The sequence below is a fragment of the Lemur catta genome, chromosome 12, assembly GCF_020740605.2.
Source record: "Lemur catta isolate mLemCat1 chromosome 12, mLemCat1.pri, whole genome shotgun sequence".
Taxonomy (NCBI): Eukaryota; Metazoa; Chordata; class Mammalia; order Primates; family Lemuridae; genus Lemur; species Lemur catta.
In genome coordinates this window covers 98,986,212-99,058,300 of record NC_059139.1, presented here as the reverse complement: position 1 = coordinate 99,058,300, position 72,089 = coordinate 98,986,212, and positions in this window count along the sequence as shown.

Here is a 72,089-nt window from a genome sequence, read left to right as displayed (position 1 = left end):
ACTAACACTATCCTAGGGCTGATGCTAACCATAACCCTAACCCTAACACTATCCTAGGGCTGATGCTAAACCTAACACTAACACTATCCTAGGGTTGATGCTAACCTAACCCTACCCCTACCACTATCCTAAGTCTGATGCTAACCCTAGCCCTCACACTATCCTAGGCCTGATGATAACCCTAACCATAACCTTAACACTATCCTAGGGCTGATGCTAACCCTAACCCTAACCCTAACACTATCCTAGAGCTGATGCTAACCCTAACCCTAACACTATCCTCAGCCTGATGATAACCCTAAACCTAACCGTAACACTATCCTAGGGCTGATGCTAACCCTAAACCTAACACTATCCTAGGGCTGATGCTAACCCTTACCCTAACCCTAACACTATCCTAGGGCTGATGCTAACCCTAACGCTAAACCTAACACTATCCTTGAACTGATGCTAACCCTAACCCTAACCCTAACACTATCCTAGGCCGGATGATAACCCTAACCCTAACCCTAACTCTATCCTAGGGTTTATGTTAACCCTAACCATAACACTATCCTAGGGCTGATGCTAATCCTATCCCTAACCCTAACACTATCCTAGGGCGGATGGTAACCCTAACCCTAACCCTAACACTATCCTAGGGCTTATGCTAACCCTAACACTAACACTATCCTAGGGCTGATGCTAACCCTAACCCTAACCCTAACACTATCCTAGGGCTGATGCTAACCCTAACCCTAACTCTAACACTATCTTAGGGCTGAGGCTAACCCTAACCCAAACACTATCCTACGGCTGATGCTAACCCTAACCCTAACCCTAACACTATCCTAAGGCTGATGCTAACCCTAACACTAACACTATCCTGGGCCTGGTGCTAACCCTAACCCTAACACTATCCTAGGGCTGATGCTAACCCTAACCCTAATACTATCCTAGGGCTGATGCTAACCCTAACCATAACCTTAACACTATCCTAGGGCTGATGCTAACCCTAACCCTAACCCTAACACTATCCTAGAGCTGATGCTAACCCTAACCCTAACACTATCCTCAGCCTGATGATAACCCTAAACCTAACCGTAACACTATCCTAGGGCTGATGCTAACCCTAAACCTAACACTATCCTAGGGCTGATGCTAACCCTAACCCTAACCCTAACACTATCCTAGGGCTGATGCTAACCCTAACGCTAAGCCTAACACTATCCTTGAACTGATGCTAACCCTAACCCTAACCCTAACACTATCCTAGGCCGGATGATAACCCTAACCCTAACCCTAACTCTATCCTAGGGTTTATGTTAACCCTAACCATAACACTATCCTAGGGCTGATGCTAATCCTATCCCTAACCCTAACACTATCCTAGGGCGGATGGTAACCCTAACCCTAACCCTAACACTATCCTAGGGCTTATGCTAACCCTAACACTAACACTATCCTAGGGCTGATGCTAACCCTAACCCTAACCCTAACACTATCCTAGGGCTGATGCTAACCCTAACCCTAACTCTAACACTATCTTAGGGCTGAGGCTAACCCTAACCCAAACACTATCCTACGGCTGATGCTAACCCTAACCCTAACCCTAACACTATCCTAAGGCTGATGCTAACCCTAACACTAACACTATCCTGGGCCTGGTGCTAACCCTAACCCTAACACTATCCTAGGGCTGATGCTAACCCTAACCCTAATACTATCCTAGGGCTGATGCTAACCCTAACCCTAACCCTAACACTATCCTAGGCCTGATAATAACCCTAACCCTAACTCTAACACTATCCTAGGGCTGATGCTAACCCTAACCCTAACACTATCCTAGGGCTGATGCTAACCCTAACGCTAACCCTAACACTATCCTTGAACTGATGCTAACCCTAACCCTAAACCTAACACTATCCTAGGGCTGATGCTAACCCTAACCCTAAATCTAACACTATCCTAGAGCTGATGCTAACCCTAACCCTAACACTGTCCTAGGCCTGATGGTAACCCTAACCCTAACCCTAACACTATCCTAGGGCTGATGCTAACCCTAACCCTAACACTATCCTAGGGCTGATGCTAACCATAACCCTAACCCTAACTCTATCCTAGGGCTGATGCTAACCCTAACGCTAAGCCGAACACTATCCTTGAACTGATGCTAACCCTAACCCTAACCCTAACACTATCCTACGCCTGATGATAACCCTAACCCTAACCCTAACACTATCCTAGGGTTTATGTTAACCCTAACCCTAACACTATCCAAGGGCGGATGCTAACCCTAACCCTAACCTTAACACTATCCTAGGGCTGATGCTAACCCTAACACTAACACTATCCTAGGGCTGATGCTAACCCTAACCCTAACCCTAACACTATTCTAGGGCTGATGCTAACCCTAACCCTAACTCTAACACTATCTTAGGGCTGAGGCTAACGCTAACCAAAACACTATCCTACGGCTGATGCTAACCCTAACCCTAACCCTAACACTATCCTAAGGCTGATGCTAACCCTAACACTAACACTATCCTGGGCCTGGTGCTAACCCTAACGCTAACCCTAACACTATCGTAGGAGTGATGCTAACCCTAGCCCTCACACTATCCTGGGCCTGATGATAACCCTAACCCTAACCTTAACACTATCCTAGGGCTGATGCTAACCCTAACCCTAACACTATCACTATCCTAGGGCTGATGCTAACACTAACACTAACACTCTCCTAGGGCTGATGCTAACCCTAACCCTAACACTATCCTAGGCCTGATGCTAACCCTAACCCTAACACTATCCTAAAGCTGATGCTAACCATAATCCTAACCCTAACACTATCCTAGGCCTGATGCTAACCCTATCCCTTACCCTAACACTCTCCAAGGGCTGAGGCTAACCCTAAACCTAACACTATCCTAGGGCTGATGCTAACCCTAACCCTAACCCTAACACTATCCTAGGGTTGATGCTAACCCTAACCCTAACACTATCCTAGGGCTGATGCTAACCCTAACCGTAACCCTAACACTATCCTAGGGCTGATGCTAACCCTAACACTAACACTATCCTAGGGCTGATGCTAACCATAACCCTAACCCTAACACTATCCTAGGGCTGATGCTAAACCTAACACTAACACTATCCTAGGGTTGATGCTAACCTAACCCTACCCCTACCACTATCCTAAGTCTGATGCTAACCCTAGCCCTCACACTATCCTAGGCCTGATGATAACCCTAACCATAACCTTAACACTATCCTAGGGCTGATGCTAACCCTAACCCTAACCCTAACACTATCCTAGAGCTGATGCTAACCCTAACCCTAACACTATCCTCAGCCTGATGATAACCCTAAACCTAACCGTAACACTATCCTAGGGCTGATGCTAACCCTAAACCTAACACTGTCCTAGGGCTGATGCTAACCCTTACCCTAACCCTAACACTATCCTAGGGCTGATGCTAACCCTAACGCTAAGCCTAACACTATCCTTGAACTGATGCTAACCCTAACCCTAACCCTAACACTATCCTAGGCCGGATGATAACCCTAACCCTAACCCTAACTCTATCCTAGGGTTTATGTTAACCCTAACCATAACACTATCCTAGGGCTGATGCTAATCCTATCCCTAACCCTAACACTATCCTAGGGCGGATGGTAACCCTAACCCTAACCCTAACACTATCCTAGGGCTTATGCTAACCCTAACACTAACGCTATCCTAGGGCTGATGCTAACACTAACCCTAACCCTAACACTATCCTAGGGCTGATGCTAACCCTAACCCTAACTCTAACACTATCTTAGGGCTGAGGCTAACCCTAACCCAAACACTATCCTACGGCTGATGCTAACCCTAACCCTAACCCTAACACTATCCTAAGGCTGATGCTAACCCTAACACTAACACTATCCTGGGCCTGGTGCTAACCCTAACCCTAACACTATCCTAGGGCTGATGCTAACCCTAACCCTAATACTATCCTAGGGCTGATGCTAACCCTAACCCTAACCCTAACACTATCCTAGGCCTGATAATAACCCTAACCCTAACTCTAACACTATCCTAGGGCTGATGCTAACCCTAACCCTAACACTATCCTAGGGCTGATGCTAACCCTAACGCTAACCCTAACACTATCCTTGAACTGATGCTAACCCTAACCCTAAACCTAACACTATCCTAGGGCTGATGCTAACCCTAACCCTAACCCTAACACTATCCTAGGGCTGATGCTAACCCTAACGCTAAGCCTAACACTATCCTTGAACTGATGCTAACCCTAACCCTAACCCTAACACTATCCTAGGCCGGATGATAACCCTAACCCTAACCCTAACTCTATCCTAGGGTTTATGTTAACCCTAACCATAACACTATCCTAGGGCTGATGCTAATCCTATCCCTAACCCTAACACTATCCTAGGGCGGATGGTAACCCTAACCCTAACCCTAACACTATCCTAGGGCTTATGCTAACCCTAACACTAACACTATCCTAGGGCTGATGCTAACCCTAACCCTAACCCTAACACTATCCTAGGGCTGATGCTAACCCTAACCCTAACTCTAACACTATCTTAGGGCTGAGGCTAACCCTAACCCAAACACTATCCTACGGCTGATGCTAACCCTAACCCTAACCCTAACACTATCCTAAGGCTGATGCTAACCCTAACACTAACACTATCCTGGGCCTGGTGCTAACCCTAACCCTAACACTATCCTAGGGCTGATGCTAACCCTAACCCTAATACTATCCTAGGGCTGATGCTAACCCTAACCCTAACCCTAACACTATCCTAGGCCTGATAATAACCCTAACCCTAACTCTAACACTATCCTAGGGCTGATGCTAACCCTAACCCTAACACTATCCTAGGGCTGATGCTAACCCTAACGCTAACCCTAACACTATCCTTGAACTGATGCTAACCCTAACCCTAACCCTAACGCTATCCTAGGCCTGATGATAACCCTAATACTAACCCTAACACTATCCTAGGGTTTATGTTAACCCTAACCCTAACACTATCCTAGGGCTGATGCTAACCCTAACCCTAAACCTAACACTATCCTAGGGCTGAGGCTAACCCTAAACATAACACTATCCTAGGGCTGATGCTAACCCTAACCCTAACCCTAACACTATCCTAGGGTTGATGCTAACCCTAACCCTAACACTATCCTAGGGCTGATGCTAACCCTAACCCTAACCCTGACACTATCCTAGGGCTGATGCTAACCCTAACACTAACACTATCCTAGGGCTGATGCTAACCATAACCCTAATCCTAACACTATCCTAGGGCTGATGCTAAACCTAACATTAACACTATCCTAGGGTTGATGCTAACCTAACCCTAACCCTAACACTATCCTAAGTCTGATGCTAACCCTAGCCCTCACACTATCCTAGGCCTGATGATAACCCTAACCCTAACCTTAACACTATCCTAGGGCGGATGCTAACCCTAACCCTAACCCTAACACTATCCTAGAGCTGATGCTAACCCTAACCCTAACACTATCCTAGGCCTGATGATAACCCTAAACCTAACGCTAACACTATCCTAGGGCTGATACTAACCCTAAACCTAACACTATCCTATGGCTGATGCTAACCCTAACCCTAACCCTAACACTATCCTAGGGCTGATGCTAACCCTAACGCTAAGCCTAACACTATCCTTGAACTGATGCTAACCCTAACCCTAACCCTAACACTATCCTAGGGTTTATGTTATCCCTAACCCTAACACTATCCTAGGGCTGATGCTAATCCTATCCCTAACCCTAACACTATCCTAGGGCGGATGCTAACCCTAACCCTAACCCTAACACTATCCTAGGGCTTATGCTAACCCTAACACTAACACAATCCTAGGGCTGATGCTAACCCTAACCCTAACCCTAACACTATCCTAGGGCTGATGCTAACCCTAACCCTAACTCTAACACTATCTTAGGGCTGAGGCTAACCCTAACCCAAACACTATCCTACGGCTGATGCTAACCCTAACCCTAACCCTAACACTATCCTAAGGCTGATGCTAACCCTAACACTAACACTATCCTGGGCCTGGTGCTAACCCTAACCCTAACCCTAACACTATCCTAGGGCTGATGCTAACCCTAACCCTAATACTATCCTAGGGCTGATGCTAACCCTAACCCTAACCCTAACACTATCCTAGGGCTGATGCTAACCCTAACCCTAACCCTAACACTATCCTAGGGCTGATGCTAACACTAACCCTAACACTAGCCTAGGCCTGATGCTAACCCTAACCCTAACACTTACACTATCCTATGGCTGAGGCTAACCCTAACCCTAACCCTAACACTATCCTAGGTCTGATGCTAACCCTAAACCTAACACTATCCTAGGGCTGATGCTAACCCTAACCCTAACCCTAACACTATCCTAGGGCTGATGTTAACCCTAACCCTAACACTATCCTAGGGCTGATGCTAACCCTAACCCTAACCCTAACACTCTCCTAGGGCTGATGCTAACCCTAACCCTAACACTAACCTAGGCCTGATGCTAACCCAAACCCTAACACGATCCTAGGGCTGATGCTAACCCTAACCCTAACACTATACTAGGCCTGATGCTAAACCTATCCGTAACCCTAACACTCTCCTAGGGCTGATGCTAACCCTAACCCTAACAGTATCCTAGGGCTGATGCTAACCCTAACCCTAACCCTAACACTATCCTAAGTCTGATGCTAACCCTAGCCCTCACACTATCCTAGGCCTGATGATAACCCTAACCCTAACCTTAATACTATCCTACGGCTGATGCTAACCCTAACGCTAACCCTAACACTATCCTTGAACTGATGCTAACCCTAACCCTAACCCTAACGCTATCCTAGGCCTGATGATAACCCTAACCCTAACATTAACACTATCCTAGGGTTTATGTTAACCCTAACCCTAACACTATCCTAGGGCTGATGCTAGCCCTAACCCTAACCCTAACACTATCCTAGGGCTGATGCTAACCCTAACACTAACACTATCCTAGGGCTGATGCTAACACTAACCCTAACACTAACACTATCCTAGGGCTGATACTAACCCTAACCCTAACTCTAACACTATCTTTGGGCTGAGGCTAACCCTAACCCAAACACTATCCTACGGCTGATGCTAAGCCTAACAATAACCCTAACACTCTCCTAAGGCTGATGCTAACCCTAACACTAACACCATCCTAGGCCTGATGCTAAACCTATCCCTAACCCTAACACTCTCCTAGGGCTGATGCTAACCCTAACCCTAACACTATCCTAGGCCTGATGCTAAACCTATCCCTAACCCTAACACTCTCATAGGGCTGATGCTAACCCTAACCCTAACACTATCCTAGGGCTGATGCTAACCCTAACCCTAACCCTAACACTATCCTAGGCCTGATGCTAAACCTATCCCTAACCCTAACACTCTCCTAGGGCTGATGCTAACCCTAACCCTAACATTATCCTAGGGCTGATGCTAACCCTAACCCTAACCCTAACACTATCCTAACTCTGATGCTAACCCTAGCCCTCACACTATCCTAGGCCTGATGATAACCCTAACCCTAACCTTAACACTATCCTACGGCTGATGCTAACCCTAACCATATTCCTAACACTATCCTAGAGCTGATGCTAACACTAACCCTAACACTATCCTAGGCCTGATGATAACCCTAACCCTAACCCTAACACTATCCTAGGGCTGATGCTAACCCTAACCCTAACACTATCCTAGGGCTGATTCTAACCCTAACGCTAACCCTAACACTATCCTTGAACTGATGCTAACCCTAACCCTAACCCTAACGCTATCCTAGGCCTGATGATAACCCTAACCCTAACACTATCCTAGGGTTTATGTTAACCCTAACCCTAACACTATCCTAGGGCTGATGCTAACCCTAACCCTAACCCTAACACTATCCTAGGGCTGATGCTAACCCTAACACTAACACTATCCTAGGGCTGATGCTAACCCTAACCCTAACAGTAACACTATCGTAGGGCTGATGCTAACCCTAACCCTAACTCTAACACTATCCTTTGGCTGAGGCTAACCCTAAACCAAACACTATCCTACGGCTGATGCTAAGCCTAACCCTAACCCTAACACTATCCTAAGGCTGATGCTAACCCTAACACTAACACTATCCTAGGCCTGGTGCTAACCCTAACCCTAACCCTAACACTATCCTAGGGCTGATGCTAACCCTAAACCTAATACTATCCTAGGGGTGATGCTAACCCTAACCCTAACCCTAACACTATCCTAGGGCTGATGCTAACCCTATCCCTAACCCTAACACTATCCTAAGGCTGATGCTAACCCTAACCCTAACACTATCCTAGGCCTGATGCTAACCCTAACCCTAACCCTAACACTATCCTAGGGCTGATGCTAACCCTAACCCTAATATTATCCTAGGGCTGATGCTAACCCTAACCCTAACCCTAACACTCTCCTAGGGCTGATGCTAACCCTAACCCTAACCCTAACACTATCCTACGGCTGATGCTAACCCTAACCCTAACACTATCCTAGGCCTGATGCTAACCCTAACCCTAACCCTAACACTATCCTAGGCCTGATGCTAACCCTATCCCTAACCCTAACACTCTCCTAGGGCTGAGGCTAACCCTAACCCTAACACTATCCTAGGGCTGATGCTAACCCTAACCCTAACCCTAACACTATCCTAGGGTTGATGCTAACCCTAACCCTAACACTATCCTAGGGCTGATGCTAACCCTAACCCTAACCCTAACACTATCCTAGGGCTGATGCTAACCCTAACCCTAACACTCTCCTTGGGCTGATGCTAACCCTAACCCTAACCCTAACCCTAACACTATCCTAGGGCTGATGCTAACCCTAACCCTAACACTATCCTAGGGCTGATGCTAACCCTAACCCTAACCCTAACACTATCCTAAGTCTGATGCTAACCCTAGACCTCACACTATCCTAGGCCTGATGATAACCCTAACCCTAACCTTAACACTATCCTAGGGCTGATGCTAACCCTAACCCTAAATCTAACACTATCCTAGAGCTGATGCTAACCCTAACCCTAACACAATCCTAGGCCTGATGGTAACCCTAACCCTAACCCTAACACTATCCTAGGGCTGATGCTAACCCTAACCCTAACACTATCCTAGGGCTGATGCTAACCATAACCCTAACCCTAACACTATCCTAGGGCTGATGCTAACCCTAACGCTAAGCCGAACACTATCCTTGAACTGATGCTAACCCTAACCCTAACCCTAACACTATCCTACGCCTGATGATAACCCTAACCCTAACCCTAACACTATCCTAGGGTTTATGTTAACCCTAACCCTAACTCTATCCTAGGGCGGATGCTAACCCTAACCCTAACCCTAACACTATCCTAGGGCTGATGCTAACCCTAACACTAACACTATCCTAGGGCTGATGCTAACCCTAACCCTAACCCTAACACTATTCTAGGGCTGATGCTAACCCTAACCCTAACTCTAACTCTATCTTAGGGCTGAGGCTAACGCTAACCAAAACACTATCCTACGGCTGATGCTAACCCTAACCCTAACCCTAACACTATCCTAAGGCTGATGCTAACCCTAGCCCTCACACTATCCTGGGCCTGATGATAACCCTAACCCTAACCTTAACACTATCCTAGGGCTGATGCTAACCCTAACCCTAACACTAACACTATCCTAGGGCTGATGCTAACCCTAACAGTAACACTCTCCTAGGGCTGATGCTAACCCAAACCCTAACACTATCCTAGGCCTGATGCTAACCCTAACCCTAACACTATCCTAAAGCTGATGCTAACCATAATCCTAACCCTAACACTATCCTAGGCCTGATGCTAACCCTATCCCTTACCCTAACACTCTCCAAGGGCTGAGGCTAACCCTAAACCTAACACTATCCTAGGGCTGATGCTAACCCTAACCCTAACCCTAACACTATCCTAGGGTTGATGCTAACCCTAACCCTAACACTATCCTAGGGCTGATGCTAACCCTAACCCTAACCCTAACACTATCCTAGGGCTGATGCTAACCCTAACACTAACACTATCCTAGGGCTGATGCTAACCATAACCCTAACCCTAACACTATCCTAGAGCTGATGCTAAACCTAACACTAACACTATCCTAGGGTTGATGCTAACCTAACCCTAACCCTACCACTATCCTAAGTCTGATGCTAACCCTAGCCCTCACACTATCCTAGGCCTGATGATAACCCTAACCATAACCTTAACACTATCCTAGGGCTGATGCTAACCCTAACCCTAACCCTAACACTATCCTAGAGCTGATGCTAACCCTAACCCTAACACTATCCTCAGCCTGATGATAACCCTAAACCTAACCGTAACACTATCCTAGGGCTGATGCTAACCCTAAACCTAACACTATCCTAGGGCTGATGCTAACCCTAACCCTAACCCTAACACTATCCTAGGGCTGATGCTAACCCTAACGCTAAGCCTAACACTATCCTTGAACTGATGCTAACCCTAACCCTAACCCTAACACTATCCTAGGCCGGATGATAACCCTAACCCTAACCATAACACTATCCTAGGGTTTATGTTAACCCTAACCATAACACTATCCTAGGGCTGATGCTAATCCTATCCCTAACCCTAACACTATCCTAGGGCGGATGCTAACCCTAACCCTAACCCTAACACTATCCTAGGGCTTATGCTAACCCTAACACTAACACTATCCTAGGGCTGATGCTAACCCTAACCCTAACCCTAACACTATCCTAGGGCTGATGCTAACCCTAACCCTAACTCTAACACTATCTTAGGGCTGAGGCTAACCCTAACCCAAACACTATCCTACGGCTGATGCTAACCCTAACCCTAACCCTAACACTATCCTAAGGCTGATGCTAACCCTAACACTAACACTATCCTGGGCCTGGTGCTAACCCTAACCCTAACACTATCCTAGGGCTGATGCTAACCCTAACCCTAATACTATCCTAGGGCTGATGCTAACCCTAACCCTAACCCTAACACTATCCTAGGCCTGATAATAACCCTAACCCTAACTCTAACACTATCCTAGGGCTGATGCTAACCCTAACCCTAACACTATCCTAGGGCTGATGCTAACCCTAACGCTAACCCTAACACTATCCTTGAACTGATGCTAACCCTAACCCTAACCCTAACGCTATCCTAGGCCTGATGATAACCCTAATACTAACCCTAACACTATCCTAGGGTTTATGTTAACCCTAACCCTAACACTATCCTAGGGCTGATGCTAACCCTAACCCTAACCCTAACACTATCCTAGGGCTGAGGCTAACCCTAAACATAACACTATCCTAGGGCTGATGCTAACCCTAACCCTAACCCTAACACTATCCTAGGGTTGATGCTAACCCTAACCCTAACACTATCCTAGGGCTGATGCTAACCCTAACCCTAACCCTGACACTATCCTAGGGCTGATGCTAACCCTAACACTAACACTATCCTAGGGCTGATGCTAACCATAACCCTAATCCTAACACTATCCTAGGGCTGATGCTAAACCTAACATTAACACTATCCTAGGGTTGATGCTAACCTAACCCTAACCCTAACACTATCCTAAGTCTGATGCTAACCCTAGCCCTCACACTATCCTAGGCCTGATGATAACCCTAACCCTAACCTTAACACTATCCTAGGGCGGATGCTAACCCTAACCCTAACCCTAACACTATCCTAGAGCTGATGCTAACCCTAACCCTAACACTATCCTAGGCCTGATGATAACCCTAAACCTAACGCTAACACTATCCTAGGGCTGATACTAACCCTAAACCTAACACTATCCTAGGGCTGATGCTAACCCTAACCCTAACCCTAACACTATCCTAGGGCTGATGCTAACCCTAACGCTAAGCCTAACACTATCCTTGAACTGATGCTAACCCTAACCCTAACCCTAACACTATCCTAGGGTTTATGTTAACCCTAACCCTAACACTATCCTAGGGCTGATGCTAATCCTATCCCTAACCCTAACACTATCCTAGGGCGGATGCTAACCCTAACCCTAACCCTAACACTATCCTAGGGCTTATGCTAACCCTAACACTAACACTATCCTAGGGCTGATGCTAACCCTAACCCTAACCCTAACACTATCCTAGGGCTGATGCTAACCCTAACCCTAACTCTAACACTATCTTAGGGCTGAGGCTAACCCTAACCCAAACACTATCCTACGGCTGATGCTAACCCTAACCCTAACCCTAACACTATCCTAAGGCTGATGCTAACCCTAACACTAACACTATCCTGGGCCTGGTGCTAACCCTAACCCTAACCCTAACACTATCCTAGGGCTGATGCTAACCCTAACCCTAATACTATCCTATGGCTGATGCTAACCCTAACCCTAACCCTAACACTATCCTAGGGCTGATGCTAACCCTAACCCTAACCCTAACACTATCCTAGGGCTGATGCTAACACTAACCCTAACACTAGCCTAGGCCTGATGCTAACCCTAACCCTAACACTTACACTATCCTAGGGCTGAGGCTAACCCTAACCCTAACCCTAACACTATCCTAGGTCTGATGCTAACCCTAAACCTAACACTATCCTAGGGCTGATGCTAACCCTAACCCTAACCCTAACACTCTCCTAGGGCTGATGCTAACCCTAACCCTAACACTAACCTAGGCCTGATGCTAACCCAAACCCTAACACGATCCTAGGGCTGATGCTAACCCTAACCCTAACACTATACTAGGCCTGATGCTAAACCTATCCGTAACCCTAACACTCTCCTAGGGCTGATGCTAACCCTAACCCTAACAGTATCCTAGGGCTGATGCTAACCCTAACCCTAACCCTAACACTATCCTAAGTCTGATGCTAACCCTAGCCCTCACACTATCCTAGGCCTGATGATAACCCTAACCCTAACCTTAATACTATCCTACGGCTGATGCTAACCCTAACGCTAACCCTAACACTATCCTTGAACTGATGCTAACCCTAACCCTAACCCTAACGCTATCCTAGGCCTGATGATAACCCTAACCCTAACATTAACACTATCCTAGGGTTTATGTTAACCCTAACCCTAACACTATCCTAGGGCTGATGCTAACCCTAACCCTAACCCTAACACTATCCTAGGGCTGATGCTAACCCTAACACTAACACTATCCTAGGGCTGATGCTAACACTAACCCTAACACTAACACTATCCTAGGGCTGATACTAACCCTAACCCTAACTCTAACACTATCTTTGGGCTGAGGCTAACCCTAACCCAAACACTATCCTACGGCTGATGCTAAGCCTAACAATAACCCTAACACTCTCCTAAGGCTGATGCTAACCCTAACACTAACACCATCCTAGGCCTGATGCTAAACCTATCCCTAACCCTAACACTCTCCTAGGGCTGATGCTAACCCTAACCCTAACACTATCCTAGGCCTGATGCTAAACCTATCCCTAACCCTAACACTCTCATAGGGCTGATGCTAACCCTAACCCTAACACTATCCTAGGGCTGATGCTAACCCTAACCCTAACCCTAACACTATCCTAGGCCTGATGCTAAACCTATCCCTAACCCTAACACTCTCCTAGGGCTGATGCTAACCCTAACCCTAACATTATCCTAGGGCTGATGCTAACCCTAACCCTAACCCTAACACTATCCTAAGTCTGATGCTAACCCTAGCCCTCACACTATCCTAGGCCTGATGATAACCCTAACCCTAACCTTAACACTATCCTACGGCTGATGCTAACCCTAACCATATTCCTAACACTATCCTAGAGCTGATGCTAACACTAACCCTAACACTATCCTAGGCCTGATGATAACCCTAACCCTAACCCTAACACTATCCTAGGGCTGATGCTAACCCTAACCCTAACACTGTCCTAGGGCTGATTCTAACCCTAACGCTAAACCTAACACTATCCTTGAACTGATGCTAACCCTAACCCTAACCCTAACGCTATCCTAGGCCTGATGATAACCCTAACCCTAACCCTAACACTATCCTAGGGTTTATGTTAACCCTAACCCTAACACTATCCTAGGGCTGATGCTAACCCTAACCCTAACCCTAACACTATCCTAGGGCTGATGCTAACCCTAACACTAACACTATCCTAGGGCTGATGCTAACCCTAACCCTAACAGTAACACTATCGTAGGGCTGATGCTAACCCTAACCCTAACTCTAACACTATCCTTTGGCTGAGGCTAACCCTAAACCAAACACTATCCTACGGCTGATGCTAAGCCTAACCCTAACCCTAACACTATCCTAAGGCTGATGCTAACCCTAACACTAACACTATCCTAGGCCTGGTGCTAACCCTAACCCTAACCCTAACACTATCCTAAGGCTAATGCTAACCCTAAACCTAATACTATCCTAGGGGTGATGCTAACCCTAACCCTAACCCTAACACTATCCTAGGGCTGATGCTAACCCTATCCCTAACCCTAACACTATCCTAAGGCTGATGCTAACCCTAACCCTAACACTATCCTAGGCCTGATGCTAACCCTAACCCTAACCCTAACACTATCCTAGGGCTGATGCTAACCCTAACCCTAATACTATCCTAGGGCTGATGCTAACCCTAACCCTAACCCTAACACTCTCCTAGGGCTGATGCTAACCCTAACCCTAACCCTAACACTATCCTACGGCTGATGATAACCCTAACCCTAACACTATCCTAGGCCTGATGCTAACCCTAACCCTAACCCTAACACTATCCTAGGCCTGATGCTAACCCTATCCCTAACCCTAACACTCTCCTAGGGCTGAGGGTAACCCTAACCCTAACACTATCCTAGGGCTGATGCTAACCCTAACCCTAACCCTAACACTATCCTAGGGTTGATGCTAACCCTAACCCTAACACTATCCTAGGGCTGATGCTAACCCTAACCCTAACCCTAACACTATCCTAGGGCTGATGCTAACCCTAACCCTAACACTCTCCTTGGGCTGATGCTAACCCTAACCCTAACCCTAACCCTAACACTATCCTAGGGCTGATGCTAACCCTAACCCTAACACTATCCTAGGGCTGATGCTAACCCTAACCCTAACCCTAACACTATCCTAAGTCTGATGCTAACCCTAGACCTCACACTATCCTAGGCCTGATGATAACCCTAACCCTAACCTTAACACTATCCTAGGGCTGATGCTAACCCTAACCCTAAATCTAACACTATCCTAGAGCTGATGCTAACCCTAACCCTAACACAATCCTAGGCCTGATGGTAACAATAACCCTAACCCTAACACTATCCTAGGGCTGATGCTAACCCTAACCCTAACACTATCCTAGGGCTGATGCTAACCATAACCCTAACCCTAACACTATCCTAGGGCTGATGCTAACCCTAACGCTAAGCCGAACACTATCCTTGAACTGATGCTAACCCTAACCCTAACCCTAACACTATCCTACGCCTGATGATAACCCTAACCCTAACCCTAACACTATCCTAGGGTTTATGTTAACCCTAACCCTAACACTATCCTAGGGCGGATGCTAACCCTAACCCTAACCCTAACACTATCCTAGGGCTGATGCTAACCCTAACACTAACACTATCCTAGGGCTGATGCTAACCCTAACCCTAACCCTAACACTATTCTAGGGCTGATGCTAACCCTAACCCTAACTCTAACTCTATCTTAGGGCTGAGGCTAACGCTAACCAAAACACTATCCTACGGCTGATGCTAACCCTAACCCTAACCCTAACACTATCCTAAGGCTGATGCTAACCCTAACACTAACACTATCCTGGGCCTGGTGCTAACCCTAACGCTAACCCTAACACTATCGTAGGACTGATGCTAACCCTAGCCCTCACACTATCCTGGGCCTGATGATAACCCTAACCTTAACCTTAACACTATCCTAGGGCTGATGCTAACCCTAACCCTAACACTAACACTATCCTAGGGCTGATGCTAACCCTAACAGTAACACTCTCCTAGGGCTGATGCTAACCCAAACCCTAACACTATCCTAGGCCTGATGCTAACCCTAACCCTAACACTATCCTAAAGCTGATGCTAACCATAATCCTAACCCTAACACTATCCTAGGCCTGATGCTAACCCTATCCCTAACCCTAACACTCTCCAAGGGCTGAGGCTAACCCTAAACCTAACACTATCCTAGGGCTGATGCTAACCCTAACCCTAACCCTAACACTATCCTAGGGTTGATGCTAACCCTAACCCTAACACTATCCTAGGGCTGATGCTAACCCTAACCCTAACCCTAACACTATCCTAGGGCTGATGCTAACCCTAACACTAACACTATCCTAGGGCTGATGCTAACCATAACCCTAACCCTAACACTATCCTAGGGCTGATGCTAAACCTAACACTAACACTATCCTAGGGTTGATGCTAACCTAACCCTAACCCTAACACTATCCTAATTCTGATGCTAACCCTAGCCCTCACACTATCCTAGGCCTGAGGATAACCCTAACCATAACCTTAACAATATCCTAGGGCTGATGCTAACCCTAACCCTAACCCTAACACTATCCTAGAGCTGATGCTAACCCTAACCCTAACACTATCCTCAGCCTGATGATAACCCTAAACCTAACCCTAACACTATCCTAGGGCTGATGCTAACCCTAAACCTAACACTATCCTAGGGCTGATGCTAACCCTAACCCTAACCCTAACACTATCCTAGGGCTGATGCTAACCCTAACGCTAAGCCTAACACTATCCTTGAACTGATGCTAACCCTAACCCTAACCCTAACACTATCCTAGGCCTGATGATAACCCTAACCCTAACCCTAACACTATCCTAGGCCTGATGATAACCCTAACCCTAACCCTAACACTATCCTAGGGTTTATGTTAACCCTAACCATAACACTATCCTAGGGCTGATGCTAATCCTATCCCTAACCCTAACACTATCCTAGGGCGGATGCTAACCCTAACCCTAACCCTAACACTATCCTAGGGCTTATGCTAACCCTAACACTAACACTATCCTAGGGCTGATGCTAACCCTAACCCTAACCCTAACACTATCCTAGGGCTGATGCTAACCCTAACCCTAACTCTAACACTATCTTAGGGCTGAGGCTAACCCTAACCCAAACACTATCCTACGGCTGATGCTAACCCTAACCCTAACCCTAACACTATCCTAAGGCTGATGCTAACCCTAACACTAACACTATCCTGGGCCTGGTGCTAACCCTAACCCTAACACTATCCTAGGGCTGATGCTAACCCTAACCCTAATACTATCCTAGGGCTGATGCTAACCCTAAACCTAACCCTAACACTATCCTAGGGCTGATGCTAACCCTAACCCTAACCCTAACACTATCCTAGGGCTGATGCTAACCCTAACCCTAACACTATCCTAGGCCTGATGCTAACCCTAACCCTAACACTTACACTATCCTAGGGCTGATGCTAACCCTAACCCTAACCCTAACACTATCCTAGGTCTGATGCTAACCCTAACCCTAACACTTACACTATCCTAGGGCTGATGCTAACACTAACCCTAACCCTAACACTATCCTAGGGCTGATGTTAACCCTAACCCTAACACTATCCTAGGGCTGATGCTAACCCTAACCCTAACCCTAACACTCTCCTAGGGCTGATGCTAACCCTAACCCTAACACTAACCTAGGCCTGATGCTAACCCTAACCCTAACACTATCCGAGGGCTGATGCTAACCCTAACCCTAAAACTATCCTAGGCCTGATGCTAAACCTATCCGTAACCCTAACACTCTCCTAGGGCTGATGCTAACCCTAACCCTAACACTATCCTAGGGCTGATGCTAACCCTAACCCTAACCCTAACACTATCCTAAGTCTGATGCTAACCCTAGCCCTCACACTATCCTAGGCCTGATGATAACCCTAACCCTAACCTTAACACTATCCTACGGCTGATGCTAACCCTAACCCTATCCCTAACACTATCCTAGAGCTGATGCTAACCCTAACCCTAACACTATCCTAGGCCTGATGATAACCCTAACCCTAACCCTAACACTATCCTAGGGCTGATGCTAACCCTAACCCTAACACTATCCTAGGGCTGATGCTAACCCTATCGCTAACCCTAACACTATCCTTGAACTGATGCTAACCCTAACCCTAACCCTAACGCTATCCTAGGCCTGATGATAACCCTAACCCTAACCCTAACACTATCCTAGGGTTTATGTTAACCCTAACCCTAACACTATCCTAGGGCTGATGCTAACCCTAACCCTAACCCTAACACTATCCTAGGGCTGAGGCTAACCCTAAACATAACACTATCCTACGGCTGATGCTAACCCTAACACTAACCCTAACACTATCCTAGGGTTGATGCTAACCCTAACCCTAACACTATCCTAGGGCTGATGCTAACCCTAACCCTAACCCTAACACTATCCTAGGGCTGATGCTAACCCTAACACTAACACTATCCTAGGGCTGATGCTAACCATAACCCTAACCCTAACACTATCCTAGGGCTGATGGTAAACCTAACATTAACACTATCCTAGGGTTGATGCTAACCTAACCCTAACCCTAACACTATCCTAAGTCTGATGCTAACCCTAGCCCTCACACTATCCTAGGCCTGATGATAACCCTAACCCTAACCTTAACACTATCCTAGGGCTGATGCTAACCCTAACCCTAACCCTAACACTATCCTAGAACTGATGCTAACCCTAACCCTAACACTATCCTAGGCCTGATGATAACCCTAAACCTAACCAGAACACTATCCTAGGGCTGATACAAACCCTAAACCTAACACTATCCTAGGGCTGATGCTAACCCTAACCCTAACCCTAACACTATCCTAGGGCTGATGCTAACCCTAACGCTAAGCCTAACACTATCCTTGAACTGATGCTAACCCTAACCCTAACCCTAACACTATCCTAGGGTTTATGTTAACCCTAACCCTAACACTATCCTAGGGCTGATGCTAATCCTATCCCTAACCCTAACACTATCCTAGGGCGGATGCTAACCCTAACCCTAACCCTAACACTATCCTAGGGCTTATGCTAACCCTAACACTAACACTATCCTAGGGCTGATGCTAACCCTAACCCTAACCCTAACACTATCCTAGGGCTGATGCTAACCCTAACCCTAACTCTAACACTATCTTAGGGCTGAGGCTAACCCTAACCCAAACACTATCCTACGGCTGATGCTAACCCTAACCCTAACCCTAACACTATCCTAAGGCTGATGCTAACCCTAACACTAACACTATCCTGGGCCTGGTGCTAACCCTAACCCTAACCCTAACACTATCCTAGGGCTGATGCTAACCCTAACCCTAATACTATCCTATGGCTGATGCTAACCCTAACCCTAACCCTAACACTATCCTAGGGCTGATGCTAACCCTAACCCTAACCCTAACACTATCCTAGGGCTGATGCTAACCCTAACCCTAACACTATCCTAGGCCTGATGCTAACCCTAACCCTAACACTTACACTATCCTAGGGCTGAGGCTAACCCTAACCCTAACCCTAACACTATCCTAGGTCTGATGCTAACCCTAAACCTAACACTGTCCTAGGGCTGATGCTAATCCTAACCCTAACCCTAACACTATCCTAGGGCTGATGTTAACTCTAACCCTAACACTATCCTAGGGCTGATGCTAACCCTAACCCTAACCCTAACACTCTCCTAGGGCTGTGCTAACCCTAACCCTAACACTAACCTAGGCCTGATGCTAACCCAAACCCTAACACGATCCTAGGGCTGATGCTAACCCTAACCCTAACACTATCCTAGGCCTGATGCTAAACCTATCCGTAACCCTAACACTCTCCTAGGGCTGATGCTAACCCTAACCCTAACAGTATCCTAGGGCTGATGTTAACCCTAACCCTAACCCTAACACTATCCTAAGTCTGATGCTAACCCTAGCCCTCACACTATCCTAGGCCTGATGATAACCCTAACCCTAACCTTAACACTATCCTACGGCTGATGCTAACCCTAACGCTAACCCTAACACTATCCTTGAACTGATGCTAACCCTAACCCTAACCCTAACGCTATCCTAGGCCTGATGATAACCCTAACCCTAACATTAACACTATCCTAGGGTTTATGTTAACCCTAACCCTAACACTATCCTAGGGCTGATGCTAACCCTAACCCTAACGCTAACACTATCCTAGGGCGGATGCTAACCCTAACACTAACACTATCCTAGGGCTGATACTAACCCTAACCCTAACTCTAACACTATCTTTGGGCTGAGGCTAACCCTAACCCAAACACTATCCTACGGCTGATGCTAAGCCTAACAATAACCCTAACACTATCCTAAGGCTGATGCCAGCCCTAACACTAACACCATCCTAGGCCTGATGCTAAACCTATCCCTAACCCTAACACTCTCCTAGGGCTGATGCTAACCCTAACCCTAACACTATCCTAGGCCTGATGCTAAACCTATCCCTAACCCTAACACTCTCATAGGGCTGATGCTAACCCTAACCCTAACACTATCCTAGGGCTGATGCTAACCCTAACCCTAACCCTAACAGTATCCTAGGCCTGATGCTAAACCTATCCCTAACCCTAACACTCTCCTAGGGCTGATGCTAACCCTAACCCTAACACTATCCTAGGGCTGATGCTAACCCTAACCCTAACCCTAACACTATCCTAAGTCTGATGCTAACCCTAGCCCTCACACTATCCTAGGCCTGATGATAACCCTAACCCTAACCTTAACACTATCCTACGGCTGATGCTAACCCTAACCCTATTCCTAACACTATCCTAGAGCTGATGCTAACCCTAACCCTAACACTATCCTAGGCCTGATGATAACCCTAACCCTAACCCTAACACTATCCTAGGGCTGATGCTAACCCTAACCCTAACACTATCCTAGGGCTGATTCTAACCCTAACGCTAACCCTAACACTATCCTTGAACTGATGCTAATCCTAACCCTAACCCTAACGCTATCCTAGGCCTGATGATAACCCCAACCCTAACCCTAACACTATCCTAGGGTTTATGTTAACCCTAACCTTAACACTATCCTAGGGCTGATGCTAACCTTAACCCTAACCCTAACACTATCCTAGGGCTGATGCTAACCCTAACACTAACACTATCCTAGGGCTGATGCTAACCCTAACCCTAACAGTAACACTATCCTAGGGCTGATGCTAACCCTAACCCTAACTCTAACACTATCCTTGGGCTGAGGCTAACCCTAAACCAAACACTATCCTACGGCTGATGCTAAGCCTAACCCTAACCCTAACACTATCCTAAGGCTGATGCTAACCCTAACACCAACACTATCCTAGGCCTGGTGCTAACCCTAACCCTAACCCTAACACTATCCTAGGGCTGATGCTAACCCTAAACCTAATACTATCCTAGGGGTGATGCTAACCCTAACCCTAACCCTAACACTATCCTAGGGCTGATGCTAACCCTATCCCTAACCCTAACACTATCCTAAGGCTGATGCTAACCCTAACCCTAACACTATCCTAGGCCTGATGCTAACCCTAACAATAACCCTAGCACTATCCTAGGGCTGATGCTAACCCTAACCCTAATACTATCCTAGGGCTGATGCTAACCCTAACCCTAACCCTAACACTCTCCTAGGGCTGATGCTAACCCTAACCCTAACCCTAACACTATCCTACGGCTGATGCTAACCCTAACCCTAACACTATCCTAGGCCTGATGCTAACCCTAACCCTAACCCTAACACTATCCTAGGCCTGATGCTAACCCTATCCCTAACCCTAACACTCTCCTAGGGCTGAGGCTAACCCTAACCCTAACACTATCCTAGGGCTGATGCTAACCCTAACCCTAACACTAACACTATCCTAGGGTTGATGCTAACCCTAACCCTAACACTATCCTAGGGCTGATGCTAACCCTAACCCTAACCCTAACACTATCCTAGGGCTGATGCTAACCCTAACCCTAACACTATCCTTGGGCTGATGCTAACCCTAACCCTAACCCTAACACTATCCTAGGGCTGATGCTAACCCTAACCCTAACACTATCCTAGGGCTGATGCTAACCCTAACCCTAACCCTAACACTATCCTAAGTCTGATGCTAACCCTAGACCTCACACTATCCTAGTCCTGATGATAACCCTAACCCTAACCTTAACACTATCCTAGGGCTGATGCTAACCCTAACCCTAAATCTAACACTATCCTAGAGCTGATGCTAACCCTAACCCTAACACTGTCCTAGGCCTGATGGTAACCCTAACCCTAACCCTAACACTATCCTAGGGCTGATGCTAACCCTAACCCTAACACTATCCTAGGGCTGATGCTAACCATAACCCTAACCCTAACTCTATCCTAGGGCTGATGCTATCCCTAACGCTAAGCCGAACACTATCCTTGAACTGATGCTAACCCTAACCCTAACCCTAACACTATCCTACGCCTGATGATAACCCTAACCCTAACCCTAACACTATCCTAGGGTTTATGTTAACCCTAACCCTAACACTATCCTAGGGCGGATGCTAACCCTAACCCTAACCCTAACACTATTCTAGGGCTGATGCTAACCCTAACCCTAACTCTAACACTATCTTAGGGCTGAGGCTAACGCTAACCAAAACACTATCCTACGGCTGATGCTAACCCTAACCCTAACCCTAACACTATCCTAAGGCTGATGCTAACCCTAACACTAACACTATCCTACGGCTGATGCTAACCCTAACCCTAACCCTAACACTATCCTAAGGCTGATGCTAACCCTAACACTAACACTATCCTGGGCCTGGTGCTAACCCTAACGCTAACCCTAACACTATCGTAGGACTGATGCTAACCCTAGACCTCACACTATCCTAGTCCTGATGATAACCCTAACCCTAACCTTAACACTATCCTAGGTCTGATGCTAACCCTAAACCTAACACTATCCTAGGGCTGATGCTAACCCTAACCCTAACCCTAACACTATCCTAGGGCTGATGTTAACCCTAACCCTAACACTATCCTAGGGCTGATTCTAACCCTAACCCTAACCCTAACACTCTCCTAGGGCTGATGCTAACCCTAACCCTAACACTAACCTAGGCCTGATGCTAACCCTAACCCTAACACTATCCTAGGGCTGATGCTAACCCTAACCCTAACACTATCCAAGGCCTGATGCTAAACCTATCCCTAACCCTAACACTCTCCTAGTGCTGATGCTAACCCTAACCCTAACACTATCCTAGGGCTGATGCTAACCCTAACGCTAACCCTAACACTATCCTAAGTCTGATGCTAACCCTAGCCCTCACACTATCCTAGGCCTGATGATAACCCTAACCCTAACCTTAACACTATCCTACGGCTGATGCTAACCCTAACCCTATACCTAACACTATCCTAGAGCTGATGCTAACCCTAACCCTAACACTATCCTAGGCCTGATGATAACCCTACCCTAACCCTAACACTATCCTAGGGCTGATGCTAACCCTAACCCTAACACTATCCTAGGGCTGATTCTAACCCTAACTCTAACCCTAACACTATCCTTGAACTGATGCTAACCCTAACCCTAACCGTAACGGTATCCTAGGCCTGATGATAACCCTAACCCTAACCCTAACTCTATCCTAGGGTTTATGTTAACCCTAACCCTAACACTATCCTAGGGCTGATGCTAACCCTAACACTAACACTATCCTAGGGCTGATGCTAACCCTAACCCTAACAGTAACACTATCCTAGGGCTGATGCTAACCCTAACCCTAACTCTAACACTATCTTTGGGCTGAGGCTAACCCTAAACCAAACACTATCCTACGGCTGATGCTAAGCCTAACCCTAACCCTAACACTATCCTAAGGCTGATGCTAACCCTAACACTAACACTATCCTAGGCCTGGTGCTAACCCTAACCCTAACCCTAACACTATCCTAGGCCTGATGCTAACCCTAACCCTAACGCTAACACTATCCTAGGCCTGATGCTAACCCTATCCCTAACCCTAACTCTATCCTAGGGCTGAGGCTAACCCTAACCCTAACACTATCCTAGGGCTGATGCTAACCCTAACCCTAACACTAACACTATCCTAGGGTTGATGCTAACCCTAACCCTAACACTATCCTAGGGCTGATGCTAACCCTAACCCTAACCCTAACACTATCCTAGGGCTGATGCTAACCCTAACCCTAACCCTAACACTATCCTAGGGCTGATGCTAACCCTAACCCTAACACTATCCTAGGCCTGATGCTAACACTAACCCTAACACTTACACTATCCTAGGGCTGATGCTAACCCTAACCCTAACCCTAACACTATCCTAGGTCTGATGCTAACCCTAAACCTAACACTATCCTAGGGCTGATGCTAACCGTAACCCTAACCCTAACACTATCCTAGGGCTGATGTTAACCCTAACCCTAACACTCTCCTAGGGCTGATTCTAACCCTAACCCTAACCCTAACACTCTCCTAGGGCTGATGCTAACCCTAACCCTAACACTAACCTAGGCCTGATGCTAACCCTAACCCTAACACTATCCTAGGGCTGATGCTAACCCTAACCCTAACACTATCCTAGGCCTGATGCTAAACCTATCCCTAACCCTAACACTCTCCTAGGGCTGATGCTAACCCTAACCCTAACACTATCCTAGGGCTGATGCTAACCCTAACGCTAACCCTAACACTATCCTAAGTCTGATGCTAACCCTAGCCCTCACACTATCCTAGGCCTGATGATAACCCTAACCCTAACCTTAACACTATCCTACGGCTGATGCTAACCCTAACCCTATACCTAACACTATCCTAGAGCTGATGCTAACCCTAACCCTAACACTATCCTAGGCCTGATGATAACCCTACCCTAACCCTAACACTATCCTAGGGCTGATGCTAACCCTAACCCTAACACTATCCTAGGGCTGATTCTAACCCTAACTCTAACCCTAACACTATCCTTGAACTGATGCTAACCCTAACCCTAACCGTAACGGTATCCTAGGCCTGATGATAACCCTAACCCTAACCCTAACTCTATCCTAGGGTTTATGTTAACCCTAACCCTAACACTATCCTAGGGCTGATGCTAACCCTAACACTAACACTATCCTAGGGCTGATGCTAACCCTAACCCTAACAGTAACACTATCCTAGGGCTGATGCTAACCCTAACCCTAACTCTAACACTATCTTTGGGCTGAGGCTAACCCTAAAGCAAACACTATCCTACGGCTGATGCTAAGCCTAACCCTAACCCTAACACTATCCTAAGGCTGATGCTAACCCTAACACTAACACTATCCTAGGCCTGGTGCTAACCCTAACCCTAACCCTAACACTATCCTAGGCCTGATGCTAACAATAACCCTAACGCTAACACTATCCTAGGCCTGATGCTAACCCTATCCCTAACCCTAACTCTATCCTAGGGCTGAGGCTAACCCTAACCCTAACACTATCCTAGGGCTGATGCTAACCCTAACCCTAACACTAACACTATCCTAGGGTTGATGCTAACCCTAACCCTAACACTATCCTAGGGCTGATGCTAACCCTAACCCTAACCCTAACACTATCCTAGGGCTGATGCTAACCCTAACCCTAACACTATCCTTGGGCTGATGCTAACCCTAACCCTAACCCTAACACTATCCTAGGGCTGATGCTAACCCTAAACCTAACACTATCCTAGGGCTGATGCTAACCCTAACCCTAACCCTAACACTATCCTAAGTCTGATGCTAACCCTAGACCTCACACTATCCTAGTCCTGATGATAACCCTAACCCTAACCTTAACACTATCCTAGGGCTGATGCTAACCCTAACCCTAAATCTAACACTATCCTAGAGCTGATGCTAACCCTAACCCTAACACTGTCCTAGGCCTGATGGTAACCCTAACCCTAACCCTAACACTATCCTAGGGCTGATGCTAACCCTAACCCTAACATTATCCTAGGGCTGATGCTAACCATAACCCTAACCCTAACTCTATCCTAGGGCTGATGCTAACCCTAACGCTAAGCCGAACACTATCCTTGAACTGATGCTAACCCTAACCCTAACCCTAACACTATCCTACGCCTGATGATAACCCTAACCCTAACCCTAACACTATCCTAGGGTTTATGTTAACCCTAACCCTAACACTATCCTAGGGCGGATGCTAACCCTAACCCTAACCTTAACACTATCCTAGGGCTGATGCTAACCCTAACACTAACACTATCCTAGGGCTGATGCTAACCCTAACCCTAACCCTAACACTATTCTAGGGCTGATGCTAACCCTAACCCTAACTCTAACACTATCTTAGGGCTGAGGCTAACGCTAACCAAAACACTATCCTACGGCTGATGCTAACCCTAACCCTAACCCTAACACTATCCTAAGGCTGATGCTAACCCTAACACTAACACTATCCTGGGCCTGGTGCTAACCCTAACGCTAACCCTAACACTATCGTAGGACTGATGCTAACCCTAGCCCTCACACTATCCTGGGCCTGATGATAAACCTAACCCTAACCTTAACACTATCCTAGGGCTGATGCTAACCCTAACCCTAACACTATCACTATCCTAGGGCTGATGCTAACACTAACACTAACACTCTCCTAGGGCTGATGCTAACCCTAACCCTAACACTATCCTAGGCCTGATGCTAACCCTAACCCTAACACTATCCTAAAGCTGATGCTAACCATAATCCTAACCCTAACACTATCCTAGGCCTGATGCTAACCCTATCCGTTACCCTAACACTCTCCAAGGGCTGAGGCTAACCCTAAACCTAACACTATCCTAGGGCTGATGCTAACCCTAACCCTAACCCTAACACTATCCTAGGGTTGATGCTAACCCTAACCCTAACACTATCCTAGGGCTGATGCTAACCCTAACCCTAACCCTAACACTATCCTAGGGCTGATGCTAACCCTAACACTAACACTATCCTAGGGCTGATGCTAACCATAACCCTAACCCTAACACTATCCTAGGGCTGATGCTAAACCTAACACTAACACTATCCTAGGGTTGATGCTAACCTAACCCTAACCCTACCACTATCCTAAGTCTGATAATAACCCTAGCCCTCACACTATCCTAGGCCTGATGATAACCCTAACCATAACCTTAACACTATCCTAGGGCTGATGCTAACCCTAACCCTAACCCTAACACTATCCTAGAGCTGATGCTAACCCTAACCCTAACACTATCCTCAGCCTGATGATAACCCTAAACCTAACCGTAACACTATCCTAGGGCTGATGCTAACCCTAAACCTAACACTATCCTAGGGCTGATGCTAACCCTAACCCTAACCCTAACACTATCCTAGGGCTGATGCTAACCCTAACGCTAAGCCTAACACTATCCTTGAACTGATGCTAACCCTAACCCTAACCCTAACACTATCCTAGGCCGGATGATAACCCTAACCCTAACCCTAACACTATCCTAGGGTTTATGTTAACCCTAACCCTAACACTATCCTAGGGCTGATGCTAATCCTATCCCTAACCCTAACACTATCCTAGGGCGGATGCTAACCCTAACCCTAACCCTAACACTATCCTAGGGCTTATGCTAACCCTAACACTAACAGTATCCTAGGGCTGATGCTAACCCTAACCCTAACCCTAACACTATCCTAGGGCTGATGCTACCCCTAACCCTAACTCTAACACTATCTTAGGGCTGAGGCTAACCCTAACCCAAACACTATCCTACGGCTGATGCTAACCCTAACCCTAACCCTAACACTATCCTAAGGCTGATGCTAACCCTAACACTAACACTATCCTGGGCCTGGTGCTAACCCTAACCCTAACCCTAACACTATCCTAGGGCTGATGCTAACCCTAACCCTAATACTATCCTATGGCTGATGCTAACCCTAACCCTAACCCTAACACTATCCTAGGCCTGATAATAACCCTAACCCTAACTCTAACACTATCCTAGGGCTGATGCTAACCCTAACCCTAACACTATCCTAGAGCTGATGCTAACCCTAACGCTAACCCTAACACTATCCTTGAACTGATGCTAACCCTAACCCTAACCCTAACGCTATCCTAGGCCTGATGATAACCCTAATACTAACCCTAACACTATCCTAGGGTTTATGTTAACCCTAACCCTAACACTATCCTAGGGCTGATGCTAACCCTAACCCTAACCCTAACACTATCCTAGGGCTGAGGCTAACCCTAAACATAACACTATCCTAGGGCTGATGCTAACCCTAACCCTAACCCTAACACTATCCTAGGGTTGATGCTAACCCTAACCCTAACACTATCCTAGGGCTGATGCTAACCCTAACCCTAACCCTGACACTATCCTAGGGCTGATGCTAACCCTAACACTAACACTATCCTAGGGCTGATGCTAACCATAACCCTAATCCTAACACTATCCTAGGGCTGATGCTAAACCTAACATTAACACTATCCTAGGGTTGATGCTAACCTAACCCTAACCCTAACACTATCCTAAGTCTGATGCTAACCCTAGCCCTCACACTATCCTAGGCCTGATGATAACCCTAACCCTAACCTTAACACTATCCTAGGGCGGATGCTAACCCTAACCCTAACCCTAACACTATCCTAGAGCTGATGCTAACCCTAACCCTAACACTATCCTAGGCCTGATGATAACCCTAAACCTAACCCTAACACTATCCTAGGGCTGATACTAACCCTAAACCTAACACTATCCTAGGGCTGATGCTAACCCTAACCCTAACCCTAACACTATCCTAGGGCTGATGCTAACCCTAACGCTAAGCCTAACACTATCCTTGAACTGATGCTAACCCTAACCCTTACCCTAACACTATCCTAGGGTTTATGTTAACCCTAACCCTAACACTATCCTAGGGCTGATGCTAATCCTATCCCTAACCCTAACACTATCCTAGGGCGGATGCTAACCCTAACCCTAACCCTAACACTATCCTAGGGCTTATGCTAACCCTAACACTAACACTATCCTAGGGCTGATGCTAACCCTAACCCTAACCCTAACACTATCCTAGGGCTGATGCTAACCCTAACCCTAACTCTAACACTATCTTAGGGCTGAGGCTAACCCTAACCCAAACACTATCCTACGGCTGATGCTAACCCTAACCCTAACCCTAACACTATCCTAAGGCTGATGCTAACCCTAACACTAACACTATCCTGGGCCTGGTGCTAACCCTAACCCTAACCCTAACACTATCCTAGGGCTGATGCTAACCCTAACCCTAATACTATCCTATGGCTGATGCTAACCCTAACCCTAACCCTAACACTATCCTAGGGCTGATGCTAACCCTAACCCTAACCCTAACACTATCCTAGGGCTGATGCTAACACTAAACCTAACACTAGCCTAGGCCTGATGCTAACCCTAACCCTAACACTTACACTATCCTAGGGCTGAGGCTAACCCTAACCCTAACCCTAACACTATCCTAGGTCTGATGCTAACCCTAAACCTAACACTATCCTAGGGCTGATGCTAACCCTAACCCTAACCCTAACACTATCCTAGGGCTGATGTTAACCCTAACCCTAACACTATCCTAGGGCTGATGCTAACCCTAACCCTAACCCTAACACTCTCCTAGGGCTGATGCTAACCCTAACCCTAACACTAACCTAGGCCTGATGCTAACCCAAACCCTAACACGATCCTAGGGCTGATGCTAACCCTAACCCTAACACTATACTAGGCCTGATGCTAAACCTATCCGTAACCCTAACACTCTCCTAGGGCTGATGCTAACCCTAACCCTAACAGTATCCTAGGGCTGATGCTAACCCTAACCCTAACCCTAACACTATCCTAAGTCTGATGCTAACCCTAGCCCTCACACTATCCTAGGCCTGATGATAACCCTAACCCTAACCTTAATACTATCCTACGGCTGATGCTAACCCTAACGCTAACCCTAACACTATCCTTGAACTGATGCTAACCCTAACCCTAACCCTAACGCTATCCTAGGCCTGATGATAACCCTAACCCTAACATTAACACTATCCTAGGGTTTTTGTTAACCCTAACCCTAACACTATCCTAGGGCTGATGCTAACCCTAACCCTAACCCTAACACTATCCTAGGGCTGATGCTAACCCTAACACTAACACTATCCTAGGGCTGATGCTAACACTAACCCTAACACTAACACTATCCTAGGGCTGATACTAACCCTAACCCTAACTCTAACACTATCTTTGGGCTGAGGCTAACCCTAACCCAAACACTATCCTACGGCTGATGCTAAGCCTAACAATAACCCTAACACTCTCCTAAGGCTGATGCTAACCCTAACACTAACACCATCCTAGGCCTGATGCTAAACCTATCCCTAACCCTAACACTCTCCTAGGGCTGATGCTAACCCTAACCCTAACACTATCCTAGGCCTGATGCTAAACCTATCCCTAACCCTAACACTCTCATAGGGCTGATGCTAACCCTAACCCTAACACTATCCTAGGGCTGATGCTAACCCTAACCCTAACCCTAACACTATCCTAGGCCTGATGCTAAACCTATCCCTAACCCTAACACTCTCCTAGGGCTGATGCTAACCCTAACCCTAACATTATCCTAGGGCTGATGCTAACCCTAACCCTAACCCTAACACTATCCTAAGTCTGATGCTAACCCTAGCCCTCACACTATCCTAGGCCTGATGATAACCCTAACCCTAACCTTAACACTATCCTAGGGCTGATGCTAACCCTAACCCTAAATCTAACACTATCCTAGAGCTGATGCTAACCCTAACCCTAACACTGTCCTAGGCGTGATGGTAACCCTAACCCTAACCCTAACACTATCCTAGGGCTGATGCTAACCCTAACCCTAACATTATCCTAGGGCTGATGCTAACCATAACCCTAACCCTAACTCTATCCTAGGGCTGATGCTAACCCTAACGCTAAGCCGAACACTATCCTTGAACTGATGCTAACCCTAACCCTAACCCTAACACTATCCTACGCCTGATGATAACCCTAACCCTAACCCTAACACTATCCTAGGGTTTATGTTAACCCTAACCCTAACACTATCCTAGGGCGGATGCTAACCCTAACCCTAACCTTAACACTATCCTAGGGCTGATGCTAACCCTAACACTAACACTATCCTAGGGCTGATGCTAACCCTAACCCTAACCCTAACACTATTCTAGGGCTGATGCTAACCCTAACCCTAACTCTAACACTATCTTAGGGCTGAGGCTAACGCTAACCAAAACACTATCCTACGGCTGATGCTAACCCTAACCCTAACCCTAACACTATCCTAAGGCTGATGCTAACCCTAACACTAACACTATCCTGGGCCTGGTGCTAACCCTAACGCTAACCCTAACACTATCGTAGGACTGATGCTAACCCTAGCCCTCACACTATCCTGGGCCTGATGATAACCCTAACCCTAACCTTAACACTATCCTAGGGCTGATGCTAACCCTAACCATAACACTATCACTATCCTAGGGCTGATGCTAACACTAACACTAACACTCTCCTAGGGCTGATGCTAACCCTAACCCTAACACTATCCTAGGCCTGATGCTAACCCTAACCCTAACACTATCCTAAAGCTGATGCTAACCATAATCCTAACCCTAACACTATCCTAGGCCTGATGCTAACCCTATCCCTTACCCTAACACTCTCCAAGGGCTGAGGCTAACCCTAAACCTAACACTATCCTAGGGCTGATGCTAACCCTAACCCTAACCCTAACACTATCCTAGGGTTGATGCTAACCCTAACCCTAACACTATCCTAGGGCTGATGCTAACCCTAACCCTAACCCTAACACTATCCTAGGGCTGATGCTAACCCTAACACTAACACTATCCTAGGGCTGATGCTAACCATAACCCTAACCCTAACACTATCCTAGGGCTGATGCTAAACCTAACACTAACACTATCCTAGGGTTGATGCTAACCTAACCCTAACCCTACCACTATCCTAAGTCTGATGCTAACCCTAGCCCTCACACTATCCTAGGCCTGATGATAACCCTAACCATAACCTTAACACTATCCTAGGGCTGATGCTAACCCTAACCCTAACCCTAACACTATCCTAGAGCTGATGCTAACCCTAACCCTAACACTATCCTCAGCCTGATGATAACCCTAAACCTAACCGTAACACTATCCTAGGGCTGATGCTAACCCTAAACCTAACACTATCCTAGGGCTGATGCTAACCCTAACCCTAACCCTAACACTATCCTAGGGCTGATGCTAACCCTAACGCTAAGCCTAACACTATCCTTGAACTGATGCTAACCCTAACCCTAACCCTAACACTATCCTAGGCCGGATGATAACCCTAACCCTAACCCTAACACTATCCTAGGGTTTATGTTAACCCTAACCCTAACACTATCCTAGGGCTGATGCTAATCCTATCCCTAACCCTAACACTATCCTAGGGCGGATGCTAACCCTAACCCTAACCCTAACACTATCCTAGGGCTTATGCTAACCCTAACACTAACAGTATCCTAGGGCTGATGCTAACCCTAACCCTAACCCTAACACTATCCTAGGGCTGATGCTAACCCTAACCCTAACTCTAACACTATCTTAGGGCTGAGGCTAACCCTAACCCAAACACTATCCTACGGCTGATGCTAACCCTAACCCTAACCCTAACACTATCCTAAGGCTGATGCTAACCCTAACACTAACACTATCCTGGGCCTGGTGCTAACCCTAACCCTAACCCTAACACTATCCTAGGGCTGATGCTAACCCTAACCCTAATACTATCCTATGGCTGATGCTAACCCTAACCCTAACCCTAACACTATCCTAGGCCTGATAATAACCCTAACCCTAACTCTAACACTATCCTAGGGCTGATGCTAACCCTAACCCTAACACTATCCTAGGGCTGATGCTAACCCTAACGCTAACCCTAACACTATCCTTGAACTGATGCTAACGCTAACCCTAACCCTAGCGCTATCCTAGGCCTGATGATAACCCTAATACTAACCCTAACACTATCCTAGGGTTTATGTTAACCCTAACCCTAACACTATCCTAGGGCTGATGCTAACCCTAACCCTAACCCTAACACTATCCTAGGGCTGAGGCTAACCCTAAACATAACACTATCCTAGGGCTGATGCTAACCCTAACCCTAACCCTAACACTATCCTAGGGTTGATGCTAACCCTAACCCTAACACTATCCTAGGGCTGATGCTAACCCTAACCCTAACCCTGACACTATCCTAGGGCTGATGCTAACCCTAACACTAACACTATCCTAGGGCTGATGCTAACCATAACCCTAATCCTAACACTATCCTAGGGCTGATGCTAAACCTAACATTAACACTATCCTAGGGTTGATGCTAACCTAACCCTAACCCTAACACTATCCTAAGTCTGATGCTAACCCTAGCCCTCACACTATCCTAGGCCTGATGATAACCCTAACCCTAACCTTAACACTATCCTAGGGCGGATGCTAACCCTAACCCTAACCCTAACACTATCCTAGAGCTGATGCTAACCCTAACCCTAACACTATCCTAGGCCTGATGATAACCCTAAACCTAACCCTAACACTATCCTAGGGCTGATACTAACCCTAAACCTAACACTATCCTAGGGCTGATGCTAACCCTAACCCTAACCCTAACACTATCCTAGGGCTGATGCTAACCCTAACGCTAAGCCTAACACTATCCTTGAACTGATGCTAACCCTAACCCTTACCCTAACACTATCCTAGGGTTTATGTTAACCCTAACCCTAACACTATCCTAGGGCTGATGCTAATCCTATCCCTAACCCTAACACTATCCTAGGGCGGATGCTAACCCTAACCCTAACCCTAACACTATCCTAGGGCTTATGCTAACCCTAACACTAACACTATCCTAGGGCTGATGCTAACCCTAACCCTAACCCTAACACTATCCTAGGGCTGATGCTAACCCTAACCCTAACTCTAACACTATCTTAGGGCTGAGGCTAACCCTAACCCAAACACTATCCTACGGCTGATGCTAACCCTAACCCTAACCCTAACACTATCCTAAGGCTGATGCTAACCCTAACACTAACACTATCCTGGGCCTGGTGCTAACCCTAACCCTAACCCTAACACTATCCTAGGGCTGATGCTAACCCTAACCCTAATACTATCCTATGGCTGATGCTAACCCTAACCCTAACCCTAACACTATCCTAGGGCTGATGCTAACCCTAACCCTAACCCTAACACTATCCTAGGGCTGATGCTAACACTAAACCTAACACTAGCCTAGGCCTGATGCTAACCCTAACCCTAACACTTACACTATCCTAGGGCTGAGGCTAACCCTAACCCTAACCCTAACACTATCCTAGGTCTGATGCTAACCCTAAACCTAACACTATCCTAGGGCTGATGCTAACCCTAACCCTAACCCTAACACTATCCTAGGGCTGATGTTAACCCTAACCCTAACACTATCCTAGGGCTGATGCTAACCCTAACCCTAACCCTAACACTCTCCTAGGGCTGATGCTAACCCTAACCCTAACACTAACCTAGGCCTGATGCTAACCCAAACCCTAACACGATCCTAGGGCTGATGCTAACCCTAACCCTAACACTATACTAGGCCTGATGCTAAACCTATCCGTAACCCTAACACTCTCCTAGGGCTGATGCTAACCCTAACCCTAACAGTATCCTAGGGCTGATGCTAACCCTAACCCTAACCCTAACACTATCCTAAGTCTGATGCTAACCCTAGCCCTCACACTATCCTAGGCCTGATGATAACCCTAACCCTAACCTTAATACTATCCTACGGCTGATGCTAACCCTAACGCTAACCCTAACACTATCCTTGAACTGATGCTAACCCTAACCCTAACCCTAACGCTATCCTAGGCCTGATGATAACCCTAACCCTAACATTAACACTATCCTAGGGTTTTTGTTAACCCTAACCCTAACACTATCCTAGGGCTGATGCTAACCCTAACCCTAACCCTAACACTATCCTAGGGCTGATGCTAACCCTAACACTAACACTATCCTAGGGCTGATGCTAACACTAACCCTAACACTAACACTATCCTAGGGCTGATACTAACCCTAACCCTAACTCTAACACTATCTTTGGGCTGAGGCTAACCCTAACCCAAACACTATCCTACGGCTGATGCTAAGCCTAACAATAACCCTAACACTCTCCTAAGGCTGATGCTAACCCTAACACTAACACCATCCTAGGCCTGATGCTAAACCTATCCCTAACCCTAACACTCTCCTAGGGCTGATGCTAACCCTAACCCTAACACTATCCTAGGCCTGATGCTAAACCTATCCCTAACCCTAACACTCTCATAGGGCTGATGCTAACCCTAACCCTAACACTATCCTAGGGCTGATGCTAACCCTAACCCTAACCCTAACACTATCCTAGGCCTGATGCTAAACCTATCCCTAACCCTAACACTCTCCTAGGGCTGATGCTAACCCTAACCCTAACATTATCCTAGGGCTGATGCTAACCCTAACCCTAACCCTAACACTATCCTAAGTCTGATGCTAACCCTAGCCCTCACACTATCCTAGGCCTGATGATAACCCTAACCCTAACCTTAACACTATCCTAGGGCTGATGCCAACCCTAACCCTAAATCTAACACTATCCTAGAGCTGATGCTAACCCTAACCCTAACACAATCCTAGGCCTGATGGTAACCCTAACCCTAACCCTAACACTATCCTAGGGCTGATGCTAACCCTAACCCTAACACTATCCTAGGGCTGATGCTAACCATAACCCTAACCCTAACACTATCCTAGGGCTGATGCTAACCCTAACGCTAAGCCGAACACTATCCTAGGGCTGATGCTAACCCTAACCCTAACCCTAACACTATTCTAGGGCTGATGCTAACCCTAACCCTAACTCTAACTCTATCTTAGGGCTGAGGCTAACGCTAACCAAAACACTATCCTACGGCTGATGCTAACCCTAACCCTAACCCTAACACTATCCTAAGGCTGATGCTAACCCTAACACTAACACTATCCTGGGCCTGGTGCTAACCCTAACGCTAACCCTAACACTATCGTAGGACTGATGCTAACCCTAGCCCTCACACTATCCTGGGCCTGATGATAACCCTAACCCTAACCTTAACACTATCCTAGGGCTGATGCTAACCCTAACCCTAACACTAACACTATCCTAGGGCTGATGCTAACCCTAACAGTAACACTCTCCTAGGGCTGATGCTAACCCAAACCCTAACACTATCCTAGGCCTGATGCTAACCCTAACCCTAACACTATCCTAAAGCTGATGCTAACCATAATCCTAACCCTAACACTATCCTAGGCCTGATGCTAACCCTATCCCTAACCCTAACACTCTCCAAGGGCTGAGGCTAACCCTAAACCTAACACTATCCTAGGGCTGATGCTAACCCTAACCCTAACCCTAACACTATCCTAGGGTTGATGCTAACCCTAACCCTAACACTATCCTAGGGCTGATGCTAACCCTAACCCTAACCCTAACACTATCCTAGGGCTGATGCTAACCCTAACACTAACACTATCCTAGGGCTGATGCTAACCATAACCCTAACCCTAACACTATCCTAGGGCTGATGCTAAACCTAACACTAACACTATCCTAGGGTTGATGCTAACCTAACCCTAACCCTAACACTATCCTAAGTCTGATGCTAACCCTAGCCCTCACACTATCCTAGGCCTGAGGATAACCCTAACCATAACCTTAACACTATCCTAGGGCTGATGCTAACCCTAACCCTATCCCTAACACTATCCTAGAGCTGATGCTAACCCTAACCCTAACACTATCCTCAGCCTGATGATAACCCTAAACCTAACCCTAACACTATCCTAGGGCTGATGCTAACCCTAAACCTAACACTATCCTAGGGCTGATGCTAACCCTAACCCTAACCCTAACACTAAGCCTAACACTATCCTTGAACTGATGCTAACCCTAACCCTAACCCTAACACTATCCTAGGCCTGATGATAACCCTAACCCTAACCCTAACACTATCCTAGGCCTGATGATAACCCTAACCCTAACCCTAACACTATCCTAGGGTTTATGTTAACCCTAACCATAACACTATCCTAGGGCTGATGCTAATCCTATCCCTAACCCTAACACTATCCTAGGGCGGATGCTAACCCTAACCCTAACCCTAACACTATCCTAGGGCTTATGCTAACCCTAACACTAACACTATCCTAGGGCTGATGCTAACCCTAACCCTAACACTAACACTATCCTAGGGCTGATGCTAACCCTAACCCTAACTCTAACACTATCTTAGGGCTGAGGCTAACCCTAACCCAAACACTATCCTACGGCTGATGCTAACCCTAACCCTAACCCTAACACTATCCTAAGGCTGATGCTAACCCTAACACTAACACTATCCTGGGCCTGGTGCTAACCCTAACCCTAACACTATCCTAGGGCTGATGCTAACCCTAACCCTAATACTATCCTAGGGCTGATGCTAACCCTAAACCTAACCCTAACACTATCCTAGGGCTGATGCTAACCCTAACCCTAACCCTAACACTATCCTAGGGCTGATGCTAACCCTAACCCTAACACTATCCTAGGCCTGATGCTAACCCTAACCCTAACACTTACACTATCCTAGGGCTGATGCTAACCCTAACCCTAACCCTAACACTATCCTAGGTCTGATGCTAACCCTAACCCTAACACTTACACTATCCTAGGGCTGATGCTAACACTAACCCTAACCCTAACACTATCCTAGGGCTGATGTTAACCCTAACCCTAACACTATCCTAGGGCTGATGCTAACCCTAACCCTAACCCTAACACTCTCCTAGGGCTGATGCTAACCCTAACCCTAACACTAACCTAGGCCTGATGCTAACCCTAACCCTAACACTATCCTAGGGCTGATGCTAACCCTAACCCTAAAACTATCCTAGGCCTGATGCTAAACCTATCCGTAACCCTAACACTCTCCTAGGGCTGATGCTAACCCTAACCCTAACACTATCCTAGGGCTGATGCTAACCCTAACCCTAACCCTAACACTATCCTAAGTCTGATGCTAACCCTAGCCCTCACACTATCCTAGGCCTGATGATAACCCTAACCCTAACCTTAACACTATCCTACGGCTGATGCTAACCCTAACCCTATCCCTAACACTATCCTAGAGCTGATGCTAACCCTAACCCTAACACTATCCTAGGCCTGATGATAACCCTAACCCTAACCCTAACACTATCCTAGTGCTGATGCTAACCCTAACCCTAACACTATCCTAGGGCTGATGCTAACCCTAACGCTAACCCTAACACTATCCTTGAACTGATGCTAACCCTAACCCTAACCCTAACGCTATCCTAGGCCTGATGATAACCCTAACCCTAACCCTAACACTATCCTAGGGTTTATGTTAACCCTAACCCTAACACTATCCTAGGGCTGATGCTAACCCTAACCCTAACCCTAACACTATCCTAGGGCTGAGGCTAACCCTAAACATAACACTATCCTACGGCTGATGCTAACCCTAACACTAACCCTAACACTATCCTAGGGTTGATGCTAACCCTAACCCTAACACTATCCTAGGGCTGATGCTAACCCTAACCCTAACCCTAACACTATCCTAGGGCTGATGCTAACCCTAACACTAACACTATCCTAGGGCTGATGCTAACCATAACCCTAACCCTAACACTATCCTAGGGCTGATGCTAAACCTAACATTAACACTATCCTAGGGTTGATGCTAACCTAACCCTAACCCTAACACTATCCTAAGTCTGATGCTAACCCTAGCCCTCACACTATCCTAGGCCTGATGATAACCCTAACCCTAACCTTAACACTATCCTAGGGCTGATGCTAACCCTAACCCTAACCCTAACACTATCCTAGAACTGATGCTAACCCTAACCCTAACACTATCCTAGGCCTGATGATAACCCTAAACCTAACCAGAACACTATCCTAGGGCTGATACTAACCCTAAACCTAACACTATCCTAGGGCTGATGCTAACCCTAACCCTAACACTATCCTAGGGCTGATGCTAACCCTAACGCTAACCCTAACACTATCCTTGAACTGATGCTAACCCTAACCCTAACCCTAACGCTATCCTAGGCCTGATGATAACCCTAATACTAACCCTAACACTATCCTAGGGTTTATGTTAACCCTAACCCTAACACTATCCTAGGGCTGATGCTAACCCTAACCCTAACCCTAACACTATCCTAGGGCTGAGGCTAACCCTAAACATAACACTATCCTAGGGCTGATGCTAACCCTAACCCTAACCCTAACACTATCCTAGGGTTGATGCTAACCCTAACCCTAACACTATCCTAGGGCTGATGCTAACCCTAACCCTAACCCTGACACTATCCTAGGGCTGATGCTAACCCTAACACTAACACTATCCTAGGGCTGATGCTAACCATAACCCTAATCCTAACACTATCCTAGGGCTGATGCTAAACCTAACATTAACACTATCCTAGGGTTGATGCTAACCTAACCCTAACCCTAACACTATCCTAAGTCTGATGCTAACCCTAGCCCTCACACTATCCTAGGCCTGATGATAACCCTAACCCTAACCTTAACACTATCCTAGGGCGGATGCTAACCCTAACCCTAACCCTAACACTATCCTAGAGCTGATGCTAACCCTAACCCTAACACTATCCTAGGCCTGATGATAACCCTAAACCTAACCCTAACACTATCCTAGGGCTGATACTAACCCTAAACCTAACACTATCCTAGGGCTGATGCTAACCCTAACCCTAACCCTAACACTATCCTAGGGCTGATGCTAACCCTAACGCTAAGCCTAACACTATCCTTGAACTGATGCTAACCCTAACCCTTACCCTAACACTATCCTAGGGTTTATGTTAACCCTAACCCTAACACTATCCTAGGGCTGATGCTAATCCTATCCCTAACCCTAACACTATCCTAGGGCGGATGCTAACCCTAACCCTAACCCTAACACTATCCTAGGGCTTATGCTAACCCTAACACTAACACTATCCTAGGGCTGATGCTAACCCTAACCCTAACCCTAACACTATCCTAGGGCTGATGCTAACCCTAACCCTAACTCTAACACTATCTTAGGGCTGAGGCTAACCCTAACCCAAACACTATCCTACGGCTGATGCTAACCCTAACCCTAACCCTAACACTATCCTAAGGCTGATGCTAACCCTAACACTAACACTATCCTGGGCCTGGTGCTAACCCTAACCCTAACCCTAACACTATCCTAGGGCTGATGCTAACCCTAACCCTAATACTATCCTATGGCTGATGCTAACCCTAACCCTAACCCTAACACTATCCTAGGGCTGATGCTAACCCTAACCCTAACCCTAACACTATCCTAGGGCTGATGCTAACACTAAACCTAACACTAGCCTAGGCCTGATGCTAACCCTAACCCTAACACTTACACTATCCTAGGGCTGAGGCTAACCCTAACCCTAACCCTAACACTATCCTAGGTCTGATGCTAACCCTAAACCTAACACTATCCTAGGGCTGATGCTAACCCTAACCCTAACCCTAACACTATCCTAGGGCTGATGTTAACCCTAACCCTAACACTATCCTAGGGCTGATGCTAACCCTAACCCTAACCCTAACACTCTCCTAGGGCTGATGCTAACCCTAACCCTAACACTAACCTAGGCCTGATGCTAACCCAAACCCTAACACGATCCTAGGGCTGATGCTAACCCTAACCCTAACACTATACTAGGCCTGATGCTAAACGTATCCGTAACCCTAACACTCTCCTAGGGCTGATGCTAACCCTAACCCTAACAGTATCCTAGGGCTGATGCTAACCCTAACCCTAACCCTAACACTATCCTAAGTCTGATGCTAACCCTAGCCCTCACACTATCCTAGGCCTGATGATAACCCTAACCCTAACCTTAATACTATCCTACGGCTGATGCTAACCCTAACGCTAACCCTAACACTATCCTTGAACTGATGCTAACCCTAACCCTAACCCTAACGCTATCCTAGGCCTGATGATAACCCTAACCCTAACATTAACACTATCCTAGGGTTTTTGTTAACCGTAACCCTAACACTATCCTAGGGCTGATGCTAACCCTAACCCTAACCCTAACACTATCCTAGGGCTGATGCTAACCCTAACACTAACACTATCCTAGGGCTGATGCTAACACTAACCCTAACACTAACACTATCCTAGGGCTGATACTAACCCTAACCCTAACTCTAACACTATCTTTGGGCTGAGGCTAACCCTAACCCAAACACTATCCTACGGCTGATGCTAAGCCTAACAATAACCCTAACACTCTCCTAAGGCTGATGCTAACCCTAACACTAACACCATCCTAGGCCTGATGCTAAACCTATCCCTAACCCTAACACTCTCCTAGGGCTGATGCTAACCCTAACCCTAACACTATCCTAGGCCTGATGCTAAACCTATCCCTAACCCTAACACTCTCATAGGGCTGATGCTAACCCTAACCGTAACACTATCCTAGGGCTGATGCTAACCCTAACCCTAACCCTAACACTATCCTAGGCCTGATGCTAAACCTATCCCTAACCCTAACACTCTCCTAGGGCTGATGCTAACCCTAACCCTAACATTATCCTAGGGCTGATGCTAACCCTAACCCTAACCCTAACACTATCCTAAGTCTGATGCTAACCCTAGCCCTCACACTATCCTAGGCCTGATGATAACCCTAACCCTAACCTTAACACTATCCTAGGGCTGATGCTAACCCTAACCCTAAATCTAACACTATCCTAGAGCTGATGCTAACCCTAACCCTAACACTGTCCTAGGCCTGATGGTAACCCTAACCCTAACCCTAACACTATCCTAGGGCTGATGCTAACCCTAACCCTAACATTATCCTAGGGCTGATGCTAACCATAACCCTAACCCTAACTCTATCCTAGGGCTGATGCTAACCCTAACGCTAAGCCGAACACTATCCTTGAACTGATGCTAACCCTAACCCTAACCCTAACACTATCCTACGCCTGATGATAACCCTAACCCTAACCCTAACACTATCCTAGGGTTTATGTTAACCCTAACCCTAACACTATCCTAGGGCGGATGCTAACCCTAACCCTAACCTTAACACTATCCTAGGGCTGATGCTAACCCTAACACTAACACTATCCTAGGGCTGATGCTAACCCTAACCCTAACCCTAACACTATTCTAGGGCTGATGCTAACCCTAACCCTAACTCTAACACTATCTTAGGGCTGAGGCTAACGCTAACCAAAACACTATCCTACGGCTGATGCTAACCCTAACCCTAACCCTAACACTATCCTAAGGCTGATGCTAACCCTAACACTAACACTATCCTGGGCCTGGTGCTAACCCTAACGCTAACCCTAACACTATCGTAGGACTGATGCTAACCCTAGCCCTCACACTATCCTGGGCCTGATGATAACCCTAACCATAACCTTAACACTATCCTAGGGCTGATGCTAACCCTAACCCTAACACTATCACTATCCTAGGGCTGATGCTAACACTAACACTAACACTCTCCTAGGGCTGATGCTAACCCTAACCCTAACACTATCCTAGGCCTGATGCTAACCCTAACCCTAACACTATCCTAAAGCTGATGCTAACCATAATCCTAACCCTAACACTATCCTAGGCCTGATGCTAACCCTATCCCTTACCCTAACACTCTCCAAGGGCTGAGGCTAACCCTAAACCTAACACTATCCTAGGGCTGATGCTAACCCTAACCCTAACCCTAACACTATCCTAGGGTTGATGCTAACCCTAACCCTAACACTATCCTAGGGCTGATGCTAACCCTAACCCTAACCCTAACACTATCCTAGGGCTGATGCTAACCCTAACACTAACACTATCCTAGGGCTGATGCTAACCATAACCCTAACCCTAACACTATCCTAGGGCTGATGCTAAACCTAACACTAACACTATCCTAGGGTTGATGCTAACCTAACCCTAACCCTACCACTATCCTAAGTCTGATGCTAACCCTAGCCCTCACACTATCCTAGGCCTGATGATAACCCTAACCATAACCTTAACACTATCCTAGGGCTGATGCTAACCCTATCCCTAACCCTAACACTCTCCTAGGGCTGATGCTAACCCTAACCCTAACACTATCCTAGGCCTGATGCTAAACCTATCCCTAACCCTAACACTCTCATAGGGCTGATGCTAACCCTAACCCTAACACTATCCTAGGGCTGATGCTAACCCTAACCCTAACCCTAACACTATCCTAGGCCTGATGCTAAACCTATCCCTAACCCTAACACTCTCCTAGGGCTGATGCTAACCCTAACCCTAACATTATCCTAGGGCTGATGCTAACCCTAACCCTAACCCTAACACTATCCTAAGTCTGATGCTAACCCTAGCCCTCACACTATCCTAGGCCTGATGATAACCCTAACCCTAACCTTAACACTATCCTAGGGCTGATGCTAACCCTAACCCTAAATCTAACACTATCCTAGAGCTGATGCTAACCCTAACCCTAACACTGTCCTAGGCCTGATGGTAACCCTAACCCTAACCCTAACACTATCCTAGGGCTGATGCTAACCCTAACCCTAACATTATCCTAGGGCTGATGCTAACCATAACCCTAACCCTAACTCTATCCTAGGGCTGATGCTAACCCTAACGCTAAGCCGAACACTATCCTTGAACTGATGCTAACCCTAACCCTAACCCTAACACTATCCTACGCCTGATGATAACCCTAACCCTAACCCTAACACTATCCTAGGGTTTATGTTAACCCTAACCCTAACACTATCCTAGGGCGGATGCTAACCCTAACCCTAACCTTAACACTATCCTAGGGCTGATGCTAACCCTAACACTAACACTATCCTAGGGCTGATGCTAACCCTAACCCTAACCCTAACACTATTCTAGGGCTGATGCTAACCCTAACCCTAACTCTAACACTATCTTAGGGCTGAGGCTAACGCTAACCAAAACACTATCCTACGGCTGATGCTAACCCTAACCCTAACCCTAACACTATCCTAAGGCTGATGCTAACCCTAACACTAACACTATCCTGGGCCTGGTGCTAACCCTAACGCTAACCCTAACACTATCGTAGGACTGATGCTAACCCTAGCCCTCACACTATCCTGGGCCTGATGATAACCCTAACCCTAACCTTAACACTATCCTAGGGCTGATGCTAACCCTAACCCTAACACTATCACTATCCTAGGGCTGATGCTAACACTAACACTAACACTCTCCTAGGGCTGATGCTAACCCTAACCCTAACACTATCCTAGGCCTGATGCTAACCCTAACCCTAACACTATCCTAAAGCTGATGCTAACCATAATCCTAACCCTAACACTATCCTAGGCCTGATGGTAACCCTATCCCTTACCCTAACACTCTCCAAGGGCTGAGGCTAACCCTAAACCTAAGACTATCCTAGGGCTGATGCTAACCCTAACCCTAACCCTAACACTATCCTAGGGTTGATGCTAACCCTAACCCTAACACTATCCTAGGGCTGATGCTAACCCTAACCCTAACCCTAACACTATCCTAGGGCTGATGCTAACCCTAACACTAACACTATCCTAGGGCTGATGCTAACCATAACCCTAACCCTAACACTATCCTAGGGCTGATGCTAAACCTAACACTAACACTATCCTAGGGTTGATGCTAACCTAACCCTAACCCTACCACTATCCTAAGTCTGATGCTAACCCTAGCCCTCACACTATCCTAGGCCTGATGATAACCCTAACCATAACCTTAACACTATCCTAGGGCTGATGCTAACCCTAACCCTAACCCTAACACTATCCTAGAGCTGATGCTAACCCTAACCCTAACACTATCCTCAGCCTGATGATAACCCTAAACCTAACCGTAACACTATCCTAGGGCTGATGCTAACCCTAAACCTAACACTATCCTAGGGCTGATGCTAACCCTAACCCTAACCCTAACACTATCCTAGGGCTGATGCTAACCCTAACGCTAAGCCTAACACTATCCTTGAACTGATGCTAACCCTAACCCTAACCCTAACACTATCCTAGGCCGGATGATAACCCTAACCCTAACCCTAACACTATCCTAGGGTTTATGTTAACCCTAACCCTAACACTATCCTAGGGCTGATGCTAATCCTATCCCTAACCCTAACACTATCCTAGGGCGGATGCTAACCCTAACCCTAACCCTAACACTATCCTAGGGCTTATGCTAACCCTAACACTAACAGTATCCTAGGGCTGATGCTAACCCTAACCCTAACCCTAACACTATCCTAGGGCTGATGCTAACCCTAACCCTAACTCTAACACTATCTTAGGGCTGAGGCTAACCCTAACCCAAACACTATCCTACGGCTGATGCTAACCCTAACCCTAACCCTAACACTATCCTAAGGCTGATGCTAACCCTAACACTAACACTATCCTGGGCCTGGTGCTAACCCTAACCCTAACCCTAACACTATCCTAGGGCTGATGCTAACCCTAACCCTAATACTATCCTATGGCTGATGCTAACCCTAACCCTAACCCTAACACTATCCTAGGCCTGATAATAACCCTAACCCTAACTCTAACACTATCCTAGGGCTGATGCTAACCCTAACCCTAACACTATCCTAGGGCTGATGCTAACCCTAACCCTAACCCTAACACTATCCTAAGTCTGATGCTAACCCTAGCCCTCACACTATCCTAGGCCTGATGATAACCCTAACCCTAACCTTAACACTATCCTAGGGCTGATGCCAACCCTAACCCTAAATCTAACACTATCCTAGAGCTGATGCTAACCCTAACCCTAACACAATCCTAGGCCTGATGGTAACCCTAACCCTAACCCTAACACTATCCTAGGGCTGATGCTAACCCTAACCCTAACACTATCCTAGGGCTGATGCTAACCATAACCCTAACCCTAACACTATCCTAGGGCTGATGCTAACCCTAACGCTAAGCCGAACACTATCCTAGGGCTGATGCTAACCCTAACCCTAACCCTAACACTATTCTAGGGCTGATGCTAACCCTAACCCTAACTCTAACTCTATCTTAGGGCTGAGGCTAACGCTAACCAAAACACTATCCTACGGCTGATGCTAACCCTAACCCTAACCCTAACACTATCCTAAGGCTGATGCTAACCCTAACACTAACACTATCCTGGGCCTGGTGCTAACCCTAACGCTAACCCTAACACTATCGTAGGACTGATGCTAACCCTAGCCCTCACACTATCCTGGGCCTGATGATAACCCTAACCCTAACCTTAACACTATCCTAGGGCTGATGCTAACCCTAACCCTAACACTAACACTATCCTAGGGCTGATGCTAACCCTAACAGTAACACTCTCCTAGGGCTGATGCTAACCCAAACCCTAACACTATCCTAGGCCTGATGCTAACCCTAACCCTAACACTATCCTAAAGCTGATGCTAACCATAATCCTAACCCTAACACTATCCTAGGCCTGATGCTAACCCTATCCCTAACCCTAACACTCTCCAAGGGCTGAGGCTAACCCTAAACCTAACACTATCCTAGGGCTGATGCTAACCCTAACCCTAACCCTAACACTATCCTAGGGTTGATGCTAACCCTAACCCTAACACTATCCTAGGGCTGATGCTAACCCTAACCCTAACCCTAACACTATCCTAGGGCTGATGCTAACCCTAACACTAACACTATCCTAGGGCTGATGCTAACCATAACCCTAACCCTAACACTATCCTAGGGCTGATGCTAAACCTAACACTAACACTATCCTAGGGTTGATGCTAACCTAACCCTAACCCTAACACTATCCTAAGTCTGATGCTAACCCTAGCCCTCACACTATCCTAGGCCTGAGGATAACCCTAACCATAACCTTAACACTATCCTAGGGCTGATGCTAACCCTAACCCTATCCCTAACACTATCCTAGAGCTGATGCTAACCCTAACCCTAACACTATCCTCAGCCTGATGATAACCCTAAACCTAACCCTAACACTATCCTAGGGCTGATGCTAACCCTAAACCTAACACTATCCTAGGGCTGATGCTAACCCTAACCCTAACCCTAACACTAAGCCTAACACTATCCTTGAACTGATGCTAACCCTAACCCTAACCCTAACACTATCCTAGGCCTGATGATAACCCTAACCCTAACCCTAACACTATCCTAGGCCTGATGATAACCCTAACCCTAACCCTAACACTATCCTAGGGTTTATGTTAACCCTAACCATAACACTATCCTAGGGCTGATGCTAATCCTATCCCTAACCCTAACACTATCCTAGGGCGGATGCTAACCCTAACCCTAACCCTAACGCTATCCTAGGGCTTATGCTAACCCTAACACTAACACTATCCTAGGGCTGATGCTAACCCTAACCCTAACACTAACACTATCCTAGGGCTGATGCTAACCCTAACCCTAACTCTAACACTATCTTAGGGCTGAGGCTAACCCTAACCCAAACACTATCCTACGGCTGATGCTAACCCTAACCCTAACCCTAACACTATCCTAAGGCTGATGCTAACCCTAACACTAACACTATCCTGGGCCTGGTGCTAACCCTAACCCTAACACTATCCTAGGGCTGATGCTAACCCTAACCCTAATACTATCCTAGGGCTGATGCTAACCCTAAACCTAACCCTAACACTATCCTAGGGCTGATGCTAACCCTAACCCTAACCCTAACACTATCCTAGGGCTGATGCTAACCCTAACCCTAACACTATCCTAGGCCTGATGCTAACCCTAACCCTAACACTTACACTATCCTAGGGCTGATGCTAACCCTAACCCTAACCCTAACACTATCCTAGGTCTGATGCTAACCCTAACCCTAACACTTACACTATCCTAGGGCTGATGCTAACACTAACCCTAACCCTAACACTATCCTAGGGCTGATGTTAACCCTAACCCTAACACTATCCTAGGGCTGATGCTAACCCTAACCCTAACCCTAACACTCTCCTAGGGCTGATGCTAACCCTAACCCTAACACTAACCTAGGCCTGATGCTAACCCTAACCCTAACACTATCCTAGGGCTGATGCTAACCCTAACCCTAAAACTATCCTAGGCCTGATGCTAAACCTATCCGTAACCCTAACACTCTCCTAGGGCTGATGCTAACCCTAACCCTAACACTATCCTAGGGCTGATGCTAACCCTAACCCTAACCCTAACACTATCCTAAGTCTGATGCTAACCCTAGCCCTCACACTATCCTAGGCCTGATGATAACCCTAACCCTAACCTTAACACTATCCTACGGCTGATGCTAACCCTAACCCTATCCCTAACACTATCCTAGAGCTGATGCTAACCCTAACCCTAACACTATCCTAGGCCTGATGATAACCCTAACCCTAACCCTAACACTATCCTAGTGCTGATGCTAACCCTAACCCTAACACTATCCTAGGGCTGATGCTAACCCTAACGCTAACCCTAACACTATCCTTGAACTGATGCTAACCCTAACCCTAACCCTAACGCTATCCTAGGCCTGATGATAACCCTAACCCTAACCCTAACACTATCCTAGGGTTTATGTTAACCCTAACCCTAACACTATCCTAGGGCTGATGCTAACCCTAACCCTAACCCTAACACTATCCTAGGGCTGAGGCTAACCCTAAACATAACACTATCCTACGGCTGATGCTAACCCTAACACTAACCCTAACACTATCCTAGGGTTGATGCTAACCCTAACCCTAACACTATCCTAGGGCTGATGCTAACCCTAACCCTAACCCTAACACTATCCTAGGGCTGATGCTAACCCTAACACTAACACTATCCTAGGGCTGATGCTAACCATAACCCTAACCCTAACACTATCCTAGGGCTGATGCTAAACCTAACATTAACACTATCCTAGGGTTGATGCTAACCTAACCCTAACCCTAACACTATCCTAAGTCTGATGCTAACCCTAGCCCTCACACTATCCTAGGCCTGATGATAACCCTAACCCTAACCTTAACACTATCCTAGGGCTGATGCTAACCCTAACCCTAACCCTAACACTATCCTAGAACTGATGCTAACCCTAACCCTAACACTATCCTAGGCCTGATGATAACCCTAAACCTAACCAGAACACTATCCTAGGGCTGATACTAACCCTAAACCTAACACTATCCTAGGGCTGATGCTAACCCTAACCCTAACACTATCCTAGGGCTGATGCTAACCCTAACGCTAACCCTAACACTATCCTTGAACTGATGCTAACCCTAACCCTAACCCTAACGCTATCCTAGGCCTGATGATAACCCTAATACTAACCCTAACACTATCCTAGGGTTTATGTTAACCCTAACCCTAACACTATCCTAGGGCTGATGCTAACCCTAACCCTAACCCTAACACTATCCTAGGGCTGAGGCTAACCCTAAACATAACACTATCCTAGGGCTGATGCTAACCCTAACCCTAACCCTAACACTATCCTAGGGTTGATGCTAACCCTAACCCTAACACTATCCTAGGGCTGATGCTAACCCTAACCCTAACCCTGACACTATCCTAGGGCTGATGCTAACCCTAACACTAACACTATCCTAGGGCTGATGCTAACCATAACCCTAATCCTAACACTATCCTAGGGCTGATGCTAAACCTAACATTAACACTATCCTAGGGTTGATGCTAACCTAACCCTAACCCTAACACTATCCTAAGTCTGATGCTAACCCTAGCCCTCACACTATCCTAGGCCTGATGATAACCCTAACCCTAACCTTAACACTATCCTAGGGCGGATGCTAACCCTAACCCTAACCCTAACACTATCCTAGAGCTGATGCTAACCCTAACCCTAACACTATCCTAGGCCTGATGATAACCCTAAACCTAACCCTAACACTATCCTAGGGCTGATACTAACCCTAAACCTAACACTATCCTAGGGCTGATGCTAACCCTAACCCTAACCCTAACACTATCCTAGGGCTGATGCTAACCCTAACGCTAAGCCTAACACTATCCTTGAACTGATGCTAACCCTAACCCTTACCCTAACACTATCCTAGGGTTTATGTTAACCCTAACCCTAACACTATCCTAGGGCTGATGCTAATCCTATCCCTAACCCTAACACTATCCTAGGGCGGATGCTAACCCTAACCCTAACCCTAACACTATCCTAGGGCTTATGCTAACCCTAACACTAACACTATCCTAGGGCTGATGCTAACCCTAACCCTAACCCTAACACTATCCTAGGGCTGATGCTAACCCTAACCCTAACTCTAACACTATCTTAGGGCTGAGGCTAACCCTAACCCAAACACTATCCTACGGCTGATGCTAACCCTAACCCTAACCCTAACACTATCCTAAGGCTGATGCTAACCCTAACACTAACACTATCCTGGGCCTGGTGCTAACCCTAACCCTAACCCTAACACTATCCTAGGGCTGATGCTAACCCTAACCCTAATACTATCCTATGGCTGATGCTAACCCTAACCCTAACCCTAACACTATCCTAGGGCTGATGCTAACCCTAACCCTAACCCTAACACTATCCTAGGGCTGATGCTAACACTAAACCTAACACTAGCCTAGGCCTGATGCTAACCCTAACCCTAACACTTACACTATCCTAGGGCTGAGGCTAACCCTAACCCTAACCCTAACACTATCCTAGGTCTGATGCTAACCCTAAACCTAACACTATCCTAGGGCTGATGCTAACCCTAACCCTAACCCTAACACTATCCTAGGGCTGATGTTAACCCTAACCCTAACACTATCCTAGGGCTGATGCTAACCCTAACCCTAACCCTAACACTCTCCTAGGGCTGATGCTAACCCTAACCCTAACACTAACCTAGGCCTGATGCTAACCCAAACCCTAACACGATCCTAGGGCTGATGCTAACCCTAACCCTAACACTATACTAGGCCTGATGCTAAACGTATCCGTAACCCTAACACTCTCCTAGGGCTGATGCTAACCCTAACCCTAACAGTATCCTAGGGCTGATGCTAACCCTAACCCTAACCCTAACACTATCCTAAGTCTGATGCTAACCCTAGCCCTCACACTATCCTAGGCCTGATGATAACCCTAACCCTAACCTTAATACTATCCTACGGCTGATGCTAACCCTAACGCTAACCCTAACACTATCCTTGAACTGATGCTAACCCTAACCCTAACCCTAACGCTATCCTAGGCCTGATGATAACCCTAACCCTAACATTAACACTATCCTAGGGTTTTTGTTAACCGTAACCCTAACACTATCCTAGGGCTGATGCTAACCCTAACCCTAACCCTAACACTATCCTAGGGCTGATGCTAACCCTAACACTAACACTATCCTAGGGCTGATGCTAACACTAACCCTAACACTAACACTATCCTAGGGCTGATACTAACCCTAACCCTAACTCTAACACTATCTTTGGGCTGAGGCTAACCCTAACCCAAACACTATCCTACGGCTGATGCTAAGCCTAACAATAACCCTAACACTCTCCTAAGGCTGATGCTAACCCTAACACTAACACCATCCTAGGCCTGATGCTAAACCTATCCCTAACCCTAACACTCTCCTAGGGCTGATGCTAACCCTAACCCTAACACTATCCTAGGCCTGATGCTAAACCTATCCCTAACCCTAACACTCTCATAGGGCTGATGCTAACCCTAACCGTAACACTATCCTAGGGCTGATGCTAACCCTAACCCTAACCCTAACACTATCCTAGGCCTGATGCTAAACCTATCCCTAACCCTAACACTCTCCTAGGGCTGATGCTAACCCTAACCCTAACATTATCCTAGGGCTGATGCTAACCCTAACCCTAACCCTAACACTATCCTAAGTCTGATGCTAACCCTAGCCCTCACACTATCCTAGGCCTGATGATAACCCTAACCCTAACCTTAACACTATCCTAGGGCTGATGCTAACCCTAACCCTAAATCTAACACTATCCTAGAGCTGATGCTAACCCTAACCCTAACACTGTCCTAGGCCTGATGGTAACCCTAACCCTAACCCTAACACTATCCTAGGGCTGATGCTAACCCTAACCCTAACATTATCCTAGGGCTGATGCTAACCATAACCCTAACCCTAACTCTATCCTAGGGCTGATGCTAACCCTAACGCTAAGCCGAACACTATCCTTGAACTGATGCTAACCCTAACCCTAACCCTAACACTATCCTACGCCTGATGATAACCCTAACCCTAACCCTAACACTATCCTAGGGTTTATGTTAACCCTAACCCTAACACTATCCTAGGGCGGATGCTAACCCTAACCCTAACCTTAACACTATCCTAGGGCTGATGCTAACCCTAACACTAACACTATCCTAGGGCTGATGCTAACCCTAACCCTAACCCTAACACTATTCTAGGGCTGATGCTAACCCTAACCCTAACTCTAACACTATCTTAGGGCTGAGGCTAACGCTAACCAAAACACTATCCTACGGCTGATGCTAACCCTAACCCTAACCCTAACACTATCCTAAGGCTGATGCTAACCCTAACACTAACACTATCCTGGGCCTGGTGCTAACCCTAACGCTAACCCTAACACTATCGTAGGACTGATGCTAACCCTAGCCCTCACACTATCCTGGGCCTGATGATAACCCTAACCATAACCTTAACACTATCCTAGGGCTGATGCTAACCCTAACCCTAACACTATCACTATCCTAGGGCTGATGCTAACACTAACACTAACACTCTCCTAGGGCTGATGCTAACCCTAACCCTAACACTATCCTAGGCCTGATGCTAACCCTAACCCTAACACTATCCTAAAGCTGATGCTAACCATAATCCTAACCCTAACACTATCCTAGGCCTGATGCTAACCCTATCCCTTACCCTAACACTCTCCAAGGGCTGAGGCTAACCCTAAACCTAACACTATCCTAGGGCTGATGCTAACCCTAACCCTAACCCTAACACTATCCTAGGGTTGATGCTAACCCTAACCCTAACACTATCCTAGGGCTGATGCTAACCCTAACCCTAACCCTAACACTATCCTAGGGCTGATGCTAACCCTAACACTAACACTATCCTAGGGCTGATGCTAACCATAACCCTAACCCTAACACTATCCTAGGGCTGATGCTAAACCTAACACTAACACTATCCTAGGGTTGATGCTAACCTAACCCTAACCCTACCACTATCCTAAGTCTGATGCTAACCCTAGCCCTCACACTATCCTAGGCCTGATGATAACCCTAACCATAACCTTAACACTATCCTAGGGCTGATGCTAACCCTATCCCTAACCCTAACACTCTCCTAGGGCTGATGCTAACCCTAACCCTAACACTATCCTAGGCCTGATGCTAAACCTATCCCTAACCCTAACACTCTCATAGGGCTGATGCTAACCCTAACCCTAACACTATCCTAGGGCTGATGCTAACCCTAACCCTAACCCTAACACTATCCTAGGCCTGATGCTAAACCTATCCCTAACCCTAACACTCTCCTAGGGCTGATGCTAACCCTAACCCTAACATTATCCTAGGGCTGATGCTAACCCTAACCCTAACCCTAACACTATCCTAAGTCTGATGCTAACCCTAGCCCTCACACTATCCTAGGCCTGATGATAACCCTAACCCTAACCTTAACACTATCCTAGGGCTGATGCTAACCCTAACCCTAAATCTAACACTATCCTAGAGCTGATGCTAACCCTAACCCTAACACTGTCCTAGGCCTGATGGTAACCCTAACCCTAACCCTAACACTATCCTAGGGCTGATGCTAACCCTAACCCTAACATTATCCTAGGGCTGATGCTAACCATAACCCTAACCCTAACTCTATCCTAGGGCTGATGCTAACCCTAACGCTAAGCCGAACACTATCCTTGAACTGATGCTAACCCTAACCCTAACCCTAACACTATCCTACGCCTGATGATAACCCTAACCCTAACCCTAACACTATCCTAGGGTTTATGTTAACCCTAACCCTAACACTATCCTAGGGCGGATGCTAACCCTAACCCTAACCTTAACACTATCCTAGGGCTGATGCTAACCCTAACACTAACACTATCCTAGGGCTGATGCTAACCCTAACCCTAACCCTAACACTATTCTAGGGCTGATGCTAACCCTAACCCTAACTCTAACACTATCTTAGGGCTGAGGCTAACGCTAACCAAAACACTATCCTACGGCTGATGCTAACCCTAACCCTAACCCTAACACTATCCTAAGGCTGATGCTAACCCTAACACTAACACTATCCTGGGCCTGGTGCTAACCCTAACGCTAACCCTAACACTATCGTAGGACTGATGCTAACCCTAGCCCTCACACTATCCTGGGCCTGATGATAACCCTAACCCTAACCTTAACACTATCCTAGGGCTGATGCTAACCCTAACCCTAACACTATCACTATCCTAGGGCTGATGCTAACACTAACACTAACACTCTCCTAGGGCTGATGCTAACCCTAACCCTAACACTATCCTAGGCCTGATGCTAACCCTAACCCTAACACTATCCTAAAGCTGATGCTAACCATAATCCTAACCCTAACACTATCCTAGGCCTGATGGTAACCCTATCCCTTACCCTAACACTCTCCAAGGGCTGAGGCTAACCCTAAACCTAAGACTATCCTAGGGCTGATGCTAACCCTAACCCTAACCCTAACACTATCCTAGGGTTGATGCTAACCCTAACCCTAACACTATCCTAGGGCTGATGCTAACCCTAACCCTAACCCTAACACTATCCTAGGGCTGATGCTAACCCTAACACTAACACTATCCTAGGGCTGATGCTAACCATAACCCTAACCCTAACACTATCCTAGGGCTGATGCTAAACCTAACACTAACACTATCCTAGGGTTGATGCTAACCTAACCCTAACCCTACCACTATCCTAAGTCTGATGCTAACCCTAGCCCTCACACTATCCTAGGCCTGATGATAACCCTAACCATAACCTTAACACTATCCTAGGGCTGATGCTAACCCTAACCCTAACCCTAACACTATCCTAGAGCTGATGCTAACCCTAACCCTAACACTATCCTCAGCCTGATGATAACCCTAAACCTAACCGTAACACTATCCTAGGGCTGATGCTAACCCTAAACCTAACACTATCCTAGGGCTGATGCTAACCCTAACCCTAACCCTAACACTATCCTAGGGCTGATGCTAACCCTAACGCTAAGCCTAACACTATCCTTGAACTGATGCTAACCCTAACCCTAACCCTAACACTATCCTAGGCCGGATGATAACCCTAACCCTAACCCTAACACTATCCTAGGGTTTATGTTAACCCTAACCCTAACACTATCCTAGGGCTGATGCTAATCCTATCCCTAACCCTAACACTATCCTAGGGCGGATGCTAACCCTAACCCTAACCCTAACACTATCCTAGGGCTTATGCTAACCCTAACACTAACAGTATCCTAGGGCTGATGCTAACCCTAACCCTAACCCTAACACTATCCTAGGGCTGATGCTAACCCTAACCCTAACTCTAACACTATCTTAGGGCTGAGGCTAACCCTAACCCAAACACTATCCTACGGCTGATGCTAACCCTAACCCTAACCCTAACACTATCCTAAGGCTGATGCTAACCCTAACACTAACACTATCCTGGGCCTGGTGCTAACCCTAACCCTAACCCTAACACTATCCTAGGGCTGATGCTAACCCTAACCCTAATACTATCCTATGGCTGATGCTAACCCTAACCCTAACCCTAACACTATCCTAGGCCTGATAATAACCCTAACCCTAACTCTAACACTATCCTAGGGCTGATGCTAACCCTAACCCTAACACTATCCTAGGGCTGATGCTAACCCTAACGCTAACCCTAACACTATCCTTGAACTGATGCTAACCCTAACCCTAACCCTAACGCTATCCTAGGCCTGATGATAACCCTAATACTAACCCTAACACTATCCTAGGGTTTATGTTAACCCTAACCCTAACACTATCCTAGGGCTGATGCTAACCCTAACCCTAACCCTAACACTATCCTAGGGCTGAGGCTAACCCTAAACATAACACTATCCTAGGGCTGATGCTTACCCTAACCCTAACCCTAACACTATCCTAGGGTTGATGCTAACCCTAACCCTAACACTATCCTAGGGCTGATGCTAACCCTAACCCTAACCCTGACACTATCCTAGGGCTGATGCTAACCCTAACACTAACACTATCCTAGGGCTGATGCTAACCATAACCCTAATCCTAACACTATCCTAGGGCTGATGCTAAACCTAACATTAACACTATCCTAGGGTTGATGCTAACCTAACCCTAACCCTAACACTATCCTAAGTCTGATGCTAACCCTAGCCCTCACACTATCCTAGGCCTGATGATAACCCTAACCCTAACCTTAACACTATCCTAGGGCGGATGCTAACCCTAACCCTAACCCTAACACTATCCTAGAGCTGATGCTAACCCTAACCCTAACACTATCCTAGGCCTGATGATAACCCTAAACCTAACCCTAACACTATCCTAGGGCTGATACTAACCCTAAACCTAACACTATCCTAGGGCTGATGCTAACCCTAACCCTAACCCTAACACTATCCTAGGGCTGATGCTAACCCTAACGCTAAGCCTAACACTATCCTTGAACTGATGCTAACCCTAACCCTTACCCTAACACTATCCTAGGGTTTATGTTAACCCTAACCCTAACACTATCCTAGGGCTGATGCTAATCCTATCCCTAACCCTAACACTATCCTAGGGCGGATGCTAACCCTAACCCTAACCCTAACACTATCCTAGGGCTTATGCTAACCCTAACACTAACACTATCCTAGGGCTGATGCTAACCCTAACCCTAACCCTAACACTATCCTAGGGCTGATGCTAACCCTAACCCTAACTCTAACACTATCTTAGGGCTGAGGCTAACCCTAACCCAAACACTATCCTACGGCTGATGCTAACCCTAACCCTAACCCTAACACTATCCTAAGGCTGATGCTAACCCTAACACTAACACTATCCTGGGCCTGGTGCTAACCCTAACCCTAACCCTAACACTATCCTAGGGCTGATGCTAACCCTAACCCTAATACTATCCTATGGCTGATGCTAACCCTAACCCTAACCCTAACACTATCCTAGGGTTTATGTTAACCCTAACCCTAACACTATCCTAGGGCGGATGCTAACCCTAACCCTAACCTTAACACTATCCTAGGGCTGATGCTAACCCTAACACTAACACTATCCTAGGGCTGATGCTAACCCTAACCCTAACCCTAACACTATTCTAGGGCTGATGCTAACCCTAACCCTAACTCTAACACTATCTTAGGGCTGAGGCTAACGCTAACCAAAACACTATCCTACGGCTGATGCTAACCCTAACCCTAACCCTAACACTATCCTAAGGCTGATGCTAACCCTAACACTAACACTATCCTGGGCCTGGTGCTAACCCTAACGCTAACCCTAACACTATCGTAGGACTGATGCTAACCCTAGCCCTCACACTATCCTGGGCCTGATGATAACCCTAACCCTAACCTTAACACTATCCTAGGGCTGATGCTAACCCTAACCCTAACACTATCACTATCCTAGGGCTGATGCTAACACTAACACTAACACTCTCCTAGGGCTGATGCTAACCCTAACCCTAACACTATCCTAGGCCTGATGCTAACCCTAACCCTAACACTATCCTAAAGCTGATGCTAACCATAATCCTAACCCTAACACTATCCTAGGCCTGATGGTAACCCTATCCCTTACCCTAACACTCTCCAAGGGCTGAGGCTAACCCTAAACCTAAGACTATCCTAGGGCTGATGCTAACCCTAACCCTAACCCTAACACTATCCTAGGGTTGATGCTAACCCTAACCCTAACACTATCCTAGGGCTGATGCTAACCCTAACCCTAACCCTAACACTATCCTAGGGCTGATGCTAACCCTAACACTAACACTATCCTAGGGCTGATGCTAACCATAACCCTAACCCTAACACTATCCTAGGGCTGATGCTAAACCTAACACTAACACTATCCTAGGGTTGATGCTAACCTAACCCTAACCCTACCACTATCCTAAGTCTGATGCTAACCCTAGCCCTCACACTATCCTAGGCCTGATGATAACCCTAACCATAACCTTAACACTATCCTAGGGCTGATGCTAACCCTAACCCTAACCCTAACACTATCCTAGAGCTGATGCTAACCCTAACCCTAACACTATCCTCAGCCTGATGATAACCCTAAACCTAACCGTAACACTATCCTAGGGCTGATGCTAACCCTAAACCTAACACTATCCTAGGGCTGATGCTAACCCTAACCCTAACCCTAACACTATCCTAGGGCTGATGCTAACCCTAACGCTAAGCCTAACACTATCCTTGAACTGATGCTAACCCTAACCCTAACCCTAACACTATCCTAGGCCGGATGATAACCCTAACCCTAACCCTAACACTATCCTAGGGTTTATGTTAACCCTAACCCTAACACTATCCTAGGGCTGATGCTAATCCTATCCCTAACCCTAACACTATCCTAGGGCGGATGCTAACCCTAACCCTAACCCTAACACTATCCTAGGGCTTATGCTAACCCTAACACTAACAGTATCCTAGGGCTGATGCTAACCCTAACCCTAACCCTAACACTATCCTAGGGCTGATGCTAACCCTAACCCTAACTCTAACACTATCTTAGGGCTGAGGCTAACCCTAACCCAAACACTATCCTACGGCTGATGCTAACCCTAACCCTAACCCTAACACTATCCTAAGGCTGATGCTAACCCTAACACTAACACTATCCTGGGCCTGGTGCTAACCCTAACCCTAACCCTAACACTATCCTAGGGCTGATGCTAACCCTAACCCTAATACTATCCTATGGCTGATGCTAACCCTAACCCTAACCCTAACACTATCCTAGGCCTGATAATAACCCTAACCCTAACTCTAACACTATCCTAGGGCTGATGCTAACCCTAACCCTAACACTATCCTAGGGCTGATGCTAACCCTAACGCTAACCCTAACACTATCCTTGAACTGATGCTAACCCTAACCCTAACCCTAACGCTATCCTAGGCCTGATGATAACCCTAATACTAACCCTAACACTATCCTAGGGTTTATGTTAACCCTAACCCTAACACTATCCTAGGGCTGATGCTAACCCTAACCCTAACCCTAACACTATCCTAGGGCTGAGGCTAACCCTAAACATAACACTATCCTAGGGCTGATGCTAACCCTAACCCTAACCCTAACACTATCCTAGGGTTGATGCTAACCCTAACCCTAACACTATCCTAGGGCTGATGCTAACCCTAACCCTAACCCTGACACTATCCTAGGGCTGATGCTAACCCTAACACTAACACTATCCTAGGGCTGATGCTAACCATAACCCTAATCCTAACACTATCCTAGGGCTGATGCTAAACCTAACATTAACACTATCCTAGGGTTGATGCTAACCTAACCCTAACCCTAACACTATCCTAAGTCTGATGCTAACCCTAGCCCTCACACTATCCTAGGCCTGATGATAACCCTAACCCTAACCTTAACACTATCCTAGGGCGGATGCTAACCCTAACCCTAACCCTAACACTATCCTAGAGCTGATGCTAACCCTAACCCTAACACTATCCTAGGCCTGATGATAACCCTAAACCTAACCCTAACACTATCCTAGGGCTGATACTAACCCTAAACCTAACACTATCCTAGGGCTGATGCTAACCCTAACCCTAACCCTAACACTATCCTAGGGCTGATGCTAACCCTAACGCTAAGCCTAACACTATCCTTGAACTGATGCTAACCCTAACCCTTACCCTAACACTATCCTAGGGTTTATGTTAACCCTAACCCTAACACTATCCTAGGGCTGATGCTAATCCTATCCCTAACCCTAACACTATCCTAGGGCGGATGCTAACCCTAACCCTAACCCTAACACTATCCTAGGGCTTATGCTAACCCTAACACTAACACTATCCTAGGGCTGATGCTAACCCTAACCCTAACCCTAACACTATCCTAGGGCTGATGCTAACCCTAACCCTAACTCTAACACTATCTTAGGGCTGAGGCTAACCCTAACCCAAACACTATCCTACGGCTGATGCTAACCCTAACCCTAACCCTAACACTATCCTAAGGCTGATGCTAACCCTAACACTAACACTATCCTGGGCCTGGTGCTAACCCTAACCCTAACCCTAACACTATCCTAGGGCTGATGCTAACCCTAACCCTAATACTATCCTATGGCTGATGCTAACCCTAACCCTAACCCTAACACTATCCTAGGGCTGATGCTAACCCTAACCCTAACCCTAACACTATCCTAGGGCTGATGCTAACACTAAACCTAACACTAGCCTAGGCCTGATGCTAACCCTAACCCTAACACTTACACTATCCTAGGGCTGAGGCTAACCCTAACCCTAACCCTAACACTATCCTAGGTCTGATGCTAACCCTAAACCTAACACTATCCTAGGGCTGATGCTAACCCTAACCCTAACCCTAACACTATCCTAGGGCTGATGTTAACCCTAACCCTAACACTATCCTAGGGCTGATGCTAACCCTAACCCTAACCCTAACACTCTCCTAGGGCTGATGCTAACCCTAACCCTAACACTAACCTAGGCCTGATGCTAACCCAAACCCTAACACGATCCTAGGGCTGATGCTAACCCTAACCCTAACACTATACTAGGCCTGATGCTAAACCTATCCGTAACCCTAACACTCTCCTAGGGCTGATGCTAACCCTAACCCTAACAGTATCCTAGGGCTGATGCTAACCCTAACCCTAACCCTAACACTATCCTAAGTCTGATGCTAACCCTAGCCCTCACACTATCCTAGGCCTGATGATAACCCTAACCCTAACCTTAATACTATCCTACGGCTGATGCTAACCCTAACGCTAACCCTAACACTATCCTTGAACTGATGCTAACCCTAACCCTAACCCTAACGCTATCCTAGGCCTGATGATAACCCTAACCCTAACATTAACACTATCCTAGGGTTTTTGTTAACCCTAACCCTAACACTATCCTAGGGCTCATGCTAACCCTAACCCTAACCCTAACACTATCCTAGGGCTGATGCTAACCCTAACACTAACACTATCCTAGGGCTGATGCTAACACTAACCCTAACACTAACACTATCCTAGGGCTGATACTAACCCTAACCCTAACTCTAACACTATCTTTGGGCTGAGGCTAACCCTAACCCAAACACTATCCTACGGCTGATGCTAAGCCTAACAATAACCCTAACACTCTCCTAAGGCTGATGCTAACCCTAACACTAACACCATCCTAGGCCTGATGCTAAACCTATCCCTAACCCTAACACTCTCCTAGGGCTGATGCTAACCCTAACCCTAACACTATCCTAGGCCTGATGCTAAACCTATCCCTAACCCTAACACTCTCATAGGGCTGATGCTAACCCTAACCCTAACACTATCCTAGGGCTGATGCTAACCCTAACCCTAACCCTAACACTATCCTAGGCCTGATGCTAAACCTATCCCTAACCCTAACACTCTCCTAGGGCTGATGCTAACCCTAACCCTAACATTATCCTAGGGCTGATGCTAACCCTAACCCTAACCCTAACACTATCCTAAGTCTGATGCTAACCCTAGCCCTCACACTATCCTAGGCCTGATGATAACCCTAACCCTAACCTTAACACTATCCTAGGGCTGATGCCAACCCTAACCCTAAATCTAACACTATCCTAGAGCTGATGCTAACCCTAACCCTAACACAATCCTAGGCCTGATGGTAACCCTAACCCTAACCCTAACACTATCCTAGGGCTGATGCTAACCCTAACCCTAACACTATCCTAGGGCTGATGCTAACCATAACCCTAACCCTAACACTATCCTAGGGCTGATGCTAACCCTAACGCTAAGCCGAACACTATCCTAGGGCTGATGCTAACCCTAACCCTAACCCTAACACTATTCTAGGGCTGATGCTAACCCTAACCCTAACTCTAACTCTATCTTAGGGCTGAGGCTAACGCTAACCAAAACACTATCCTACGGCTGATGCTAACCCTAACCCTAACCCTAACACTATCCTAAGGCTGATGCTAACCCTAACACTAACACTATCCTGGGCCTGGTGCTAACCCTAACGCTAACCCTAACACTATCGTAGGACTGATGCTAACCCTAGCCCTCACACTATCCTGGGCCTGATGATAACCCTAACCCTAACCTTAACACTATCCTAGGGCTGATGCTAACCCTAACCCTAACACTAACACTATCCTAGGGCTGATGCTAACCCTAACAGTAACACTCTCCTAGGGCTGATGCTAACCCAAACCCTAACACTATCCTAGGCCTGATGCTAACCCTAACCCTAACACTATCCTAAAGCTGATGCTAACCATAATCCTAACCCTAACACTATCCTAGGCCTGATGCTAACCCTATCCCTAACCCTAACACTCTCCAAGGGCTGAGGCTAACCCTAAACCTAACACTATCCTAGGGCTGATGCTAACCCTAACCCTAACCCTAACACTATCCTAGGGTTGATGCTAACCCTAACCCTAACACTATCCTAGGGCTGATGCTAACCCTAACCCTAACCCTAACACTATCCTAGGGCTGATGCTAACCCTAACACTAACACTATCCTAGGGCTGATGCTAACCATAACCCTAACCCTAACACTATCCTAGGGCTGATGCTAAACCTAACACTAACACTATCCTAGGGTTGATGCTAACCTAACCCTAACCCTAACACTATCCTAAGTCTGATGCTAACCCTAGGCCTCACACTATCCTAGGCCTGAGGATAACCCTAACCATAACCTTAACACTATCCTAGGGCTGATGCTAACCCTAACCCTAACCCTAACACTATCCTAGAGCTGATGCTAACCCTAACCCTAACACTATCCTCAGCCTGATGATAACCCTAAACCTAACCCTAACACTATCCTAGGGCTGATGCTAACCCTAAACCTAACACTATCCTAGGGCTGATGCTAACCCTAACCCTAACCCTAACACTAAGCCTAACACTATCCTTGAACTGATGCTAACCCTAACCCTAACCCTAACACTATCCTAGGCCTGATGATAACCCTAACCCTAACCCTAACACTATCCTAGGCCTGATGATAACCCTAACCCTAACCCTAACACTATCCTAGGGTTTATGTTAACCCTAACCATAACACTATCCTAGGGCTGATGCTAATCCTATCCCTAACCCTAACACTATCCTAGGGCGGATGCTAACCCTAACCCTAACCCTAACACTATCCTAGGGCTTATGCTAACCCTAACACTAACACTATCCTAGGGCTGATGCTAACCCTAACCCTAACCCTAACACTATCCTAGGGCTGATGCTAACCCTAACCCTAACTCTAACACTATCTTAGGGCTGAGGCTAACCCTAACCCAAACACTATCCTACGGCTGATGCTAACCCTAACCCTAACCCTAACACTATCCTAAGGCTGATGCTAACCCTAACACTAACACTATCCTGGGCCTGGTGCTAACCCTAACCCTAACACTATCCTAGGGCTGATGCTAACCCTAACCCTAATACTATCCTAGGGCTGATGCTAACCCTAAACCTAACCCTAACACTATCCTAGGGCTGATGCTAACCCTAACCCTAACCCTAACACTATCCTAGGGCTGATGCTAACCCTAACCCTAACACTATCCTAGGCCTGATGCTAACCCTAACCCTAACACTTACACTATCCTAGGGCTGATGCTAACCCTAACCCTAACCCTAACACTATCCTAGGTCTGATGCTAACCCTAACCCTAACACTTACACTATCCTAGGGCTGATGCTAACACTAACCCTAACCCTAACACTATCCTAGGGCTGATGTTAACCCTAACCCTAACACTATCCTAGGGCTGATGCTAACCCTAACCCTAACCCTAACACTCTCCTAGGGCTGATGCTAACCCTAACCCTAACACTAACCTAGGCCTGATGCTAACCCTAACCCTAACACTATCCTAGGGCTGATGCTAACCCTAACCCTAAAACTATCCTAGGCCTGATGCTAAACCTATCCGTAACCCTAACACTCTCCTAGGGCTGATGCTAACCCTAACCCTAACACTATCCTAGGGCTGATGCTAACCCTAACCCTAACCCTAACACTATCCTAAGTCTGATGCTAACCCTAGCCCTCACACTATCCTAGGCCTGATGATAACCCTAACCCTAACCTTAACACTATCCTACGGCTGATGCTAACCCTAACCCTATCCCTAACACTATCCTAGAGCTGATGCTAACCCTAACCCTAACACTATCCTAGGCCTGATGATAACCCTAACCCTAACCCTAACACTATCCTAGTGCTGATGCTAACCCTAACCCTAACACTATCCTAGGGCTGATGCTAACCCTAACGCTAACCCTAACACTATACTTGAACTGATGCTAACCCTAACCCTAACCCTAACGCTATCCTAGGCCTGATGATAACCCTAACCCTAACCCTAACACTATCCTAGGGTTTATGTTAACCCTAACCCTAACACTATCCTAGGGCTGATGCTAACCCTAACCCTAACCCTAACACTATCCTAGGGCTGAGGCTAACCCTAAACATAACACTATCCTACGGCTGATGCTAACCCTAACACTAACCCTAACACTATCCTAGGGTTGATGCTAACCCTAACCCTAACACTATCCTAGGGCTGATGCTAACCCTAACCCTAACCCTAACACTATCCTAGGGCTGATGCTAACCCTAACACTAACACTATCCTAGGGCTGATGCTAACCATAACCCTAACCCTAACACTATCCTAGGGCTGATGCTAAACCTAACATTAACACTATCCTAGGGTTGATGCTAACCTAACCCTAACCCTAACACTATCCTAAGTCTGATGCTAACCCTAGCCCTCACACTATCCTAGGCCTGATGATAACCCTAACCCTAACCTTAACACTATCCTAGGGCTGATGCTAACCCTAACCCTAACCCTAACACTATCCTAGAACTGATGCTAACCCTAACCCTAACACTATCCTAGGCCTGATGATAACCCTAAACCTAACCAGAACACTATCCTAGGGCTGATACTAACCCTAAACCTAACACTATCCTAGGGCTGATGCTAACCCTAACCCTAACCCTAACACTATCCTAGGGCTGATGCTAACCCTAACGCTAAGCCTAACACTATCCTTGAACTGATGCTAACCCTAACCCTAACCCTAACACTATCCTAGGGTTTATGTTAACCCTAACCCTAACACTATCCTAGGGCTGATGCTAATCCTATCCCTAACCCTAACACTATCCTAGGGCGGATGCTAACCCTAACCCTAACCCTAACACTATCCTAGGGCTTATGCTAACCCTAACACTAACACTATCCTAGGGCTGATGCTAACCCTAACCCTAACCCTAACACTATCCTAGGGCTGATGCTAACCCTAACCCTAACTCTAACACTATCTTAGGGCTGAGGCTAACCCCAACCCAAACACTATCCTACGGCTGATGCTAACCCTAACCCTAACCCTAACACTATCCTAAGGCTGATGCTAACCCTAACACTAACACTATCCTGGGCCTGGTGCTAACCCTAACCCTAACCCTAACACTATCCTAGGGATGATGCTAACCCTAACCCTAATACTATCCTATGGCTGATGCTAACCCTAACCCTAACCCTAACACTATCCTAGGGCTGATGCTAACCCTAACCCTAACCCTAACACTATCCTAGGGCTGATGCTAACCCTAACCCTAACACTATCCTAGGCCTGATGCTAACCCTAACCCTAACACTTACACTATCCTAGGGCTGAGGCTAACCCTAACCCTAACCCTAACACTATCCTAGGTCTGATGCTAACCCTAAACCTAACACTGTCCTAGGGCTGATGCTAATCCTAACCCTAACCCTAACACTACCTAGGGCTGATGTTAACTCTAACCCTAACACTATCCTAGGGCTGATGCTAACCCTAACCCTAACCCTAACACTCTCCTAGGGCTGATGCTAACCCTAACCCTAACACTAACCTAGGCCTGATGCTAACCCAAACCCTAACACGATCCTAGGGCTGATGCTAACCCTAACCCTAACACTATCCTAGGCCTGATGCTAAACCTATCCGTAACCCTAACACTCTCCTAGGGCTGATGCTAACCCTAACCCTAACAGTATCCTAAGGCTGATGTTAACCCTAACCCTAACCCTAACACTATCCTAAGTCTGATGCTAACCCTAGCCCTCACACTATCCTAGGCCTGATGATAACCCTAACCCTAACCTTAACACTATCCTACGGCTGATGCTAACCCTAACGCTAACCCTAACACTATCCTTGAACTGATGCTAACCCTAACCCTAACCCTAACGCTATCCTAGGCCTGATGATAACCCTAACCCTAACATTAACACTATCCTAGGGTTTATGTTAACCCTAACCCTAACACTATCCTAGGGCTGATGCTAACCCTAACCCTAACCCTAACACTATCCTAGGGCGGATGCTAACCCTAACACTAACACTATCCTAGGGCTGATGCTAACACTAACCCTAACACTAACACTATCCTAGGGCTGATACTAACCCTAACCCTAACTCTAACACTATCTTTGGGCTGAGGCTAACCCTAACCCAAACACTATCCTACGGCTGATGCTAAGCCTAACAATAACCCTAACACTATCCTAAGGCTGATGCTAACCCTAACACTAACACCATCCTAGGCCTGATGCTAAACCTATCCCTAACCCTAACACTCTCCTAGGGCTGATGCTAACCCTAACCCTAACACTATCCTAGGCCTGATGCTAAACCTATCCCTAACCCTAACACTCTCATAGGGCTGATGCTAACCCTAACCCTAACACTATCCTAGGGCTGATGCTAACCCTAACCCTAACCCTAACACTATCCTAGGCCTGATGCTAAACCTATCCCTAAGCCTAACACTCTCCTAGGGCTGATGCTAACCCTAACCCTAACACTATCCTAGGGCTGATGCTAACCCTAACCCTAACCCTAACACTATCCTAAGTCTGATGCTAACCCTAGCCCTCACACTATCCTAGGCCTGATGATAACCCTAACCCTAACCTTAACACTATCCTACGGCTGACGCTAACCCTAACCCTATTCCTAACACTATCCTAGAGCTGATGCTAACCCTAACCAAAACACTATCCTGGGCCTGATGATAACCCTAACCCTAACCCTAACACTATCCTAGGGCTGATGCTAACCCTAACCCTAACACTATCCTAGGGCTGATTCTAACCCTAACGCTAACCCTAACACTATCCTTGAACTGATGCTAACCCTAACCCTAACCCTAACGCTATCCTAGGCCTGATGATAACCCTAACCCTAACCCTAACACTATCCTAGGGTTTATGTTAACCCTAACCCTAACACTATCCTAGGGCTGATGCTAACCTTAACCCTAACCCTAACACTATCCTAGGGCTGATGCTAACCCTAACACTAACACTATCCTAGGGCTGATGCTAACCCTAACCCTAACAGTAACACTATCCTAGGGCTGATGCTAACCCTAACCCTAACTCTAACACTATCCTTGGGCTGAGGCTAACCCTAAACCAAACACTATCCTACGGCTGATGCTAAGCCTAACCCTAACCCTAACACTATCCTAAGGCTGATGCTAACCCTAACACTAACACTATCCTAGGCCTGGTGCTAACCCTAACCCTAACCCTAACACTATCCTAGGGCTGATGCTAACCCTAAACCTAATACTATCCTAGGGGTGATGCTAACCCTAACCCTAACACTAACACTATCCTAGGGCTGATGCTAACCCTATCCCTAACCCTAACACTATCCTAAGGCTGATGCTAACCCTAACCCTAACACTATCCTAGGCCTGATGCTAACCCTAACAATAACCCTAGCACTATCCTAGGGCTGATGCTAACCCTAACCCTAATACTATCCTAGGGCTGATGCTAACCCTAACCCTAACCCTAACACTCTCCTAGGGCTGATGCTAACCCTAACCCTAACCCTAACACTATCCTACGGCTGATGCTAACCATAACCCTAACACTATCCTAGGCCTGATGCTAACCCTAACCCTAACCCTAACACTATCCTAGGCCTGATGCTAACCCTATCCCTAACCCTAACACTCTCCTAGGGCTGAGGCTAACCCTAACCCTAACACTATCCTAGGGCTGATGCTAACCCTAACCCTAACACTAACACTATCCTAGGGTTGATGCTAACCCTAACCCTAACACTATCCTAGGGCTGATGCTAACCCTAACCCTAACCCTAACACTATCCTAGGGCTGATGCTAACCCTAACCCTAACACTATCCTTGGGCTGATGCTAACCCTAACCCTAACCCTAACACTATCCTAGGGCTGATGCTAACCCTAACCCTAACACTATCCTAGGGCGGATGCTAACCCTAACCCTAACCCTAACACTATCCTAAGTCTGATGCTAACCCTAGACCTCACACTATCCTAGGCCTGATGATAACCCTAACCCTAACCTTAACACTATCCTAGGGCTGATGCTAACCCTAACCCTAAATCTAACACTATCCTAGAGCTGATGCTAACCCTAACCCTAACACAATCCTAGGCCTGATGGTAACCCTAACCCTAACCCTAACACTATCCTAGGGCTGATGCTAACCCTAACCCTAACACTATCCTAGGGCTGATGCTAACCATAACCCTAACCCTAACACTATCCTAGGGATGATGCTAACCCTAACGCTAAGCCGAACACTATCCTTGAACTGATGCTAACCCTAACCCTAACCCTAACACTATCCTACGCCTGATGATAACCCTAACCCTAACCCTAACACTATCCTAGGGTTTATGTTAACCCTAACCTTAACACTATCCTAGGGCGGATGCTAACCCTAACCCTAACCCTAACACTATCCTAGGGCTGATGCTAACCCTAACACTAACACTATCCTAGGGCTGATGCTAACCCTAACCCTAACCCTAACACTATTCTAGGGCTGATGCTAACCCTAACCCTAACTCTAACACTATCTTAGGGCTGAGGCTAACGCTAACCAAAACACTATCCTACGGCTGATGCTAACCCTAACCCTAACCCTAACACTATCCTAAGGCTGATGCTAACCCTAACACTAACACTATCCTGGGCCTGGTGCTAACCCTAACGCTAACCCTAACACTATCGTAGGACTGATGCTAACCCTAGCCCTCACACTATCCTGGGCCTGATGATAACCCTAACCCTAACCTTAACACTATCCTAGGGCTGATGCTAACCCTAACCCTAACACTAACACTATCCTAGGGCTGATGCTAACCCTAACACTAACACTCTCCTAGGGCTGATGCTAACCCAAACCCTAACACAATCCTAGGCCTGATGCTAACCCTAACCCTAACACTATCCTAAAGCTGATGCTAACCATAATCCTAACCCTAACACTATCCTAGGCCTGATGCTAACCCTATCCCTAACCCTAACACTCTCCAAGGGCTGAGGCTAACCCTAAACCTAACACTATCCTAGGGCTGATGCTAACCCTAACCCTAACCCTAACACTATCCTAGGGTTGATGCTAACCCTAACCCTAACACTATAATAGGGCTGATGCTAACCCTAACCCTAACCCTAACACTATACTAAGGCTGATGCTAACCATAACACTAACACTATCCTAGGGCTGATGCTAACCATAACCCTAACCCTAACACTATCCTAGGGCTGATGCTAAACCTAACACTAACACTATCCTAGGGTTGATGCTAACCTAACCCTAACCCTAACACTATCCTAAGTCTGATGCTAACCCTAGCCCTCACACTATCCTAGGCCTGATGATAACCCTAACCCTAACCTTAACACTATCCTAGGGCTGATGCTAACCCTAACCCTAACCCTAACACTATCCTAGAGCTGATGCTAACCCTAACCCTAACACTATCCTCAGCCTGATGATAACCCTAAACCTAACCATAACACTATCCTAGGGCTGATGCTAACCCTAAACCTAACACTATCCTAGGGCTGATGCTAACCCTAACCCTAACCCTAACACTATCCTAGGGCTGATGCTAACCCTAACGCTAAGCCTAACACTATCCTTGAACTGATGCTAACCCTAAACCTAACCCTAACACTATCCTAGGCCTGATGATAACCCTAACCCTAACCCTAACACTATCCTAGGGTTTATGTTAACCCTAACCCTAACACTATCCTAGGGCTGATGCTAATCCTATCCCTAACCCTAACACTATCCTAGGGCTGATGCTAACCCTAACCCTAACCCTAACACTCTCCTAGGGCTGATGCTAACCCTAACCCTAACACTAACCTAGGCCTGATGCTAACCCAAACCCTAACACGATCCCAGGGCTGATGCTAACCCTAACCCTAACACTATCCTAGGCCTGATGCTAAACCTATCCGTAACCCTAACACTCTCCTAGGGCTGATGCTAACCCTAACCCTAACAGTATCCTAAGGCTGATGTTAACCCTAACCCTAACCCTAACACTATCCTAAGTCTGATGCTAACCCTAGCCCTCACACTATCCTAGGCCTGATGATAACCCTAACCCTAACCTTAACACTATCCTACGGCTGATGCTAACCCTAACGCTAACCCTAACACTATCCTTGAACTGATGCTAACCCTAACCCTAACCCTAACGCTATCCTAGGCCTGATGATAACCCTAACCCTAACATTAACACTATCCTAGGGTTTATGTTAACCCTAACCCTAACACTATCCTAGGGCTGATGCTAACCCTAACCCTAACCCTAACACTATCCTAGGGCGGATGCTAACCCTAACACTAACACTATCCTAGGGCTGATGCTAACCCTAACCCTAACTCTAACACTATCCTTGGGCTGAGGCTAACCCTAAACCAAACACTATCCTACGGCTGATGCTAAGCCTAACCCTAACCCTAACACTATCCTAAGGCTGATGCTAACCCTAACACTAACACTATCCTAGGCCTGGTGCTAACCCTAACCCTAACCCTAACACTATCCTAGGGCTGATGCTAACCCTAAACCTAATACTATCCTAGGGGTGATGCTAACCCTAACCCTAACACTAACACTATCCTAGGGCTGATGCTAACCCTATCCCTAACCCTAACACTATCCTAAGGCTGATGCTAACCCTAACCCTAACACTATCCTAGGCCTGATGCTAACCCTAACAATAACCCTAGCACTATCCTAGGGCTGATGCTAACCCTAACCCTAATACTATCCTAGGGCTGATGCTAACCCTAACCCTAACCCTAACACTCTCCTAGGGCTGATGCTAACCCTAACCCTAACCCTAACACTATCCTACGGCTGATGCTAACCATAACCCTAACACTATCCTAGGCCTGATGCTAACCCTAACCCTAACCCTAACACTATCCTAGGCCTGATGCTAACCCTATCCCTAACCCTAACACTCTCCTAGGGCTGAGGCTAACCCTAACCCTAACACTATCCTAGGGCTGATGCTAACCCTAACCCTAACACTAACACTATCCTAGGGTTGATGCTAACCCTAACCCTAACACTATCCTAGGGCTGATGCTAACCCTAACCCTAACCCTAACACTATCCTAGGGCTGATGCTAACCCTAACCCTAA